Source organism: Ambystoma mexicanum, chromosome 6p, assembly GCF_040938575.1.
Source record: "Ambystoma mexicanum isolate Mex_15411 chromosome 6p, UKY_AmexF1_1, whole genome shotgun sequence".
Lineage (NCBI taxonomy): Eukaryota > Metazoa > Chordata > Amphibia > Caudata > Ambystomatidae > Ambystoma > Ambystoma mexicanum.
In genome coordinates, this window is record NC_090935.1 from 603,716,352 (window position 1) to 603,788,440 (window position 72,089).

A 72,089-nucleotide genomic window follows, 5' to 3' on the forward strand; every position below is an offset into this window, starting at 1 on the left:
ATCTGGCAGCAGGACCAGCAGAAGGCACCTCCTATATCTGGCACCAGGATCAGCAGAAGGCACCTCCTGCGTCTTGCACGAGGACCAGCAGAACGCACCCCTGCATCAGGCACCAGTACCAGTAGAATGCGCCTCCTGTACCTGTCACCAGGGCCAGCAGAAGGCACCGCCTGCCTGAATATGATGCCAGGACCAGCAGAAGGCACCACCTGCATCTGTCACCAGGACCAGCAGAAGGCACCTCCTGCATTTGGCACCAGGACCAGCAGAAGGCCCTGCCTGCCTGCATCTGACACCAGGACCAGCAGAAGTCACCACCTGCATCTGACACCAGGACCAGCAGAAGGCACCGCGTGCCTGCATGTGACGCCAGCACCAGCAGAAGGCACCACCTGCATCTGGCACCATAACCAGCAGAAGGCACCTGCTGCATCTGTCACCAGGACCAGCAGAAGGCATTGCCTGCATCTGGTACAAGGACCAGCAGAAGGCACCCCCTGCATCTGGCACCAGGAACAGTAGAAGGCACCTCCTGTATCTGGCACCAGGACCAGCAGAAGGCACCTCCTGCAACTGACACCGGGACCAGAAGAAGGCACCCCTGCATCTGGTGCCAGGATCAGTAGAAGGTACCTCCTGTATCTGGAACCAGGACTAGCAGAAAGCACCTCCTGCATCTGGCACTAGGACCAGCAGAAGGCATCACCTGCATCTGTTGCCAGGACCAGCAGAAGGCACTCCCTGCTTCTGGCACCAGGACCAGCAGAAGGCACCCCCTGCATCTGGCACCAGGACCAGTAGAAGGCACCTCCTGTATCTGGAACCAGGACCAGCCGAAGGCACGCCCCTGCATCTGACACCAGGACTAGCAGAAGACACCGCCTGCATCTGGCGCTAGGACCAGCTTACCGTTTCTCCTGACACTTTCGTTCTTCTTGCCTACTAACTGTCAGCCCCACCCTCAACCCGAAAGATCACTTTCATGAATATCCATGCACACTTCACCACTGTGCCCATAGAGCAGAGGTCTTCAAACCTTTTATGCTGAGCTGCCTGCACCTGTTACCAGGACCAGCAGAAGGCCCCCCCTGCATCTGGCAGAAGGCACCCCCTGCCTGCATCTGACGCCAGGACCAGCAAAAGGCACTGCCTGCATTTGACGCCAGGACCAGCAGAAGGCACTGCCTGCATGCATCTGACGCCAGGACCAGCAGAAGGCACCACCCACATCTGGCACCAGGACCAGCAGAAGGGACCACCTGCATCTGGCACCAGGACCAGCAGAAGGCACCTCCTATATCTGGCACCAGGACCAGCAGAAGGCACCTCCTGCATCTTGCACGAGGACCAGCAGAATGCACCCCTGCATCTGGCACCAGTACCAGTAGAAGGCACCTCCTGTATCTGTCACCATGCCCAGCAGAAGGCAGCGCCTGCCTGCATATGATGCCAGGACCAGCAGAAGGCACCACCTGCATCTGGCTCCAGGACCAGCAGAAGGCACCTCCTGCATTTGGCACCAGGATCAGCAGAAGGCACCTCCTATATCTGGCACCAGGATCAGCAGAAGGCACCTCCTTATCTGTCACCAGGGCCAGCAGAAGGCACTGCCTGCCTGCATATGGTGCCAGGACCAGCAGACGGCCCCGCCTGCATCTGGCACCAGGATCAGCAGAAGGCACCTCCTATATCTGGCACCAGGACCAGCAGAAGGCACCTCCTGTATCTGTCACCAGGGCCAGCAGAAGCCACTGCCTGCCTGCATATGGTGCCAGGACCAGCAGAAGGCCCCGCCTGACTGCATCTGACACCAGGACTAGCAGAAGGCACCGCCTGCATCTGACACCAGAACCAGCAGAAGGCGCCTACTGCCTGCATGTGACGCCCGGACCAGCAGAAGGCACCACCTGCATCTGGCACCAGGACCAGCAGAAGGCACCCCCTGCATCTGGCATCAGGACCAGTAGAAGGCACCTCCTGTATGTGGCACCAGGACCAGCAGAAGGCACCACCTGCATCTGGCAGCAGGACCAGCAGAAGGCACCTCCTATATCTGGCCGCAGGATCAGCAGAAGGCACCTCCTGCATCTTGCAGGAGGACCAGCAGAAGGCACCCCTGCATCTGGCACCAGTACCAGTAGAAGGCACCTAATGTATCTGTCACCAGGGCCAGCAGAAGGCACCGCCTGCCTGAATATGATGCCAGGACCAGCAGAAGGCACCACCTGCATCTGGCACCAGGACCAGCAGAAGGCACCTCCTGCATTTGGCACCAGGAATCAGCAGAAGGCCCCACCAGCCTTCATATGACACCAGGACCAGCAGAAGGCACCGTCTGCATCTGACACCAGGACCAGCAGAAGGCACCTCCTGCCTGCATGTGACGCCAGGACCAGCAGAAGGCACCACGTGCATCTAGCACAAGGACCAGCAGAAGGCACCTCCTGCATCTTGCACCAGGACCAACAGAAGGCACTGCCTGCATCTGTTACCAGGACCAGCAGAAGGCACCCCCTGCATCTGGCACCAGGACCAGCAGAAGGCACCTCCTGCATCTGGCAGAAGACACCCCCTGCCTGCATCTGACACCAGGACCAGCAAATGGCACTGCCTGCATTTGATGCCAGGACCAGCAGAAGGCACCGCCTGCCCGCATCTGATGCCAGGACCAGCAGAAGTCACCGCCTATATCTGGCACCAGGACCAGCAGAAGGCACCGCCTGCATCTGGCACCAGGACCAGCAGAAGGCACCTCCTATATCTGGGACCAGGACCAGCAGAAGGCACCTCCTGCATCTTGCATGAGGACCAGCAGAAGGCATCCCTGCATCTGGCACCAGTACCAGTATAAGGCACCTCCTGTATCTGTCACCAGGGCCAGCAGAAGGCACTGCCTGCCTGCATATGGTGCCAGGACCAGCAGAAGGCCCCAGCTGGCTGCATCTGACACCAGGACCAGCAGAAGGCACCGCGTGCATCTGACACTGGGACCAGCAGAAGGCACCTCCTGCCTGCATGTGACGCCAGGACCAGCAGAAGGCAATACGTGCATCTGGCACCAGGACCAGCAGAAGGCACCTCCTGCATCTGGCACCAGGACCAGCAGAAGGCACCCCCTGCATCTGGCACCAGGACCAGCAGAAGGCACCTCCTGCATCTGGCAGAAAGCACCCCCTGCCTGCATCTGACACCAGGACCAGCAAATGGCACTGCCTGCATTTGACGCCAGGACCAGCAGAAGGCACCGCCTGCCCGCATCTGATGCCAGGACCAGCAGAAGGCACGCCTATATCTGGCACCACAACCAGCAGAATGCACCGCCTGCATCTGGCACCAGGATCAGCAGAAGGCCCCTCCATTATCTGGTACCAGGACCAGCAGAAGGCAACTCCTGCATCTGGCACCAGGACCAGCAGAAGGCACCTCCTGTATCTGTCACCAGGGCCAGCAGAAGGCACTGCCTGCGTGCATATGGTGCCAGGACCAGCAGACGGCACCACCTGCATCTGGCACCAGGACCAGCAGAAGGAACCTCCTGCATTTGGTACCAGGACCAGCAGAAGGCCCCGCCTGCCTGCATCTGACACCAGGACCAGCAGAAGGCACCACCTGCATCTGACACCAGGACCAGCAGAAGGAACCTCCTGCGTGCATGTGACGCCAGGACCAGCAGAAGGCACCACCTGCATCTGGCACCAGGACCAGCAGAAGGCACCTCCTGCATCTGGCACCAGGACCAGCAGAAGGCACTGCCTGCATCTGGTACCAGGACCAGCAGAAGGCACCCCCTGCATCTGGCACCAGGAGCAGTAGAAGGCACCTCCTGTATCTGTCACCAGGGCCAGCAGAAGGCACTGCCTGCGTGCATATGGTGCCAGGACCAGCAGACGGCACCACCTGCATCTGGCACCAGGACCAGCAGAAGGAACCTCCTGCATTTGGTACCAGGACCAGCAGAAGGCCCCGCCTGCCTGCATCTGACACCAGGACCAGCAGAAGGCACCACCTGCATCTGACACCAGGACCAGCAGAAGGAACCTCCTGCGTGCATGTGACGCCAGGACCAGCAGAAGGCACCACCTGCATCTGGCACCAGGACCAGCAGAAGGCACCTCCTGCATCTGGCACCAGGACCAGCAGAAGGCACTGCCTGCATCTGGTACCAGGACCAGCAGAAGGCACCCCCTGCATCTGGCACCAGGAGCAGTAGAAGGCACCTCCTGTATCTGGCACCAGGACCAGCAGAAGGCACCTCCTGCAACTGGCACCAAGACCAGCAGAAGGCACCCCCTGCATCTGTCGCCAGGAGCAGCAGAAGGCACCCCCTGCATCTGGCACCAGGACCGGTAGAAGGCACCTCCTGTATCTGGCACCAGGACCAGCAGAAGGCACCTCCTGCATCTGGCACCAGGACCAACATAAGGCACCCCCTGCATCTGGCGCCAGGACCAGCAGAAGGCACCCCCTGCATCTGGCAGCAGAACCAGCAGAAGGCACCTCCTATATCTGGCAGCAGGATCAGCAGAAGGCACCTCCTGCATCTTGCAGGAGGACCAGCAGAAGGCACCCCTGCATCTGGCACCAGTACCAGTAGAAGGCACCTAATGTATCTGGCACCAGGGCCAGCAGAAGGCACCGCCTGCCTGAATATGAAGCCAGGACCAGCAGAAGGCACCACCTGCATCTGACACCAGGACCAGCAGAAGGCACCTCCTGCCTGCATGTGATGCCAGGACCAGCAGAAGGCACCACGTGCATCTGGCACCAGGACCAGCAGAAGGCACCTCCTGCATCTTGCACCAGGACCAGCAGAAGGCACTTGCTGCATCTGTTACCAGGACCAGCAGAAGGCACCCCCTGCATCTGGCACCAGGACCAGCAGAAGGCACCTACTGCATCTGGCAGAAGACACCCCCTGCCTGCATCTGACACCAGGACCAGCAAATGGCACTGCCTGCATTTGATGCCAGGACCAGCAGAAGACACCGCCTGCCCGCATCTGATGCCAGGACCAGCAGAAGTCACCACCTATATCTGGCACCAGGACCAGCAGAAGGCACCGCCTGCCTCTGGCACCAGGACCAGCAGAAGGCACCTCCTATATCTGGGACCAGGACCAGCAGAAGGCACCTCCTGCATCTTGCACCAGGACCAGCAGAAGGCACTTGCTGCATCTGTTACCAGGACCAGCAGAAGGCACCCCCTGCATCTGTTACCAGGACCAGCAGAAGGCACCCCCTGCATCTGGCACCAGGACCAGCAGAAGGCACCTCCTGCATCTGGCAGAAAGCACCCCCTGCCTGCATCTGACACCAGGACCAGCAAATGGCACTGCCTGCATTTGACGCCAGGACCAGCAGAAGGCACCGCCTGCCCGCATCTGATGCCAGGACCAGCAGAAGGCACGCCTATATCTGGCACCACAACCAGCAGAATGCACCGCCTGCATCTGGCACCAGGATCAGTAGAAGGCCCCTCCATTATCTGGTACCAGGACCAGCAGAAGGCACCTCCTGTATCTGTCACCAGGGCCAGCTGAAGGCACTGCCTGCGTGCATATGGTGCCAGGACCAGCAGACGGCACCACCTGCATCTGGCACCAGGACCAGCAGAAGGAACCTCCTGCATTTGGCACCAGGACCAGCATAAGGCCCCGCCTGCCTGCATCTGACACCAGGACCAGCAGAAGGAACCTCCTGCGTGCATGTGACGCCAGGACCAGCAGAAGGCACCACCTGCATCTGGCACCAGGACCAGCAGAAGGCACCTCCTGCATCTGGCACCAGGACCAGCAGAAGGCACTGCCTGCATCTGGTACCAGGACCAGCAGAAGGCACCCCCTGCATCTGGCACCAGGAGCAGTAGAAGGCACCTCCTGTATCTGGCACCAGGACCAGCAGAAGGCACCTCCTGCAACTGGCACCAAGACCAGCAGAAGGCACCCCCTGCATCTGTCACCAGGAGCAGCAGAAGGCACCCCCTGCATCTGGCACCAGGACCGGTAGAAGGCACCTCCTGTATCTGGCACCAGGACCAGCAGAAGGCACCTACCTGCATCTGGCACCAGGACCAACATAAGGCACCCCCTGCATCTGGCGCCAGGACCAGCAGAAGGCACCCCCTGCATCTGGCAGCAGGACCAGCAGAAGGCACCTCCTATATCTGGCAGCAGGATCAGCAGAAGGCACCTCCTGCATCTTGCAGGAGGACCAGCAGAAGGCACCCCTGCATCTGGCACCAGTACCAGTAGAAGGCACCTAATGTATCTGGCACCAGGGCCAGCAGAAGGCACCGCCTGCCTGAATATGATGCCAGGACCAGCAGAAGGCACCACCTGCATCTGGCACCAGGACCAGCAGAAGGCACCCCCTGCATTTGGCACCAGGAACCAGCAGAAGGCCCCACCAGCCTGCATATGACACCAGGACCAGCAGAAGGCACCGCCTGCATCTGACACCAGGACCAGCAGAAGGCACCTCCTGCCTGCATGTGATGCCAGGACCAGCAGAAGGCACCACGTGCATCTGGCACCAGGACCAGCAGAAGGCACCTCCTGCATCTTGCACCAGGACCAGCAGAAGGCACTTGCTGCATCTGTTACCAGGACCAGCAGAAGGCACCCCCTGCATCTGGCACCAGGACCAGCAGAAGGCACCTACTGCATCTGGCAGAAGACACCCCCTGCCTGCATCTGACACCAGGACCAGCAAATGGCACTGCCTGCATTTGATGCCAGGACCAGCAGAAGACACCACCTGCCCGCATCTGATGCCAGGACCAGCAGAAGTCACCACCTATATCTGGCACCAGGACCAGCAGAAGGCACCGCCTGCCTCCGGCACCAGGACCAGCAGAAGGCACCTCCTATATCTGGGACCAGGCCCAGCAGAAGGCACCTCCTGCATCTTGCACCAGGACCAGCAGAAGGCACTTGCTGCATCTGTTACCAGGACCAGCAGAAGGCACCCCCTGCATCTGGCACCAGGACAAGCAGAAGGCACCTACTGCATCTGGCAGAAGACACCCCCTGCCTGCATCTGACACCAGGCCCAGCAGAAGGCACCTCCTGCATCTTGCACCAGGACCAGCAGAAGGCACTTGCTGCATCTGTTACCAGGACCAGCAGAAGGCACCCCCTGCATCTGGCACCAGGACAAGCAGAAGGCACCTACTGCATCTGGCAGAAGACACCCCCTGCCTGCATCTGACACCAGGACCAGCAAATGGCACCGCCTGCATTTGATGCCAGGACCAGCAGAAGGCACCGCCTGCCCGCATCTGATGCCAGGACCAGCAGAAGTCACCACCTATATCTGGCACCAGGACCAGCAGAAGGCACCGCCTGCCTCTGGCACCAGGACCAGCAGAAGGCACCTCCTATATCTGGGACCAGGACCAGCAGAAGGCACCTCCTGCATCTTGCACGAGGACCAGCAGAAGGCATCCCTGCATCTGGCACCAGTACCAGTAGAAGGCACCTCCTGTATCTGTCACCAGGGCCAGCAGAAGGCACTGCCTGCCTGCATATGGTGCCAGGACCAGCAGAAGGCTCCACCTGCCTGCATCTGACACCAGGACCAGCAGAAGGCACCGCCTGCATCTGACACCGGGACCAGCAGAAGGCACCTCCTGCCTGCATGTGACGCCAGGACCAGCAGAAGGCACCACGTGCATCTAGCACCAGGACCAGCAGAAGGCACCTCCTGCATCTGGCACCAGGACCAGCAGAAGGCACTGCCTGCATCTGTTACCAGGACCAGCAGAAGGCACCTCCTGCATCTGGCAGAAAGCACCCCCTGCCTGCATCTGACACCAGGACCAGCAAATGGCACTGCCTGCATTTGACGCCAGGACCAGCAGAAGGCACCGCCTGCCCGCATCTGATGCCAGGACCAGCAGAAGGCACGCCTATATCTGGCACCACGACCAGCAGAAGGCACCGCCTGCATCTGGCACCAGGATCAGCAGAAGGCCCCTCCATTATCTGGTACCAGGAACAGCAGAAGGCACCTCCTGCATCTGGCACCAGGACCAGCAGAAGGCACCTCCTGTATCTGTCACCAGCGCCAGCAGAAGGCACTGCCTGCCTCTGGCACCAGGACCAGCAGAAGGCACCTCCTGCATCTGGCAGAAAGCACCCCCTGCCTGCATCTGACACCAGGACCAGCAAATGGCACTGCCTGCATTTGACGCCAGGACCAGCAGAAGGCACCGCCTGCCCGCATCTGATGCCAGGACCAGCAGAAGGCACGCCTATATCTGGCACCACAACCAGCAGAATGCACCGCCTGCATCTGGCACCAGGATCAGCAGAAGGCCCCTCCATTATCTGGTACCAGGACCAGCAGAAGGCACCTCCTGTATCTGTCACCAGGGCCAGCAGAAGGCACTGCCCGCGTGCATATGGTGCCAGGACCAGCAGACGGCACCACCTGCATCTGGCACCAGGACCAGCAGAAGGAACCTCCTGCATTTGGCACCAGGACCAGCAGAAGGCCCCACCTGCCTGCATCTGACACCAGGACCAGCAGAAGGCACCACCTGCATCTGACACGAGGACCAGCAGAAGGAACCTCCTGCGTGCATGTGACGCCAGGACCAGCAGAAAGCACCACCTGCATCTGGCACCAGGACCAGCAGAAGGCACCTCCTGCATCTGGCACCAGGACCAGCAGAAGGCACTGCCTGCATCTGGTACCAGGACCAGCAGAAGGCACCCCCTGCATCTGGCACCAGGAGCAGTAGAAGGCACCTCCTGTATCTGGCACCAGGACCAGCAGAAGGCACCTCCTGCAACTGGCACCAAGACCAGCAGAAGGCACCCCCTGCATCTGTCGCCAGGAGCAGCAGAAGGCACCCCCTGCATCTGGCACCAGGACCGGTAGAAGGCACCTCCTGTATCTGGCACCAGGACCAGCAGAAGGCACCTCCTGCATCTGGCACCAGGACCAACATAAGGCACCCCCTGCATCTGGCGCCAGGACCAGCAGAAGGCACCCCCTGCATCTGGCAGCAGGACCAGCAGAAGGCACCTCCTATATCTGGCAGCAGGATCAGCAGAAGGCACCTCCTGCATCTTGCAGGAGGACCAGCAGAAGGCACCCCTGCATCTGGCACCAGTACCAGTAGAAGGCACCTAATGTATCTGGCACCAGGGCCAGCAGAAGGCACCGCCTGCCTGAATATGATGCCAGGACCAGCAGAAGGCACCACCTGCATCTGGCACCAGGACCAGCAGAAGGCACCTCCTGCATTTGGCACCAGGAACCAGCAGAAGGCCCCACCAGCCTCCATATGACACCAGGACCAGCAGAAGGCACCGCCTGCATCTGACACCAGGACCAGCAGAAGGCACCTCCTGCCTGCATGTGATGCCAGGACCAGCATAAGGCACCACGTGCATCTGGCACCAGGACCAGCAGAAGGCACCTCCTGCATCTTGCACCAGGACCAGCAGAAGGCACTTGCTGCATCTGTTACCAGGACCATCAGAAGGCACCCCCTGCATCTGGCACCAGGACCAGCAGAAGGCACCTACTGCATCTGGCAGAAGACACCCCCTGCCTGCATCTGACACCAGGACCAGCAAATGGCACTGCCTGCATTTGATGCCAGGACCAGCAGAAGACACCGCCTGCCCGCATCTGATGCCAGGACCAGCAGAAGTCACCACCTATATCTGGCACCAGGACCAGCAAAAGGCACCGCCTGCCTCTGGCACCAGGACCAGCAGAAGGCACCTCCTATATCTGGGACCAGGACCAGCAGAAGGCACCTCCTGCATCTTGCACCAGGACCAGCAGAAGGCACTTGCTGCATCTGTTACCAGGACCAGCAGAAGGCACCCCCTGCATCTGGCACCAGGACAAGCAGAAGGCACCTACTGCATCTGGCAGAAGACACCCCCTGCCTGCATCTGACACCAGGACCAGCAAATGGCACTGCCTGCATTTGATGCCAGGACCAGCAGAAGGCACCGCCTGCCCGCATCTGATGCCAGGACCAGCAGAAGTCACCACCTATATCTGGCACCAGGACCAGCAGAAGGCACCGCCTGCCTCTGGCACCAGTACCAGCAGAAGGCACCTCCTATATATGGGACCAGGACCAGCAGAAGGCACCTCCTGCATCTTGCACGAGGACCAGCAGAAGGCATCCCTGCATCTGGCACCAGTACCAGTAGAAGGCACCTCCTGTATCTGTCACCAGGGCCAGCAGAAGGCACTGCCTGCCTGCATATGGTGCCAGGACCAGCAGAAGGCCCCACCTGCCTGCATCTGACACCAGGACCAGCAGAAGGCACCGCCTGCATCTGACACCGGGACCAGCAGAAGGCACCTCCTGCCTGCATGTGACGCCAGGACCAGCAGAAGGCACCACGTGCATCTGGCACCAGGACCAGCAGAAGGCACCTCCTGCATCTGGCACCAGGACCAGCAGAAGGCACTGCCTGCATCTGTTACCAGGACCAGCAGAAGGCACCCCCTGCATCTGGCACCAGGACCAGCAGAAGGCACCTCCTGCATCTGGCAGAAAGCACCCCCTGCCTGCATCTGACAGCAGGACCAGCAAATGGCACTGCCTGCATTTGACGCCAGGACCAGCAGAAGGCACGGCCTGCCCGCATCTGATGCCAGGACCAGCAGAAGGCACGCCTATATCTGGCACCACAACCAGCAGAAGGCACCGCCTGCATCTGGCACCAGGATCAGCAGAAGGCCCCTCCATTATCTGGTACCAGGAACAGCAGAAGGCACCTCCTGCATCTGGCACCAGGACCAGCAGAAGGCACCTCCTGCATCTGTCACCAGCGCCAGCAGAAGGCACTGCCTTCGTGCATATGGTGCCAGGACCAGCAGAAGGCACCACCTGCATCTGGCACCAGGACAAGCAGAAGGAACCTCCTGCATTTAGCACCAGGACCAGCAGAAGGCCCCGCCTGCCTGCATCTGACACCAGGACCAGCAGAAGGCACCACCTGCATCTGACACCAGGACCAGCAGAAGGAACCTCCAGCCTGCATGTGACGCCAGGACCAGCAGAAGTCACCACCTGCATCTGGCACCAGGACCAGCAGAAGGCACCTCCTGCATCTGGCACCAGGACCAGCAGAAGGCACTGCCTGCATCTGGTACCAGGACCAGCAGAAGGCACCCCCTGCATCTGGCACCAGGAGCAGTAGAAGGCACCTCCTGTATCTGGCACCGGGACCAGCAGAAGGCACGTCCTGCAACTGGCACCAGGACGAGCAGAAGGCACCCCCTGCATCTGTTGCCAGGAGCAGCAGAAGGCACCCCCTGCATCTGGCACCAGGACCGGTAGAAGGCACCTCCTGTATCTGGCACCAGGACCAGCAGAAGGCACCACCTGCATCTGGCACCAGGACCAACATAAGGCACCCCCTGCATCTGGCGCCAGGACCAGCAGAAGGCACCCCCTGCATCTGGCACCAGGACCAGCAGAAGGCACCACCTTCATCTGTCGCCAGGACCAGCAGAAGGCACCGCCTGCATCTGGCACCAGGACCGGTAGAAGGCACCTCCTGTATCTGGCACCAGGACAAGCAGAAGGCACCTCCTGCTTCTGGTACCAGGACCAACAGAAGGCACCTCCTCTATATGGCACCAGGACCAGCAGAAGGCACCCCCTGCATTTGACGCCAGGACCAGCAGAAGGCACTGCTTGCCTGCATCTGACGCCAGGACCAGCAGAAGGCACCGCCTGCATCTGGCACCAGGACCGGTAGTAGGCACCTCCTGTATCTGGCACCAGGACCAGCAGAAGGCACCCCCTGCATCTGGCACCAGGATCAGCAGAAGGTACCATCTTCATCTGTCGCCAGGACCAGCAGAAGGCACCGCCTGCATCTGGCGCTAGGACCAGCTTACCGTTTCTCCTCACACTTTCGTTCTTCTTGCCTACTACCTGTCAGCCCCACCCTCAACTCGAAAGATCACTTTCATGAATATCCATGCCTCTTCACCACTGTGCCCATAGAGCAGTGGTCTTCAAACCTTTTATGCTGAGCTGCCTGCACCTATTACCAGGACCAGCAGAAGACACCCCCTGCATCTGGCAGAAGGCACCCCCTGCCTGCATCTGACACCAGGACCAGCAAAAGTCACTGCCTGCATTTGACGCCAGGACCAGCAGAAGGCACTGCCTGCCTGCATCTGATGCCAGGACCAGCAGAAGGCACCACCTACATCTGGCACCAGGACCAGCAGAAGGGACCGCCTGCATCTGGCAGCAGGACCAGCAGAAGGCACCTCCTATATCTGGCACCAGGACCAGCAGAAGGCACCTCCTGCATCTTGCACGAGGACCAGCAGAAGGCACCCCTGCATCTGGCACCGGTACCAGTAGAAGGCACCTACTGTATCTGTCACCAGGACCAGCAGAAGGCACCACCTGCATCTGGCACCAGGACCAGCAGAAGGCACCTCCTGCATCTGGCACCCGGACCAGCAGAAGGCACTGCCTGCATCTGTTACCAGGACCAGCAGAAGGCACCCCCTGCATCTGGCACCAGGACCAGTAGAAGGCACCCCCTGTATCTGGCACCAGGATCAGCAGAAGGCACCGCCTGCATCTGGCAGCAGGACCAGCAGAAGGCACCTCCTATATCTTGCACTAGGATCAGCAGAAGGCACCTCCTGCATCTTGCACCAGGACCAGCAGAAGGCACCCCTGCATCTGGGACCAGTACCAGTAGAAGGCACCTGCTGTATCTGTCACCAGGGCCAGCAGAAGGCACCGCCTGCCTGAATATGATGCCAGGACCAGCAGAAGGCACCACCTGCATCTGGCACAAGGACCAGCAGAAGGCACCTCCTGCATTTGGCACCAGGACCAGCAGAATGCCCCACCGGCCTGCATCTGACACCAGGACCAGCAGAAGGCACCGCCTGCATCTGACACCAGGACCAGCAGAAGGCACCTCCTGCCTGCATGTGACGCCAGGAAAAGCAGAAGGCACCACGTGCATCTTGCACCAGGACCAGCAGAAGGCACCTCCTGCATCTGGCACCAGGACCAGCAGAAGGCACCCCCTGCATCTGGAACCAGGACCAGCAGAAGGCATCCCTGCATCTGGCACGAGTACCAGTAGAAGGCACCTCCTGTATCTGTCACCAGGGCCTGCAGAAGGCACTGCCTGCCTGCATATGGTGTCAGGACCAGCAGAAGGCACTGCCTGCATCTGTTACCAGGACCAGCAGAAGGCACCCCCTGCATCTGGCACCAGGACCAGCAGAAGGCACCTCCTGCATCTGGCAGAAGGCACCCCCTACCTGCATCTGACACCAGGACCAGCAAATGGCACTGCCTGCATTTGACACCAGGACCAGCAGAAGGCACAGCCTGCCCGCATCTGATGCCAGGACCAGCAGAAGGCACCGCCTATATCTGGCACCAGGACCAGCAGAAGGCACCGCCTGCATCTGGCACCAGGACCAGCAGAAGGCGCCTCCTATATCTGGCACCAGGACCAGCAGAAGGCCCCTCCTGCATCTTGCACGAGGACCAGCAGAAGGCATCCCTGCATCTGGCACCAGTACCAGAAGAAGGCACCTCCTGTATCTGTCGCCAGGGCCTGCAGAAGGCACTGCCTGCCTGCATATGGTGTCAGGACCAGCAGAAGGCCCCACCTGCCTGCATCTGACACCAGGACCAGCAGAAGGCACCGCCTGCATCTGACACCAGGACCAGCAGAAGGCACCTCCTGCCTACATGTGACGCCAGGACCAGCAGAAGGCACCACGTGCATCTGGCACCAGGACCAGCAGAAGGCACCTCCTGCATCTGGCACCAGGACCAGCAGAAGGCACTGCCTGCATCTGTTACCAGGACCAGCAGAAGGCACCCCCTGCATCTGGCACTAGGACCAGCAGAAGGCACCTCCTGCATCTGGCAGAAGGCACCCCCTGCCTGCATCTGGCACCAGGACCAGCAAATGGCACTGCCTGCATTTGACGCCAGGACCAGCAGAAGGCACCGTCTGCCCGCATCTGATGCCAAGACCAGCAGAAAGCACCGACTATATCTGGCACCACGACCAGCAGAAGGCACCGCCTGCACCTGGCACTAGGATCAGCAGAAGGCACCTCCTATATCTGGCACCAGGACCAGCAGTAGGTACCTCCTGCATCTTGCACGAGGACCAGCAGAAGGCATGCCTGCATGTGGCACCAGTACCAGTAGAAGGAACCTCCTGTATCTGTCACCAGGGCCAGCATAAGGCACTGCCTGCCTGCATAGGGTGCCAGGACCAGCAGAAGGCACCACCTGCATCTGGCACCAGGACCAGCAGAAGGCACCTCCTGCATTTGGCACCAGGACCAGCAGAAGGCCCCGCCTGCCTGCATCTGACACCAGGACCAGCAGAAGGCACCACCTGCATCTGACACCAGGACCAGCAGAATGAACCTCCTGCATGCATGTGATGCCAGGACCAGCAGAAGGCACCACCTGCATCTGGCACCAGGACCAGCAGAAGGCACCTCCTGTATCTGGCACCAGGACCAGCAGAAGGCACCGCTTGCATCTGTTACCAGGACTAGCAGAAGGCACCTCCTATATCTGTCACCAGGATCAGCAGAAGGCACCTCCTGCATCTTGCACGAGGACCAGCAGAAGGCACCCCTGCATCAGGCACCAGTTCCAGTAGAAGGTGCCTCCTGTACCTGTCACCAGGGCCAGCAGAAGACACCGCCTGCCTGAATATGATGCCAGGACCAGCAGAAGGCACCACTGCATCTGTCACCAGGACCAGCAGAAGGCACCTCCTGCATTTGGCACCAGGACCAGCAGAAGGCCCTGCCTGCCTGCATCTGACACCAGGACCAGCAGAAGTCACCTCCTGTCTGCATGTGACGCCAGGACCAGCAGAAGGCACCACCTGCATCTGGCACCAGGACCAGCAGAAGGCACCTCCTGCATCTGACACCAGGACCAGCAGAAGGCACTGCCTGCATCTGGTACAAGGGCCAGCAGAAGGCACCCCCTGCATCTGGCACCAGGACCAGTAGAAGGCACCTCCTGTATCTGGCACCAGGACCAGCAGAAGGCACCTCCTGCAACTGGCACCTGGACCAGCATAAGGCACCCCTGCATCTGGCGCCAGGATCAGTAGAAGGTACCTCCTGTATCTGGAACCAGGACCAGCGGAAAGCACCTCCTGTATCTGGCACTAGGACCAGCAGAAGGCAACACCTGCATTTGTCGCCAGGACCAGCAGAAGGCACCCCCTGCATCGGGCACCAGGACCAGCAGAAGGCACCCCCTGCATCTGGCACCAGGACCAGTAGAAGGCACCTCCTGTATCTGGCACCAGGACCAGAAGAAGGCACCCCCTGCATCTGGCACCAGGACCAGCAGAAGGCACCACCTTCATCTGTCGCCAGGATTAGCAGAAGGCACCGCCTGCATCTGGCGCTAGAACCAGCTTACCGTTTCTCCTGACACTTTCGTTCTTCTTGCCTACTACCTGTCAGCCCCACCCTCAACCCGAAAGATCACTTTCACGAATATCCATGCCCACTTCCCCACTGTGCCCATAGAGCAGTGGTCTTCAAACCTTTTATGCTGAGCTGCCTGCACCTGTTACCAAGACCAGCAGAAGGCACCCCCTGCATCTGGCAGAAGGCACCCCCTGCCTGCATCTGACGCCAGGACCAGCAAAAGGCACTGCCTGCATTTGACGCCAGCAGAAGGCACTGCCTGCCTGCATCTGACGCCAGGACCAGCAGAAGGCATCGCCCACATCTGGCACCAGGACCAGCAGAAGGGACCGCCTGCATCTGGCACCAGGACCAGCAGAAGGCACCTCCTATATCTGGCACCAGGACCAGCAGAAGGCATCTCCTGCATCTTGCACGAGGACCAGCAGAAGGCACCCCTGCATCTGGCACCAGTACCAGTAGAAGGCACCTCCTGTATCTGTCACCAGGACCAGCAGAAGGCAGCGCCTGCCTGCATATGATGCCAGGACCAGCAGAAGGCACCACCTGCATCTGGCTCCAGGACCAGCAGAAGGCACCTCCTGCATTTGGCACCAGGATCAGCAGAAGGCACCTCCTATATCTGGCACCAGGACCAGCAGAAGGCACCTCCTGTATCTGTCACCAGGGCCAGCAGAAGACACTGCCTGCCTGCATATGGTGCCAGGACCAGCAGAAGGCCCGCCTGCATCTGGCACCAGGATCAGCAGAAGGCACCTCCTATATCTGGCACCAGGACCAGCAGAAGGCACCTCCTGTATCTGTCAGCAGGGCCAGCAGAAGGCACTGTCTGCCTGCATATGCTGCCATGACCAGCAGAAGGCCCCACCTGCCTGCATCTGACACCAGGACCAGCAGAAGGCATCGCCTGCATCTGACACCAGAACCAGCAGAAGGCGCCTACTGCCTGCATGTGACGCCAGGACCAGCAGAAGGCACCACCTGCATCTGGCACCAGGACCAGCAGAAGGCACCTCCTGCATCTGGCACCAGGACCAGCAGAAGGCACTGCCTGCATCTGTTACCAGGACCAGCAGAAGGCACCCCCTGCATCTGGCACCAGGACCAGTAGAAGGCACCTCCTGTATCTGGCACCAGGACCAGCAGAAGGCACCGCCTGCATCTGGCAGCAGGACCAGCAGAAGGCACCTCCTATATCTGGCACCAGGATCAGCAGAAGGCACCTCCTGCATCTTGCACGAGGACCAGCAGAAGGCACCCCTGCATCTGGCACCAGTACCAGTAGAAGGCACCTCCTGTATCTGTCACCAGGGCCAGCAGAAGGCACCGCCTGCCTGTATATGATGCCAGGACCAGCAGAAGGCACCACCTGCATCGGGCACCAGGACCAGCAGAAGGCACCTCCTGCATTTGGCACCAGGACCAGCAGAAGGCCCCACCTGCCTGCATCTGACACCAGGACCAGCAGAAGGCACCTCCTGCCTGCATGTGACGCCAGGACCAGCAGAAGGCACCACGTGCATCTGGCACCAGGACCAGCAGAAGGCACCTCCTTCATCTGGCACCAGGACCAGCAGAAGGCACTGCCTGCATCTGGCAGCAGGACCAGCAGAAGGCACCTCCTGCATCTGGCAGAAGGCACCCCCTGCCTGCATCTGACACCAGGACTAGCAAATGGCACTGCCTGCAATTGACGCCAGGAGCAGCAGAAGGCACCGCCTGCCCGCATCTGATGCCAGGACCAGCAGAAGGCCCCACCTGCCTGCATCTGACACCAGGACCAGCAGAAGGCACCTCCTGCCTGCATGTGACGCCAGGACCAGCAGAAGGCACCACATGCATCTGGCACCAGGACCAGCAGAAGGCACCTCCTTCATCTGGCACCAGGACCAGCAGAAGGCACTGCCTGCATCTGTTACCAGGACCAGCAGAAGGCACACCCTGCATCTGGCAGCAGGACCAGCAGAAGGCACCTCCTGCATCTGGCAGAAGGCACCACCTGCCTGCATCTGACACCAGGACCAGCAAATGGCACTGCCTGCAATTGACGCCAGGAGCAGCAGAAGGCACCGCCTGCCCGCATCTGATGCCAGGACCAGCAGAAGTCACCGCCTCTGGCACCAGGTTCATCTGTCGCCAGGACCAGCAGAAGGCACTGCCTGCATCTGGCACTAGGACCAGCTTACCGTTTCTCCTGACACTTTCGTTCTTCTTGCCTACTACCTGTCAGCCCCACCCTCAACCCAAAAGATCACTTTCATGAATATCCATGCCCACTTCACCACTGTGCCCATAGAGCAGTGGTCTTCAAACCTTTTATGCTGAGCTGCCTGCACCTGTTACCAGGACCAGCAGAAGGCACCCCCTGCATCTGGCAGAAGGCACCCCCTGCCTGCATCTGACGCCAGGACCAGCAAAAGGCACTGCCTGCATTTGACGCCAGGACCAGCAGAAGGCACCGCCTGGCCGCATCTGATGCCAGGACCAGCAGAAGGCACCGCCTATATCTGGCACCAGGACCAGCAGAAGGGACCGCCTGTATCTGCACCAGGACCAGCAGAAGGCACCTCCTATATCTGGCACCAGGACCAGCAGAAGGCACCTCCTGCATCTTGCACGAGGACCAGCAGAAGGCACCCCTGCATCTGGCACCAGTACCAGTAGAAGGCACCTCCTGTATCTGTCACCAGGACCAGCAGAAGGCAGCGCCTGCCTGCATATGATGCCAGGACCAGCAGAAGGCACCACCTGCATCTGGCTCCAGGACCAGCAGAAGGCACCTCCTGCATTTGGCACCAGGATCAGCAGAAGGCACCTCCTATATCTGGCACCAGGACCAGCAGAAGGCACCTCCTGTATCTGTCACCAGGGCCAGCAGAAGGCACTGCCTGCCTGCAATGGTGCCAGGACCAGCAGAAGGCCCCGCCTGCATCTGGCACCAGGATCAGCAGAAGGCACCTCCTATATCTGGCACCAGGACCAGCAGAAGGCACCTCCTGTATCTGTCACCAGGGCCAGGAGAAGGCACTGCCTGCCTGCATATGGTGCCAGGACCAGCAGAAGGCCCCGCCTGCCTGCATCTGACACAGGACCAGCAGAAGGCACCGCCTGCATCTGACACCAGAACCAGCAGAAGGCGCCTACTGCCTGCATGTGACGCCAGGACCAGCAGAAGGCACCACCTGCATCTGGCACCAGGACCAGCAGAAGGCACCTTCTGCATCTGGCACCAGGACCAGCAGAAGGCACTGCCTGCATCTGTTACCAGGACCAGCAGAAGGCACCCCCTGCATCTGGCACCAGGACCAGTAGAAGGCACCTCCTGTATCTGGCACCAGGACCAGCAGAAGGCACCGCCTGCATCTGGCAGCAGGACCAGCAGAAGGCACCTCCTATATCTGGCACCAGGATCAGCAGAAGGCACCTCCTGCATCTTGCACGAGGACCAGCAGAAGGCACCCCCGCATCTGGCACCAGTACCAGTAGAAGGCACCTCCTGCATTTGGCACCAGGACCAGCAGAAGGCACCTCCTGCATTTGGCACCAGGACCAGCAGAAGGCCCCACCTGCCTGCATCTGACACCAGGACCAGCAGAAGGCACCACCTGCATCTGACACCAGGACCAGCAGAAGGTACCTCCTGCCTGCATGTGACGCCAGGACCAGCAGAAGGCACCACGTGCATCTGGCACCAGGACCAGCAGAAGGCACCTCCTGCATCTGGCACCAGGACCAGCAGAAGGCACTGCCTGCATCTGTTACCAGGACCAGCAGAAGGCACCCCCTGCATCTGGCAGCAGGACCAGCAGAAGGCACCTCCTGCATCTGGCAGAAGGCACCCCCTGCCTGCATCTGACACCAGGAAAGCAAATGGCACTGCCTGCAATTGACGCCAGGAGCAGCAGAAGGCACCGCCTGCCCGCATCTGATGCCAGGACCAGCAGAAGTCACCGCCTCTGGCACCAGGTTCATCTGTCGCCAGGACCAGCAGAAGGCACTGCCTGCATCTGGCACTAGGACCAGCTTACCGTTTCTCCTGACACTTTCGTTCTTCTTGCCTACTACCTGTCAGCCCCACCCTCAACCCGAAAGATCACTTTCATGAATATCCATGCCCACTTCCCCACTGTGCCCATAGAGCAGTGGTCTTCAAACCTTTTATGCTGAGCTGCCTGCACCTGTTACCAGGACCAGCAGAAGGCAACCCCTGCATCTGGCAGAAGGCACCCCCTGCCTGCATCTGACGCCAGGACCAGCAAAAGGCATTGCCTGTATTTGACGCCAGCAGAAGGCACTGCCTGCCTGCATCTGACGCCAGGACCAGCAGAAGGCACCACCCACATCTGGCACCAGGACCAGCAGAAGGGACTGCCTGTATCTGGCACCAGGACCAGCAGAAGGCACCTCCTATATCTGGCACCAGGACCAGCAGAAGGCACCTCCTGCATCTTGCACGAGGACCAGCAGAAGGCACCCCTGCATCTGGCACCAGTACCAGTAGAAGGCACCTCCTGTATCTGTCACCAGGACCAGCAGAAGGCAGCGCCTGCCTGCATATGATGCCAGGACCAGCAGAAGGCACCACCTGCATCTGGCTCCAGGACCAGCAGAAGGCACCTCCTGCATTTGGCACCAGGATCAGCAGAAGGCACCTCCTATATCTGGCACCAGGACCAGCAGAAGGCACCTCCTGTATCTGTCACCACACCAGGGCCAGGAGAAGGCACTGCCTGCCTGCATATGGTGCCAAGACCAGCAGAAGGCCCCGCCTGCCTGCATCTGACACAGGACCAGCAGAAGGCACCGCCTGCATCTGACACCAGAACCAGCAGAAGGCGCCTACTGCCTGCATGTGACGCCAGGACCAGCAGAAGGCACCACCTGCATCTGGCACCAGGACCAGCAGAAGGCACCTCCTGCATCTGGCACCAGGACCAGCAGAAGGCACTGCCTGCATCTGTTACCAGGACCAGCAGAAGGCACCCCCTGCATCTGGCACCAGGACCAGTAGAAGGCACCTCCTGTATCTGGCACCAGGACCAGCAGAAGGCACCGCCTGCATCTGGCAGCAGGACCAGCAGAAGGCACCTCCTATATCTGGCACCAGGATCAGCAGAAGGCACCTCCTCCATCTTGCACGAGGACCAGCAGAAGGCACCCCCGCATCTGGCACCAGTACCAGTAGAAGGCACCTCCTGTATCTGTCACCAGGGCCAGCAGAAGGCACCGCCTGCCTGAATATGATGCCAGGACCAGCAGAAGGCACCTCCTGCATTTGGCACAAGGACCAGCAGAAGGCCCAACCTGCCTCCATCTGACACCAGGACCAGCAGAAGGCACCACCTACATCTGACACCAGGACCAGCAGAAGGCACCTCCTGCCTGCATGTGACGCCAGGACCAGCAGAAGGCACCACGTGCATCTGGCACCAGGACCAGCAGAAGGCACCTCCTGCATCTGGCACCAGGACCAGCAGAAGGCACTGCCTGCATCTGTTACCAGGACCAGCAGAAGGCACCCCCTGCATCTGGCACCAGGACCAGCAGAAGGCACCTCCTGCATCTGGCAGAAGGCACCCCCTGCCTACATCTGACACCAGGACCAGCAAAGGGCACTGCCTGCATTTGACGCCAGGACCAGCAGAAGGCACCGCCTGCCCGCATCTGATGCCAGGACCAGCAGAAGGCACCACCTACATCTGGCACCAGGACCAGCAGAAGGGACCGCCTGCATCTGGCACCAGGACCAGCAGAAGGCGCCTCCTATATCTGGCACCAGGACCAGCAGAAGGCACCTCCTGCATCTGGCACCAGGACCAGCAGAAGGCACCTCCTGTATCTGTCACCAGGGCCAGCAGAAGGCACTGCCTGCATCTGTTACCAGGACCAGCAGAAGTCACCCCCTGCATCTGGCACTAGGACCAGCAGAAGGCACCTCCTGCATCTGGCAGAAGGCACCCCCTGCCTGCATCTGGCACCAGGACCAGCAAATGGCACTGCCTGCATTTGACGCCAGGACCAGCAGAAGGCACCGTCTGCCCGCATCTGATGCCAAGACCAGCAGAAAGCACCGCCTATATCTGGCACCACGACCAGCAGAAGGCACCGCCTGCACCTGGCACCAGGATCAGCAGAAGGCACCTCCTATATCTGGCACCAGGACCAGCAGTAGGTACCTCCTGCATCTTGCACGAGGACCAGCAGAAGGCATCCCTGCATGTGGCACCAGTACCAGTAGAAGGAACCTCCTGTATCTGTCACCAGGGCCAGCATAAGGCACTGCCTGCCTGCATAGGGTGCCAGGACCAGCAGAAGGCACCACCTGCATCTGGCACCAGGACCAGCAGAAGGCACCTCCTGCATTTGGCACCAGGACCAGCAGAAGGCCCCGCCTGCCTGCATCTGACACCAGGACCAGCAGAAGGCACCACCTGCATCTGACACCAAGACCAGCAGAATGAACCTCCTGCCTGCATGTGACGCCAGGACCAGCAGAAGGCACCACCTGCATCTGGCACCAGGACCAGCAGAAGGCACCTCCTGTATCTGGCACCAGGACCAGCAGAAGGCACCGCTTGCATCTGTTACCAGGACTAGCAGAAGGCACCTCCTATATCTGTCACCAGGATCAGCAGAAGGCACCTCCTGCATCTTGCACGAGGACCAGCAGAAGGCTCCCCTGCATCAGGCACCAGTTCCAGTAGAAGGTGCCTCCTGTACCTGTCACCAGGGCCAGCAGAAGACACCGCCTGCCTGAATATGATGCCAGGACCAGCAGAAGGCACCACTGCATCTGTCACCAGGACCAGCAGAAGGCACCTTCTGCATTTGGCACCAGGACCAGCAGAAGGCCCTGCCTGCCTGCATCTGACACCAGGACCAGCAGAAGTCACCTCCTGCCTGCATGTGACGCCAGGACCAGCAGAAGGCACCACCTGCATCTGGCACCAGGACCAGCAGAAGGCACCTCCTGCATCTGACACCAGGACCAGCAGAAGGCACTGCCTGCATCTGGTACAAGGGCCAGCAGAAGGCACCCCCTGCATCTGGCACCAGGACCAGTAGAAGGCACCTCCTGTATCTGGCACCAGGACCAGCAGAAGGCACCTCCTGCAACTGGAACCAGGACCAGCATAAGGCACCCCTGCATCTGGCGCCAGGATCAGTAGAAGGTACCTCCTGTATCTGGAACCAGGACCAGCAGAAAGCACCTCCTGCATCTGGCACTAGGACCAGCAGAAGGCATCACCTGCATTTGTCGCCAGGACCAGCAGAAGGCACCCCCTGCATCGGGCACCAGGACCAGCAGAAGGCACCCCCTGCATCTGGCACCAGGACCAGTAGAAGGCACCTCCTGTATCTGGCACCAGGACCAGCAGAAGGCACCCCCTGCGTCTGGCACCAGGACCAGCAGAAGGCACCACCTTCATCTGTCGCAAGGATTAGCAGAAGGCACCGCCTGCATCTGGCGCTAGAACCAGCTTACCGTTTCTCCTGACACTTTCGTTCTTCTTGCCTACTACCTGTCAGCCCCACCCTCAACCCGAAAGATCACTTTCATGAATATCCATGCCCACTTCCCCACTGTGCCCATAGAGCAGTGGTCTTCAAACCTTTTATGCTGAGCTGCCTGCACCTGTTACCAAGACCAGCAGAAGGCACCCCCTGCATCTGGCAGAAGGCACCCCCTGCCTGCATCTGACGCCAGGACCAGCAAAAGGCACTGCCTGCATTTGACGCCAGCAGAAGGCACTGCCTGCCTGCATCTGACGCCAGGACCAGCAGAAGGCACCACCCACATCTGGCACCAGGACCAGCAGAAGGGACCGCCTGCATCTGGCACCAGGACCAGCAGAAGGCACCTCCTATATCTGGCACCAGGACCAGCAGAAGGCATCTCCTGCATCTTGCACGAGGACCAGCAGAAGGCACCCCTGCATCTGGCACCAGTACCAGTAGAAGGCACCTCCTGTATCTGTCACCAGGACCAGCAGAAGGCAGCGCCTGCCTGCATATGATGCCAGGACCAGCAGAAGGCACCACCTGCATCTGGCTCCAGGACCAGCAGAAGGCACCTCCTGCATTTGGCACCAGGATCAGCAGAAGGCACCTCCTATATCTGGCACCAGGACCAGCAGAAGGCACCTCCTGTATCTGTCACCAGGGCCAGCAGAAGGCACTGCCTGCCTGCAATGGTGCCAGGACCAGCAGAAGGCCCCGCCTGCATCTGGCACCAGGATCAGCAGAAGGCACCTCCTATATCTGGTACCAGGACCAGCAGAAGGCACCTCCTGTATCTGTCACCAGGGCCAGGAGAAGGCACTGCCTGCCTGCATATGGTGCAAGGACCAGCAGAAGGCCCCGCCTGCCTGCATCTGACACAGGACCAGCAGAAGGCATCGCCTGCATCTGACACCAGAACCAGCAGAAGGCGCCTACTGCCTGCATGTGACGCCAGGACCAGCAGAAGGCACTACCTGCAACTGGCACCAGGACCAGCAGAAGGCACCTCCTGTATCTGGCACAAGGACCAGCAGAAGGCAGTGCCTGCATCTGTTACCAGGACCAGCAGAAGGCACCCCCTGCATCTGGCACCAGGACCAGTAGAAGGCACCTCCTGTATCTGGCACCAGGACCAGCAGAAGGCACCGCCTGCATCTGGCAGCAGGACCAGCAGAAGGCACCTCCTATATCTGGCACCAGGATCAGTAGAAGGCACCTCCTGCATCTTGCACAAGGACCAGCAGAAGGCACCCCCGCATCTGGCACCAGTACCAGTAGAAGGCACCTCCTGTATCTGTCACCAGGGCCAGCAGAAGGCACCGCCTGCCTGAATATGATGCCAGGACCAGCAGAAGGCACCTCCTGCATTTGGCACCAGGACCAGCAGAAGGCCCAACCTGCCTCCATCTGACACCAGGACCAGCAGAAGGCACCACCTACATCTGACACCAGGACCAGCAGAAGGCACCTCCTGCCTGCATGTGACGCCAGGACCAGCAGAAGGCACCACGTGCATCTGGCACCAGGACCAGCAGAAGGCACCTCCTGCATCTGGCACCAGGACCAGCAGAAGGCACTGCCTGCATCTGTTACCAGGACCAGCAGAAGGCACCCCCTGCATCTGGCACCAGGACCAGCAGAAGGCACCTCCTGCATCTGGCAGAAGGCACCCCCTGCCTACATCTGACACCAGGACCAGCAAAGGGCACTGCTTGCATTTGAAGCCAGGACCAGCAGAACGCACCGCCTGCCCGCATCTGATGCCAGGACCAGCAGAAGGCACCACCTACATCTGGCACCAGGACCAGCAGAAGGGACCGCCTGCATCTGGCACCAGGACCAGCAGAAGGCGCCTCCTATATCTGGCACCAGGACCAGCAGAAGGCACCTCCTGCATCTGGCACCAGGACCAGCAGAAGGCACCTCCTGTATCTGTCACCAGGGCCAGCAGAAGGCACTGCCTGCATCTGTTACCAGGACCAGCAGAAGGCACCCCCTGCATCTGGCACTAGGACCAGCAGAAGGCACCTCCTGCATCTGGCAGAAGGCACCCCCTGCCTGCATCTGGCACCAGGACCAGCAAATGGCACTGCCTGCATTTGACGCCAGGACCAGCAGAAGGCACCGTCTGCCCGCATCTGATGCCAAGACCAGCAGAAAGCACCGCCTATATCTGGCACCACGACCAGCAGAAGGCATCACCTGCACCTGGCACCAGGATCAGCAGAAGGCACCTCCTATATCTGGCACCAGGACCAGCAGTAGGTACCTCCTGCATCTTTCACGAGGAACAGCAGAAGGCATCCCTGCATGTGGCACCAGTACCAGTAGAAGGAACCTCCTGTATCTGTCACCAGGGCCAGCATAAGGCACTGCCTGCCTGCATAGGGTGCCAGGACCAGCAGAAGGCACCACCTGCATCTGGCACCAGGACCAGCAGAAGGCACCTCCTGCATTTGGCACCAGGACCAGCAGAAGGCCCCACCTGCCTGCATCTGACACCAGGACCAGCAGAAGGCACCACCTGCATCTGACACCAGGACCAGCAGAATTAACCTCCTGCCTGCATGTGACGCCAGGACCAGCAGAAGGCACCACCTGCATCTGGCACCAGGACCAGCAGAAGGCACCTCCCGTATTTGGCACCAGGACCAGCAGAAGGCACCTCTTGCATCTGTTACCAGGACTAGCAGAAGGCACCTCCTATATCTGTCACCAGGATCAGCAGAAGGCACCTCCTGCATCTTGCACGAGGACCAGCAGAAGGCTCCCCTGCATCAGGCACCAGTTCCAGTAGAAGGTGCCTCCTGTACCTGTCACCAGGGCCAGCAGAAGACACCGCCTGCCTGAATATGATGCCAGGACCAGCAGAAGGCACCACTGCATCTGTCACCAGGACCAGCAGAAGGCACCTCCTGCATTGGCACCAGGACCAGCAGAAGGCACCACCTGCATCTGGCACCAGGACCAGCAGAAGGCACCTCCTGCATCTGACACCAGGACCAGCAGAAGGCACTGCCTGCATCTGGTACAAGGGCCAGCAGAAGGCACCCCCTGCATCTGGCACCAGGACCAGTAGAAGGCACCTCCTGTATCTGGCACCAGGACCAGCAGAAGGCACCTCCTGCAACTGGCACCAGGACCAGCATAAGGCACCCCTGCATCTGGCGCCAGGATCAGTAGAAGGTACCTCCTGTATCTGGAACCAGGACCAGCAGAAAGCACCTCCTGCATCTGGCACTAGGACCAGCAGAAGGCATCACCTGCATTTGTCGCCAGGACCAGCAGAAGGCACCCCCTGCATCGGGCACCAGGACCAGCAGAAGGCACCCCCTGCATCTGGCACCAGGACCAGTAGAAGGCACCTCCTGTATCTGGCACCAGGACCAGCAGAAGGCACCCCCTGCGTCTGGCACCAGGACCAGCAGAAGGCACCACCTTCATCTGTCGCGAGGATTAGCAGAAGGCACCGCCTGCATCTGGCGCTAGAACCAGCTTACCGTTTCTCCTGACACTTTCGTTCTTCTTGCCTACTACCTGTCAGCCCCACCCTCAACCCGAAAGATCACTTTCATGAATATCCATGCCCACTTCCCCACTGTGCCCATAGAGCAGTGGTCTTCAAACCTTTTATGCTGAGCTGCCTGCACCTGTTACCAAGACCAGCAGAAGGCACCCCCTGCATCTGGCAGAAGGCACCCCCTGCCTGCATCTGATGCCAGGACCAGCAAAAGGCACTGCCTGCATTTGACGCCAGCAGAAGGCACTGCCTGCCTGCATCTGACGCCAGGACCAGCAGAAGGCACCACCCACATCTGGCACCAGGACCAGCAGAAGGGACCGCCTGCATATGGCACCAGGACCAGCAGAAGGCACCTCCTATATCTGGCACCAGGACCAGCAGATGGCATCCCCTGCATCTTGCACGAGGACCAGCAGAAGGCACCCCTGCATCTGGCACCAGTACCAGTAGAAGGCACCTCCTGTATCTGTCACCAGGACCAGCAGAAGGCAGCGCCTGCCTGCATATGATGCCAGGACCAGCAGAAGGCACCACCTGCATCTGGCTCCAGGACCAGCAGAAGGCACCTCCTGCATTTGGCACCAGGATCAGCAGAAGGCACCTCCTATATCTGGCACCAGGACCAGCAGAAGGCACCTCCTGTATCTGTCACCAGGGCCAGCAGAAGGCACTGCCTGCCTGCATATGGTGCCAGGACCAGCAGAAGGCCCGCCTGCATCTGGCACCAGGATCAGCAGAAGGCACCTCCTATATCTGGCACCAGGACCAGCAGAAGGCACCTCCTGTATCTGTCAGCAGGGCCAGCAGAAGGCACTGCCTGCCTGCATATGGTGCCAGGACCAGCAGAAGGCCCCGCCTGCCTGCATCTGACACCAGGACCAGCAGAAGGCATCGCCTGCATCTGACACCAGAACCAGTAGAAGGCGCCTACTGCCTGCATGTGACGCCAGGACCAGCAGAAGGCACCACCTGCATCTGGCACCAGGACCAGCAGAAGGCACCTCCTGCATCTGGCACCAGGACCAGCAGAAGGCACTGCCTGCATCTGTTACCAGGACCAGCAGAAGGCACCCCCTGCATCTGGCACCAGGACCAGTAGAAGGCACCTCCTATATCTGGCACCAGGATCAGCAGAAGGCACCTCCTGCATCTTGCACGAGGACCAGCAGAAGGCACCCCTGCATCTGGCACCAGTACCAGTAGAAGGCACCTCCTGTATCTGTCACCAGGGCCAGCAGAAGGCACCGCCTGCCTGAATATGATGCCAGGACCAGCAGAAGGCACCACCTGCATCGGGCACCAGGACCAGCAGAAGGCACCTCCTGCATTTGGCACCAGGACCAGCAGAAGGCCCCACCTGCCTGCATCTGACATCAGGACCAGCAGAAGGCACCACCTGCATCTGACACCAGGACCAGCAGAAGGTACCTCCTGCCTGCATGTGACGCCAGGACCAGCAGAAGGCACCACGTGCATCTGGCACCAGGACCAGCAGAAGGCACCTCCTGCATCTGGCACCAGGACCAGCAGAAGGCACTGCCTGCATCTGTTACCAGGACCAGCAGAAGGCACCCCCTGCATCTGGCAGCAGGACCAGCAGAAGGCACCTCCTGCATCTGGCAGAAGGCACCCCCTGCCTGCATCTGACACCAGGACCAGCAAATGGCACTGCCTGCAATTGACGCCAGGAGCAGCAGAAGGCACCGCCTGCCCGCATCTGATGCCAGGACCAGCAGAAGTCACCGCCTCTGGCACCAGGTTCATCTGTCGCCAGGACCAGCAGAAGGCACTGCCTGCATCTGGCACTAGGACCAGCTTACCGTTTCTCCTGACACTTTCGTTCTTCTTGCCTACTACCTGTCAGCCCCACCCTCAACCCGAAAGATCACTTTCATGAATATCCATGCCCACTTCCCCACTGTGCCCATAGAGCAGTGGTCTTCAAACCTTTTATGCTGAGCTGCCTGCACCTGTTACCAGGACCAGCAGAAGGCAACCCCTGCATCTGGCAGAAGGCACCCCCTGCCTGCATCTGACGCCAGGACCAGCAAAAGGCATTGCCTGCATTTGACGCCAGCAGAAGGCACTGCCTGCCTGCATATGACGCCAGGACCAGCAGAAGGCACCACCCACATCTGGCACCAGGACCAGCAGAAGGGACCGCCTGTATCTGGCACCAGGTACAGCAGAAGGCACCTTCTATATCTGGCACCAGGACCAGCAGAAGGCACCTCCTGCATCTTGCACGAGGACCAGCAGAAGGCACCCCTGCATCTGGCACCAGTACCAGTAGAAGGCACCTCCTGTATCTGTCACCAGGGCCAGCAGAAGGCACTGCCTGCATATGGTGTCAGGACCAGCAGAAGGCCCCACCTGCCTGCATCTGACACCAGGACCAGCAGAAGGCACCGCCTGCATCTGACACCAGGACCAGCAGAAGGCACCTCCTGCCTGCATGTGACGCCAGGACCAGCAGAAGGCACCACGTGCATCTGGCACCAGGACCAGCAGAAGGCACCTCCTGCATCTGGCACCAGGACCAGCAGAAGGCACTGCCTGCATCTGTTACCAGGACCAGCAGAAGGCACCCCCTGCATCTGGCACTAGGACCAGCAGAAGGCACCTCCTGCATCTGGCACCAGGACCAGCAGAAGGCACCTCCTGCATTTGGCACCAGGACCAGCAGAAGGCCCCACCTGCCTGCATCTGACACCAGGACCAGCAGAAGGCACCACCTGCATCTGACACCAGGACCAGCAGAAGGCACCTCCTGCCTGCATGTGACGCCAGGACCAGCAGAAGGCACCACGTGCATCTGGCACCAGGACCAGCAGAAGGCACCTCCTGCATCTGGCAGCAGGACCAGCAGAAGGCACCTCCTGCATCTGGCAGAAGGCACCCCCTGCCTGCATCTGACACCAGGACCAGCAAATGGCACTGCCTGCAATTGACGCCAGGAGCAGCAGAAGGCACCGCCTGCCCGCATCTGATTCCAGGACCAGCAGAAGTCACCGCCTCTGGCACCAGGTTCATCTGTCGCCAGGACCAGCAGAAGGCACTGCCTGCATCTGGCACTAGGACCAGCTTACCATTTCTCCTGACACTTTCGTTCTTCTTGCCTACTACCTGTCAGCCCCACCCTCAACCCGAAAGATCACTTTCATGAATATCCATGCCCACTTCCCCACTGTGCCCATAGAGCAGTGGTCTTCAAACCTTTTATGCTGAGCTGCCTGCACCTGTTACCAGGACCAGCAGAAGGCAACCCCTGCATCTGGCAGAAGGCACCCCCTGCCTGCATCTGACGCCAGGACCAGCAAAAGGCATTGCCTGCATTTGACGCCAGCAGAAGGCACTGCCTGCCTGCATATGACGCCAGGACCAGCAGAAGGCACCACCCACATCTGGCACCAGGACCAGCAGAAGGGACCGCCTGCATCTTGCACGAGGCCAGCAGAAGGCACCCCTGCATCTGGAACAAGTACCAGTAGAAGGCACCTCCTGTATCTGTCACCAGGACCAGCAGAAGGCAGCGCCTGCCTGCATATGATGCCAGGACCAGCAGAAGGCACCACCTGCATCTGGCTCCAGGACCAGCAGATGGCACCTCCTGCATTTGGCACCAGGATCAGCAGAAGGCGGCTCCTATATCTGGCACCAGGACCAGCAGAAGGCACCTCCTGTATCTGTCACCAGGGCCAGCAGAAGGCACTGCCTGCCTGCAATGGCGCCAGGACCAGCAGAAGGCCCCGCCTGCATCTGGCACCAGGATCAGCAGAAGGCACCTCCTATATCTGGCACCAGGACCAGCAGAAGGCACCTCCTGTATCTGTCACCAGGGCCAGCAGAAGGCACTGCCTGTCTGCATATGGTGCCAGGACCAGCAGAAGGCCCCGCCTGCCTGCATCTGACACAGGACCAGCAGAAGGCACCGCCTGCATCTGACACCAGAACCAGCAGAAGGCGCCTACTGTCTGCATGTGACGCCAGGACCAGCAGAAGGTACCACCTGCATCTGGCACCAGGACCAGCAGAAGGCACCTCCTGCATCTGGCACCAGGACCAGCAGAAGGCACTGCCTGCATCTGTTACCAGGACCAGCAGAAGGCACCCCCTGCATCTGGCACCAGGACCAGTAGAAGGCACCTCCTGTATCTGGCACCAGGACCAGCAGAAGGCACCGCCTGCATCTGGCAGCAGGACCAGCAGAAGGCACCTCCTATATCTGGCACCAGGATCAGCAGAAGGCACCTCCTGCATCTTGCACGAGGACCAGCAGAAGGCACCCCCGCATCTGGCACCAGTACCAGTAGAAGGCACCTCCTGTATCTGTCACCAGGGCCAGCAGAAGGCACCGCCTGCCTGAATGTGATGCCAGGACCAGCAGAAGGCACCTCCTGCATTTGGCACCAGGACCAGCAGAAGGCCCAACCTGCCTCCATCTGACACCAGGACCAGCAGAAGGCACCACCTACATCTGACACCAGGACCAGCAGAAGGCACCTCCTGCCTGCATGTGACGCCAGGACCAGCAGAAGGCACCACGTGCATCTGGCACCAGGACCAGCAGAAGGCACCTCCTGCATCTGGCACCAGGACCAGCAGAAGGCACTGCCTGCATCTGTTACCAGGACCAGCAGAAGGCACCCCCTGCATCTGGCACCAGGACCAGCAGAAGGCACCTCCTGCATCTGGCAGAAGGCACCCCCTGCCTACATCTGACACCAGGACCAGCAAAGGGCACTGCCTGCATTTGACGCCAGGACCAGCAGAAGGCACCGCCTTCCCGCATCTGATGCCAGGACCAGCAGAAGGCACCACCTACATCTGGCACCAGGACCAGCAGAAGGGACCGCCTGCATCTGGCACCAGGACCAGCAGAAGGCGCCTCCTATATCTGGCACCAGGACCAGCAGAAGGCACCTCCTGCATCTGGCACCAGGACCAGCAGAAGGCACCTCCTGTATCTGTCACCAGGGCCAGCAGAAGGCACTGCCTGCATCTGTTACCAGGACCAGCAGAAGGCAACCCCTGCATCTGGCACTAGGACCAGCAGAAGGCACCTCCTGCATCTGGCAGAAGGCACCCCCTGCCTGCATCTGGCACCAGGACCAGCAAATGGCACTGCCTGCATTTGACGCCAGGACCAGCAGAAGGCACCGTCTGCCCGCATCTGATGCCAAGACCAGCAGAAAGCACCGCCTATATCTGGCACCACGACCAGCAGAAGGCACCGCCTGCACCTGGCACCAGGATCAGCAGAAGGCACCTCCTATATCTGGCACTAGGACCAGCAGTAGGTACCTCCTGCATCTTGCACGAGGACCAGCAGAAGGCATCCCTGCATGTGGCACCAGTACCAGTAGAAGGAACCTCCTGTATCTGTCACCAGGGCCAGCATAAGGCACTGCCTGCCTGCATAGGGTGCCAGGACCAGCTGAAGGCACCACCTGCATCTGGCACCAGGACCAGCAGAAGGCACCTCCTGCATTTTGCACCAGGACCAGCAGAAGGCCCCGCCTGCCTGCATCTGACACCAGGACCAGCAGAAGGCACCACCTGCATCTGACACCAAGACCAGCAGAATGAACCTCCTGCCTGCATGTGACGCCAGGACCAGCAGAAGGCACCACCTGCATCTGGCACCAGGACCAGCAGAAGGCACCTCCTGTATCTGGCACCAGGACCAGCAGAAGGCACCGCTTGCATCTGTTACCAGGACTAGCAGAAGGCACCTCCTATATCTGTCACCAGGATCAGCAGAAGGCACCTCCTGCATCTTGCACGAGGACCAGCAGAAGGCTCCCCTGCATCAGGCACCAGTTCCAGTAGAAGGTGCCTCCTGTACCTGTCACCAGGGCCAGCAGAAGACACCGCCTGCCTGAATATGATGCCAGGACCAGCAGAAGGCACCACTGCATCTGTCACCAGGACCAGCAGAAGGCACCTTCTGCATTTGGCACCAGGACCAGCAGAAGGCCCTGCCTGCCTGCATCTGACACCAGGACCAGCAGAAGTCACCTCCTGCCTGCATGTGATGCCAGGACCAGCAGAAGGCACCACCTGCATCTGGCACCAGGACCAGCAGAAGGCACCTCCTGCATCTGACACCAGGACCAGCAGAAGGCACTGCCTGCATCTGGTACAAGGGCCAGCAGAAGGCACCCCCTGCATCTGGCACCAGGACCAGTAGAAGGCACCTCCTGTATCTGGCACCAGGACCAGCAGAAGGCACCTCCTGCAACTGGCACCAGGACCAGCATAAGGCACCCCTGCATCTGGCGCCAGGATCAGTAGAAGGTACCTCCTGTATCTGGAACCAGAACCAGCAGAAAGCACCTCCTGCATCTGGCACTAGGACCAGCAGAAGGCATCACCTGCATTTGTCGCCAGGACCAGCAGAAGGCACCCCCTGCATCGGGCACCAGGACCAGCAGAAGGCACCCCCTGCATCTGGCACCAGGACCAGTAGAAGGCACCTCCTGTATCTGGCACCAGGACCAGCAGAAGGCACCCCCTGCGTCTGGCACCAGGACCAGCAGAAGGCACCACCTTCATCTGTCGCGAGGATTAGCAGAAGGCACCGCCTGCATCTGGCGCTAGAACCAGCTTACCGTTTCTCCTGACACTTTCGTTCTTCTTGCCTACTACCTGTCAGCCCCACCCTCAACCCGAAAGATCACTTTCATGAATATCCATGCCCACTTCCCCACTGTGCCCATAGAGCAGTGGTCTTCAAACCTTTTATGCTGAGCTGCCTGCACCTGTTACCAAGACCAGCAGAAGGCACACCCTGCATCTGGCAGAAGGCACCCCCTGCCTGCATCTGACGCCAGGACCAGCAAAAGGCACTGCCTGCATTTGACGCCAGCAGAAGGCACTGCCTGCCTGCATATGACGCCAGGACCAGCAGAATGCACCACCCACATCTGGCACCAGGACCAGCAGAAGGGACCGCCTGCATCTGGCACCAGGACCAGCAGAAGGCACCCCTGCATCTGGCACCAGTACCAGTAGAAGGCACCTCCTGTATCTGTCACCAGGACCAGCAGAAGGCAGCGCCTGCCTGCATATGATGCCAGGACCAGCAGAAGGCACCACCTGCATCTGGCTCCAGGACCAGCAGAAGGCACCTCCTGCATTTGGCACCAGGATCAGCAGAAGGCACCTCCTATATCTGGCACCAGGACCAGCAGAAGGCACCTCCTGTATCTGTCACCAGGGCCAGCAGAAGGCACTGCCTGCCTGCAATGGTGCCAGGACCAGCAGAAGGCCCCGCCTGCATCTGGCACCAGGATCAGCAGAAGGCACCTCCTATATCTGGCACCAGGACCAGCAGAAGGCTCCTCCTGTATCTGTCACCAGGGCCAGGAGAAGGCACTGCCTGCCTGCATATGGTGCCAGGACCAGCAGAAGGCCCCGCCTGCCTGCATCTGACACAGGACCAGCAGAAGGCATCGCCTGCATCTGACACCAGAACCAGCAGAAGGCGCCTACTGCCTGCATGTGACGCCAGGACCAGCAGAAGGCACCACCTGCATCTGGCACCAGGACCAGCAGAAGGCACCTCCTGCATCTGGCACCAGGACCAGCAGAAGGCACTGCCTGCATCTGTTACCAGGACCAGCAGAAGGCACCCCCTGCATCTGGCACCAGGACCAGTAGAAGGCACCTCCTGTATCTGGCACCAGGACCAGCAGAAGGCACCGCCTGCATCTGGCAGCAGGACCAGCAGAAGGCACCTCCTATATCTGGCACCAGGATCAGCAGAAGGCACCTCCTGCATCTTGCACGAGGACCAGCAGAAGGCACCCCCGCATCTGGCACCAGTACCAGTAGAAGGCACCTCCTGTATCTGTCACCAGGGCCAGCAGAAGGCACCGCCTGCCTGAATATGATGCCAGGACCAGCAGAAGGCACCTCCTGCATTTGGCACCAGGACCAGCAGAAGGCCCAACCTGCCTCCATCTGACACCAGGACCAGCAGAAGGCACCACCTACATCTGACACCAGGACCAGCAGAAGGCACCTCCTGCCTGCATGTGACGCCAGGACCAGCAGAAGGCACCACGTGCATCTGGCACCAGGACCAGCAGAAGGCACCTCCTGCATCTGGCACCAGGACCAGCAGAAGGCACTGCCTGCATCTGTTACCAGGACCAGCAGAAGGCACCCCCTGCATCTGGCACCAGGACCAGCAGAAGGCACCTCCTGCATCTGGCAGAAGGCACCCCCTGCCTACATCTGACACCAGGACCAGCAAAGGGCACTGCCTGCATTTGAAGCCAGGACCAGCAGAAGGCACCGCCTGCCCGCATCTGATGCCAGGACCAGCAGAAGGCACCACCTACATCTGGCACCAGGACCAGCAGAAGGGACCGCCTGCATCTGGCACCAGGACCAGCAGAAGGCGCCTCCTATATCTGGCACCAGGACCAGCAGAAGGCACCTCCTGCATCTGGCACCAGGACCAGCAGAAGGCACCTCCTGTATCTGTCACCAGGGCCAGCAGAAGGCACTGCCTGCATCTGTTACCAGGACCAGCAGAAGGCACCCCCTGCATCTGGCACTAGGACCAGCAGAAGGCACCTCCTGCATCTGGCAGAAGGCACCACCTGCCTGCATCTGGCACCAGGACCAGCAAATGGCACTGCCTGCATTTGACGCCAGGATCAGCAGAAGGCACCGTCTGCCCGCATCTGATGCCAAGACCAGCAGAAAGCACCGCCTATATCTGGCACCACGACCAGCAGAAGGCACCACCTGCACCTGGCACCAGGATCAGCAGAAGGCACCTCCTATATCTGGCACCAGGACCAGCAGTAGGTACCTCCTGCATCTTGCACGAGGAACAGCAGAAGGCATCCCTGCATGTGGCACCAGTACCAGTAGAAGGAACCTCCTGTATCTGTCACCAGGGCCAGCATAAGGCACTGCCTGCCTGCATAGGGTGCCAGGACCAGCAGAAGGCACCACCTGCATCTGGCACCAGGACCAGCAGAAGGCACCTCCTGCATTTGGCACCAGGACCAGCAGAAGGCCCCGCCTGCCTGCATCTGACACCAGGACCAGCAGAAGGCACCACCTGCATCTGACACCAGGACCAGCAGAATGAACCTCCTGCCTGCATGTGACGCCAGGACCAGCAGAAGGCACCACCTGCATCTGGCACCAGGACCAGCAGAAGGCACCTCCTGTATCTGGTACCAGGACCAGCAGAAGGCACCGCTTGCATCTGTTACCAGGACTAGCAGAAGGCACCTCCTATATCTGTCACCAGGATCAGCAGAAGGCACCTCCTGCATCTTGCACAAGGACCAGCAGAAGGCACCCCTGCATCAGGCACCAGTTCCAGTAGAAGGTGCCTCCTGTACCTGTCACCAGGGCCAGCAGAAGACACCGCCTGCCTGAATATGATGCCAGGACCAGCAGAAGGCACCACTGCATCTGTCACCAGGACCAGCAGAAGGCACCTCCTGCATTGGCACCAGGACCAGCAGAAGGCCCTGCCTGCCTGCATCTGACACCAGGACCAGCAGAGGTCACCTCCTGCCTGCATGCGACGCCAGGACCAGCAGAAGGCACCACCTGCATCTGGCACCAGGACCAGCAGAAGGCACCTCCTGCATCTGACACCAGGACCAGCAGAAGGCACTGCCTGCATCTGGTACAAGGGCCAGCAGAAGGCACCCCCTGCTTCTGGCAGGCACCAGGACCAGTAGAAGGCACCTCCTGTATCTGGCACCAGGACCAGAAGAAGGCACCTCCTGCAACTGGCACCAGGACCAGCATAAGGCACCCCTGCATCTGGCGCCAGGATCAGTAGAAGGTACCTCCTGTATCTGGAACCAGGACCAGCAGAAAGCACCTCCTGCATCTGGCACTAGGACCAGCAGAAGGCATCACCTGCATTTGTCGCCAGGACCAGCAGAAGGCACCCCCTGCATCGGGCACCAGGACCAGCAGAAGGCACCCCCTGCATCTGGCACCAGGACCAGTAGAAGGCACCTCCTGTATCTGGCACCAGGACCAGCAGAAGGCACCCCCTGCGTCTGGCACCAGGACCAGCAGAAGGCACCACCTTCATCTGTCGCGAGGATTAGCAGAAGGCACCGCCTGCATCTGGCGCTAGAACCAGCTTACCGTTTCTCCTGACACTTTCGTTCTTCTTGCTTACTACCTGTCAGCCCCACCCTCAACCCGAAAGATCACTTTCATGAATATCCATGCCCACTTCCCCACTGTGCCCATAGAGCAGTGGTCTTCAAACCTTTTATGCTGAGCTGCCTGCACCTGTTACCAAGACCAGCAGAAGGCACCCACTGCATCTGGCAGAAGGCACCCCCTGCCTGCATCTGATGCCAGGACCAGCAAAAGGCACTGCCTGCATTTGACGCCAGCAGAAGGCACTGCCTGCCTGCATCTGACGCCAGGACCAGCAGAAGGCACCACCCACATCTGGCACCAGGACCAGCAGAAGGGACCGCCTGCATATGGCACCAGGACCAGCAGAAGGCACCTCCTATATCTGGCACCAGGACCAGCAGAAGGCATCTCCTGCATCTTGCACGAGGACCAGCAGAAGGCACCCCTGCATCTGGCACCAGTACCAGTAGAAGGCACCTCCTGTATCTGTCACCAGGACCAGCAGAAGGCAGCGCCTGCCTGCATATGATGCCAGGACCAGCAGAAGGCACCACCTGCATCTGGCTCCAGGACCAGCAGAAGGCACCTCCTGCATTTGGCACCAGGATCAGCAGAAGGCACCTCCTGTATCTGTCAGCAGGGCCAGCAGAAGGCACTGCCTGCCTGCATATGGTGCCAGGACCAGCAGAAGGCCCCGCCTGCCTGCATCTGACACCAGGACCAGCAGAAGGCATCGCCTGCATCTGACACCAGAACCAGCAGAAGGCGCCTACTGCCTGCATGTGACGCCAGGACCAGCAGAAGGCACCACCTGCATCTGGCACCAGGACCAGCAGAAGGCACCTCCTGCATCTGGCACCAGGACCAGCAGAAGGCACTGCCTGCATCTGTTACCAGGACCAGCAGAAGGCACCCCCTGCATCTGGCACCAGGACCAGTAGAAGGCACCTCCTGTATCTGGCACCAGGACCAGCAGAAGGCACTGCCTGCATCTGGCAGCAGGACCAGCAGAAGGCACCTCCTATATCTGGCACCAGGATCAGCAGAAGGCACCTCCTGCATCTTGCACGAGGACCAGCAGAAGGCACCCCTGCATCTGGCACCAGTACCAGTAGAAGGCACCTCCTGTATCTGTCACCAGGGCCAGAAGAAGGCACCGCCTGCCTGAATATGATGCCAGGACCAGCAGAAGGCACCACCTGCATCGGGCACCAGGACCAGCAGAAGGCACCTCCTGCATTTGGCACCAGGACCAGCAGAAGGCCCCACCTGCCTGCATCTGACACCAGGACCAGCAGAAGGCACCACCTGCATCTGACACCAGGACCAGCAGAAGGTACCTCCTGCCTGCATGTGACGCCAGGACCAGCAGAAGGCACCACGTGCATCTGGCACCAGGACCAGCAGAAGGCACCTCCTGCATCTGGCACCTTGACCAGCAGAAGGCACTGCCTGCATCTGTTACCAGGACCAGCAGAAGGCACCCCCTGCATCTGGCAGCAGGACCAGCAGAAGGCACCTCCTGTATCTGTCACCAGGGCCAGCAGAAGGCACTGCCTGCCTGCAATGGTGCCAGGACCAGCAGAAGGCCCCGCCTGCATCTGGCACCAGGATCAGCAGAAGGCACCTCCTATATCTGGCACCAGGACCAGCAGAAGGCACCTCCTGTATCTGTCACCAGGGCCAGGAGAAGGCACTGCCTGCCTGCATATGGTGCCAGGACCAGCAGAAGGCCCCGCCTGCCTGCATCTGACACAGGACCAGCAGAAGGCACCACCTGCATCTGACACCAGGACCAGCAGAAGGCACCTCCTGTATCTGTCACCAGGGCCAGCAGAAGGCACTGCCTGCCTGCATATGGTGCCAGGACCAGCAGAAGGCCCGCCTGCATCTGGCACCAGGATCAGCAGAAGGCACCTCCTATATCTGGCACCAGGACCAGCAGAAGGCACCTCCTGTATCTGTCAGCAGGGCCAGCAGAAGGCACTGCCTGCCTGCATATGGTGCCAGGACCAGCAGAAGGCCCCGCCTGCCTGCATCTGACACCAGGACCAGCAGAAGGCATCGCCTGCATCTGACACCAGAACCAGCAGAAGGCGCCTACTGCCTGCATGTGACGCCAGGACCAGCAGAAGGCACCACCTGCATCTGGCACCAGGACCAGCAGAAGGCACCTCCTGCATCTGGCACCAGGACCAGCAGAAGGCACTGCCTGCATCTGTTACCAGGACCAGCAGAAGGCACCCCCTGCATCTGGCAGCAGGACCAGTAGAAGGCACCTCCTGTATCTGGCACCAGGACCAGCAGAAGGCACTGCCTGCATCTGGCAGCAGGACCAGCAGAAGGCACCTCCTATATCTGGCACCAGGATCAGCAGAAGGCACCTCCTGCATCTTGCACGAGGACCAGCAGAAGGCACCCCTGCATCTGGCACCAGTACCAGTAGAAGGCACCTCCTGTATCTGTCACCAGGGCCAGCAGAAGGCACCGCCTGCCTGAATATGATGCCAGGACCAGCAGAAGGCACCACCTGCATCGGGCACCAGGACCAGCAGAAGGCACCTCCTGCATTTGGCACCAGGACCAGCAGAAGGCCCCACCTGCCTGCATCTGACACCAGGACCAGCAGAAGGCACCACCTGCATCTGACACCAGGACCAGCAGAAGGTACCTCCTGCCTGCATGTGACGCCAGGACCAGCAGAAGGCACCACGTGCATCTGGCACCAGGACCAGCAGAAGGCACCTCCTGCATCTGGCACCAGGACCAGCAGAAGGCACTGCCTGCATCTGTTACCAGGACCAGCAGAAGGCACCCCCTGCATCTGGCAGCAGGACCAGCAGAAGGCACCTCCTGCATCTGGCAGAAGGCACCCCCTGCCTGCATCTGACACCAGGACCAGCAAATGGCACTGCCTGCAATTGACGCCAGGAGCAGCAGAAGGCACCGCCTGCCCGCATCTGATGCCAGGACCAGCAGAAGTCACCGCCTCTGGCACCAGGTTCATCTGTGGCCAGGACCAGCAGAAGGCACTGCCTGCATCTGGCACTAGGACCAGCTTACCGTTTCTCCTGACACTTTCGTTCTTCTTGCCTACTACCTGTCAGCCCCACCCTCAACCCGAAAGATCACTTTCATGAATATCCATGCCCACTTCCCCACTGTGCCCATAGAGCAGTGGTCTTCAAACCTTTTATGCTGAGCTGCCTGCACCTGTTACCAGGACCAGCAGAAGGCAACCCCTGCATCTGGCAGAAGGCACCCCCTGCCTGCATCTGACGCCAGGACCAGCAAAAGGCATTGCCTGCATTTGACGCCAGCAGAAGGCACTGCCTGCCTGCATATGACGCTAGGACCAGCAGAAGGCACCACCCACATCTGGCACCAGGACCAGCAGAAGGGACCGCCTGTATCTGGCACCAGGACCAGCAGAAGGCACCTCCTATATCTGGCACCAGGACCAGCAGAAGGCACCTCCTGCATCTTGCACGAGGACCAGCAGAAGGCACCCCTGCATCTGGCACCAGTACCAGTAGAAGGCACCTCCTGTATCTGTCACCAGGACCAGCAGAAGGCAGCGCCTGCCTGCATATGATGCCAGGACCAGCAGAAGGCACCACCTGCATCTGGCTCCAGGACCAGCAGAAGGCACCTCCTGCATTTGGCACCAGGATCAGCAGAAGGCACCCCCTATATCTGGCACCAGGACCAGCAGAAGGCACCTCCTGTATCTGTCACCAGGGCCAGCAGAAGGCACTGCCTGCCTGCAATGGTGCCAGGACCAGCAGAAGGCCCCGCCTGCATTTGGCACCAGGATCAGCAGAAGGCACCTCCTATATCTGGCACCAGGACCAGCAGAAGGCACCTCCTGTATCTGTCACCAGGGCCAGGAGAAGGCACTGCCTGCCTGCATATGGTGCCAGGACCAGCAGAAGGCCCCGCCTGCCTGCATATGACACAGGACCAGCAGAAGGCACCGCCTGCATCTGACACCAGAACCAGCAGAAGGCGCCTACTGCCTGCATGTGACGCCAGGACCAGCAGAAGGCACCACCTGCATCTGGCACCAGGACCAGCAGAAGGCACCTCCTGCATCTGGCACCAGGACCAGCAGAAGGCACTGCCTGCATCTGTTACCAGGACCAGCAGAAGGCACCCCCTGCATCTGGCACCAGGACCAGTAGAAGGCACCTCCTGTATCTGGCACCAGGACCAGCAGAAGGCACCGCCTGCATCTGGCAGCAGGACCAGCAGAAGGCACCTTCTATATCTGGCACCAGGATCAGCAGAAGGCACCTCCTGCATCTTGCACGAGGACCAGCAGAAGGCACCCCCGCATCTGGCACCAGTACCAGTAGAAGGCACCTCCTGTATCTGTCACCAGGACCAGCAGAAGGCAGCGCCTGCCTGCATATGATGCCAGGACCAGCAGAAGGCACCACCTGCATCTGGCTCCAGGACCAGCAGAAGGCACCTCCTGCATTTGGCACCAGGATCAGCAGAAGGCACCTCCTGTATCTGTCAGCAGGGCCAGCAGAAGGCACTGCCTGCCTGCATATGGTGCCAGGACCAGCAGAAGGCCCCGCCTGCCTGCATCTGACACCAGGACCAGCAGAAGGCATCGCCTGCATCTGACACCAGAACCAGCAGAAGGCGCCTACTGCCTGCATGTGACGCCAGGACCAGCAGAAGGCACCACCTGCATCTGGCACCAGGACCAGCAGAAGGCACCTCCTGCATCTGGCACCAGGACCAGCAGAAGGCACTGCCTGCATCTGTTACCAGGACCAGCAGAAGGCACCCCCTGCATCTGGCACCAGGACCAGTAGAAGGCACCTCCTGTATCTGGCACCAGGACCAGCAGAAGGCACTGCCTGCATCTGGCAGCAGGACCAGCAGAAGGCACCTCCTATATCTGGCACCAGGATCAGCAGAAGGCACCTCCTGCATCTTGCACGAGGACCAGCAGAAGGCACCCCTGCATCTGGCACCAGTACCAGTAGAAGGCACCTCCTGTATCTGTCACCAGGGCCAGCAGAAGGCACCGCCTGCCTGAATATGATGCCAGGACCAGCAGAAGGCACCACCTGCATCGGGCACCAGGACCAGCAGAAGGCACCTCCTGCATTTGGCACCAGGACCAGCAGAAGGCCCCACCTGCCTGCATCTGACACCAGGACCAGCAGAAGGCACCACCTGCATCTGACACCAGGACCAGCAGAAGGTACCTCCTGCCTGCATGTGACGCCAGGACCAGCAGAAGGCACCACGTGCATCTGGCACCAGGACCAGCAGAAGGCACCTCCTGCATCTGGCACCTTGACCAGCAGAAGGCACTGCCTGCATCTGTTACCAGGACCAGCAGAAGGCACCCCCTGCATCTGGCAGCAGGACCAGCAGAAGGCACCTCCTGTATCTGTCACCAGGGCCAGCAGAAGGCACTGCCTGCCTGCAATGGTGCCAGGACCAGCAGAAGGCCCCGCCTGCATCTGGCACCAGGATCAGCAGAAGGCACCTCCTATATCTGGCACCAGGACCAGCAGAAGGCACCTCCTGTATCTGTCACCAGGGCCAGGAGAAGGCACTGCCTGCCTGCATATGGTGCCAGGACCAGCAGAAGGCCCCGCCTGCCTGCATCTGACACAGGACCAGCAGAAGGCACCACCTGCATCTGACACCAGGACCAGCAGAAGGCACCTCCTGTATCTGTCACCAGGGCCAGCAGAAGGCACTGCCTGCCTGCATATGGTGCCAGGACCAGCAGAAGGCCCGCCTGCATCTGGCACCAGGATCAGCAGAAGGCACCTCCTATATCTGGCACCAGGACCAGCAGAAGGCACCTCCTGTATCTGTCAGCAGGGCCAGCAGAAGGCACTGCCTGCCTGCATATGGTGCCAGGACCAGCAGAAGGCCCCGCCTGCCTGCATCTGACACCAGGACCAGCAGAAGGCATCGCCTGCATCTGACACCAGAACCAGCAGAAGGCGCCTACTGCCTGCATGTGACGCCAGGACCAGCAGAAGGCACCACCTGCATCTGGCACCAGGACCAGCAGAAAGCACCTCCTGCATCTGGCACCAGGACCAGCAGAAGGCACTGCCTGCATCTGTTACCAGGACCAGCAGAAGGCACCCCCTGCATCTGGCAGCAGGACCAGTAGAAGGCACCTCCTGTATCTGGCACCAGGACCAGCAGAAGGCACTGCCTGCATCTGGCAGCAGGACCAGCAGAAGGCACCTCCTATATCTGGCACCAGGATCAGCAGAAGGCACCTCCTGCATCTTGCACGAGGACCAGCAGAAGGCACCCCTGCATCTGGCACCAGTACCAGTAGAAGGCACCTCCTGTATCTGTCACCAGGGCCAGCAGAAGGCACCGCCTGCCTGAATATGATGCCAGGACCAGCAGAAGGCACCACCTGCATCGGGCACCAGGACCAGCAGAAGGCACCTCCTGCATTTGGCACCAGGACCAGCAGAAGGCCCCACCTGCCTGCATCTGACACCAGGACCAGCAGAAGGCACCACCTGCATCTGACACCAGGACCAGCAGAAGGTACCTCCTGCCTGCATGTGACGCCAGGACCAGCAGAAGGCACCACGTGCATCTGGCACCAGGACCAGCAGAAGGCACCTCCTGCATCTGGCACCAGGACCAGCAGAAGGCACTGCCTGCATCTGTTACCAGGACCAGCAGAAGGCACCCCCTGCATCTGGCAGCAGGACCAGCAGAAGGCACCTCCTGCATCTGGCAGAAGGCACCCCCTGCCTGCATCTGACACCAGGACCAGCAAATGGCACTGCCTGCAACTGACGCCAGGAGCAGCAGAAGGCACCGCCTGCCCGCATCTGATGCCAGGACCAGCAGAAGTCACCGCCTCTGGCACCAGGTTCATCTGTGGCCAGGACCAGCAGAAGGCACTGCCTGCATCTGGCACTAGGACCAGCTTACCGTTTCTCCTGACACTTTCGTTCTTCTTGCCTACTACCTGTCAGCCCCACCCTCAACCCGAAAGATCACTTTCATGAATATCCATGCCCACTTCCCCACTGTGCCCATAGAGCAGTGGTCTTCAAACCTTTTATGCTGAGCTGCCTGCACCTGTTACCAGGACCAGCAGAAGGCAACCCCTGCATCTGGCAGAAGGCACCCCCTGCCTGCATCTGACGCCAGGACCAGCAAAAGGCATTGCCTGCATTTGACGCCAGCAGAAGGCACTGCCTGCCTGCATATGACGCTAGGACCAGCAGAAGGCACCACCCACATCTGGCACCAGGACCAGCAGAAGGGACCGCCTGTATCTGGCACCAGGACCAGCAGAAGGCACCTCCTATATCTGGCACCAGGACCAGCAGAAGGCACCTCCTGCATCTTGCACGAGGACCAGCAGAAGGCACCCCTGCATCTGGCACCAGTACCAGTAGAAGGCACCTCCTGTATCTGTCACCAGGACCAGCAGAAGGCAGCGCCTGCCTGCATATGATGCCAGGACCAGCAGAAGGCACCACCTGCATCTGGCTCCAGGACCAGCAGAAGGCACCTCCTGCATTTGGCACCAGGATCAGCAGAAGGCACCCCCTATATCTGGCACCAGGACCAGCAGAAGGCACCTCCTGTATCTGTCACCAGGGCCAGCAGAAGGCACTGCCTGCCTGCAATGGTGCCAGGACCAGCAGAAGGCCCCGCCTGCATCTGGCACCAGGATCAGCAGAAGGCACCTCCTATATCTGGCACCAGGACCAGCAGAAGGCACCTCCTGTATCTGTCACCAGGGCCAGGAGAAGGCACTGCCTGCCTGCATATGGTGCCAGGACCAGCAGAAGGCCCCGCCTGCCTGCATCTGACACAGGACCAGCAGAAGGCACCGCCTGCATCTGACACCAGAACCAGCAGAAGGCGCCTACTGCCTGCATGTGACGCCAGGACCAGCAGAAGGCACCACCTGCATCTGGCACTAGGACCAGCAGAAGGCACCTCCTGCATCTGGCACCAGGACCAGCAGAAGGCACTGCCTGCATCTGTTACCAGGACCAGCAGAAGGCACCCCCTGCATCTGGCACCAGGACCAGTAGAAGGCACCTCCTGTATCTGGCACCAGGACCAGCAGAAGGCACCGCCTGCATCTGGCAGCAGGACCAGCAGAAGGCACCTTCTATATCTGGCACCAGGATCAGCAGAAGGCACCTCCTGCATCTTGCACGAGGACCAGCAGAAGGCACCCCCGCATCTGGCACCAGTACCAGTAGAAGGCACCTCCTGTATCTGTCACCAGGGCCAGCAGAAGGCACCGCCTGCCTGAATATGATGCCAGGACCAGCAGAAGGCACCTCCTGCATTTGGCACCAGGACCAGCAGAAGGCCCCACCTGCCTGCATCTGACACCAGGACCAGCAGAAGGCACCACCTACATCTGACACCAGGACCAGCAGAAGGCACCTCCTGCCTGCATGTGACGCCAGGACCAGCAGAAGGCACCACGTGCATCTGGCACCAGGACCAGCAGAAGGCACCTCCTGCATCTGGCACCAGGACCAGCAGAAGGCCCTGCCTGCATCTGTTACCAGGACCAGCAGAAGGCACCCCCAGCATCTGGCACCAGGACCAGCAGAAGGCACCTCCTGCATCTGGCAGAAGGCACCCCCTGCCTGCATCTGACACCAGGACCAGCAAAGGGCACTGCCTGCATTTGACGCCAGGACCAGCAGAATGCACCGCCTGCCCGCATCTGATGCCAGGACCAGCAGAAGGCACCACCTACATTTGACACCAGGACCAGCAGAAGGGACCGCCTGCATCTGGCACCAGGACCAGCAGAAGGCGCCTCCTATATCTGGCACCAGGACCAGCAGAAGGCACCTCCTGCATCTGGCACCAGGACCAGCAGAAGGCACCTCCTGTATCTGTCACCAGGGCCAGCAGAAGGCACTGCCTGCATATGGTGTCAGGACCAGCAGAAGGCCCCACCTGCCTGCATCTGACACCAGGACCAGCAGAAGGCACCGCCTGCATCTGACACCAGGACCAGCAGAAGGCACCTCCTGCCTGCATGTGACGCCAGGACCAGCAGAAGGCACCACGTGCATCTGGCACCAGGACCAGCAGAAGGCACCACGTGCATCTGGCACCAGGACCAGCAGAAGGCACTGCCTGCATCTGTTACCAGGACCAGCAGAAGGCACCCCCTGCATCTGGCACTAGGACCAGCAGAAGGCACCTCCTGCATCTGGCAGAAGGCACTCCCTGCCTGCATCTGGCACCAGGACCAGCAAATGGCACTGCCTGCATTTGACGCCAGGACCAGCAGAAGGCACCGCCTGCCCGCATCTGATGCCAAGACAAGCAGAAAGCACCGTCTATATCTGGCACCACGACCAGCACAAGGCACCGCCTGCACCTGGCACCAGGATCAGCAGAAGGAACCTCCTATATCTGGCACCAGGACCAGCAGTAGGCACCTCCTGCATCTTGCACGAGGACCAGCAGAAGGCACCACCTGCATCTGGCACCAGGACCAGCAGAAGGCACCTCCTGCATCTGGCACCAGGACCAGCAGAAAGCACTGCCTGCATATGGTACCAGGACCAGCAGAAGGCACCCCCTGCATCTGGCACCAGGAGCAGTAGAAGGCACCTCCTGTATCTGGCACAAGGACCAGCAGAAGGCACCTCCTGCAACTGGCACCAGGACCAGCAGAAGGCACCCCCTGCATCTGGCGCCAGGATCAGTAGAAGGTACCTCCTGTATCTGGAACCAGGACCAGCAGAAGGCACCTCCTGCATCTGGCACTAGGACCAGCAGAAGGCATCACCTGCATCTGTCGCCAGGAGGAGCAGAAGGCACCCCCTGCATCTGGCACCAGGACCGGTAGAAGGCACCTCCTGTGTCTGGCACCAGGACCAGCAGAAGGCACCTCCTGCATCTGGCACCAGGACCAACATAAGGCACCCCCTGCATCTGGCGCCAGGACCAGCAGAATGCACCCGCTGCATCTGGCACCAGGACCAGCAGAAGGCACCACCTTCATCTGTCGCCAGGACCAGCAGAAGGTACCGCCTGCATCTGGCACCAGGACCGGCAGAAGGCACCTCCTATATCTGGGACCAGGACCAGCAGAAGGCACCTCCTGCATCTTGCACGAGGACCAGCAGAAGGCCCCGCCTGCCTGCATCTGACACCAGGACCAGCAGAAGGCACCACCTGCATCTGACACCAGGACCAGCAGAAGGAACCTCCTGTCTGCATGTGACGCCAGGACCAGCAGAAGGCACCACCTGCATCTGGCACCAGGACCAGCAGAAGGCACCTCCTGCATCTTGCACCAGGACCAGCAGAAGGCACTGCCTGCATCTGTTACCAGGACCAGCAGAAGGCACCCCCTGCATCTGCCACTAGGACCAGCAGAAGGCACCTCCTGCATCTGGCAGAAGACACCCCCTGCCTGCATCTGACACCAGGACCAGCAAATGGCACTGCCTGCATCTGACACCAGGACCAGCAGAAGGCACCTCCTGCCTGCATGTGACGCCAGGACCAGCAGAAGGCACCACGTGCATCTAGCAACAGGACCAGCAGAAGGCACCTCCTGCATCTTGCACCAGGACCAGCAGAAGGCACTGCCTGCATCTGTTACCAGGACCAGCAGAAGGCACCCCCTGCATCTGGCACTAGGACCAGCAGAAGGCACATCCTGCATCTGGCAGAAGACACCCCCTGCCTGCATCTGACACCAGGACCAGCAAATGGCACTGCCTGCATTTGACGCCAGGACCAGCAGAAGGCACCGCCTGCCCGCATCTGATGCCAGGACCAGCAGAAGTCACCGCCTATATCTGGCACCAGGACCAGCAGAAGGCACCGCCTGCATCTGGCACCAGGACCAGCAGAAGGCACCTCCTATATCTGGGACCAGGACCAGCAGAAGGCACCTCCTGCATCTTGCACGAGGACCAGCAGAAGGCATCCCTGCATCTGGCACCAGTACCAGTAGAAGGCACATCCTGTATCTGTCACCAGGGCCAGCAGAAGGCACTGCCTGCCTGCATATGGTGCCAGGACCAGCAGAAGGCCCCACCTGCCTGCATCTGACACCAGGACCAGCAGAAGGCACCGCCTGCATCTGACGCCAGGACCAGCATAAGGCACCACGTGCATCTGGCACCAGGACCAGCAGAAGGCACCTCCTGCATCTGGCACCAGGACCAGCAGAAGGCACTGCCTGCATCTGTTACCAGGACCAGCAGAAGGCAACCCCTGCATCTGGCACCAGGACCAGCAGAAGGCACCTCCTGCATCTGGCAGAAAGCACCCCCTGCCTGCATCTGACACCAGGACCAGCAGAAGGCATGCCTATATCTGGCACCACGACCAGCAGAAGGCACCGCCTGCATCTGGCACCAGGATCAGCAGAAGGCCCCTCCATTATCTGGTACCAGGACCAGCAGAAGGCACCTCCTGCATCTGGCACCAGGACCAGCAGAAGGCACCTCCTGTATCTGTCACCAAGGAAATCAGAAGGCACTGCCTGCCTGCATATGGTGCCAGGACCAGCAGAAGGCACCACCTGCATCTGGCACCAGGACCAGCAGAAGGCACCTCCTGCATTTGGCACCAGGACCAGCAGAAGGCCCCGCCTGCCTGCATCTGACACCAGGACCAGCAGAAGGCACCACCTGCATCTGACACCAGGACCAGCAGAAGGAACCTCCTGTCTGCATGTGACGCCAGGACCAGCAGAAGGCACCACGTGCATCTGGCACCAGGACCAGCAGAAGGCACCTCCTGCATCTGGCACCAGGACCAGCAGAAGGCACTGCCTGCATCTGTTACCAGGACCAGCAGAAGGCACCCCCTGCATCTGGCACCAGGACCAGCAGAAGGCACCTCCTGCATCTGGCAGAAAGCACCCCCTGCCTGCATCTGACACCAGGACCAGCAGAAGGCATGCCTATATCTGGCACCACGACCAGCAGAAGGCACCGCCTGCATCTGGCACCAGGATCAGCAGAAGGCCCCTCCATTATCTGGTACCAGGACCAGCAGAAGGCACCTCCTGCATCTGGCACCAGGACCAGCAGAAGGCACCTCCTGTATCTGTCACCAAGGAAATCAGAAGGCACTGCCTGCCTGCATATGGTGCCAGGACCAGCAGAAGGCACCACCTGCATCTGGCACCAGGACCAGCAGAAGGCACCTCCTGCATTTGGCACCAGGACCAGCAGAAGGCCCCGCCTGCCTGCATCTGACACCAGGACCAGCAGAAGGCACCACCTGCATCTGACACCAGGACCAGCAGAAGGAACCTCCTGTCTGCATGTGACGCCAGGACCAGCAGAAGGCACCACCTGCATCTGGCACCAGGACCAGCAGAAGGCACCTCCTGCATCTGGCACCAGGACCAGCAGAAAGCACTGCCTGCATATGGTACCAGGACCAGCAGAAGGCACCCCCTGCATCTGGCACCAGGAGCAGTAGAAGGCACCTCCTGTATCTGGCACAAGGACCAGCAGAAGGCACCTCCTGCAACTGGCACCAGGACCAGCAGAAGGCACCCCCTGCATCTGGCGCCAGGATCAGTAGAAGGTACCTCCTGTATCTGGAACCAGGACCAGCAGAAGGCACCTCCTGCATCTGGCACTAGGACCAGCAGAAGGCATCACCTGCATCTGGCAGAAGACACCCCCTGCCTGCATCTGACACCAGGACCAGCAAATGGCACTGCCTGCATCTGACACCAGGACCAGCAGAAGGCACCTCCTGCCTGCATGTGACGCCAGGACCAGCAGAAGGCACCACGTGCATCTAGCAACAGGACCAGCAGAAGGCACCTCCTGCATCTTGCACCAGGACCAGCAGAAGGCACTGCCTGCATCTGTTACCAGGACCAGCAGAAGGCACCCCCTGCATCTGGCACTAGGACCAGCAGAAGGCACCTCCTGCATCTGGCAGAAGACACCCCCTGCCTGCATCTGACACCAGGACCAGCAAATGGCACTGCCTGCATTTGACGCCAGGACCAGCAGAAGGCTCCGCCTGCCCGCATCTGATGCCAGGACCAGCAGAAGTCACCGCCTATATCTGGCACCAGGACCAGCAGAAGGCACCTCCTATATCTGGGACCAGGACCAGCAGAAGGCACCTCCTGCATCTTGCACGAGGACCAGCAGAAGGCATCCCTGCATCTGGCACCAGTACCAGTAGAAGGCACATCCTGTATCTGTCACCAGGGCCAGCAGAAGGCACTGCCTGCCTGCATATGGTGCCAGGACCAGCAGAAGGCCCCACCTGCCTGCATCTGACACCAGGACCAGCAGAAGGCACCGCCTGCATCTGACGCCAGGACCAGCATAAGGCACCACGTGCATCTGGCACCAGGACCAGCAGAAGGTACCTCCTGCATCTGGCACCAGGACCAGCAGAAGGCCCCTCCTGCATCTGTTACCAGGACCAGCAGAAGGCACCCCCTGCATCTGGCACCAGGACCAGCAGAAGGCACCTCCTGCATCTGGCAGAAAGCACCCCCTGCCTGCATCTGACACCAGGACCAGCAGAAGGCATGCCTATATCTGGCACCACGACCAGCAGAAGGCACCGCCTGCATCTGGCACCAGGATCAGCAGAAGGCCCCTCCATTATCTGGTACCAGGACCAGCAGAAGGCACCTCCTGTATCTGTCACCAAGGAAATCAGAAGGCACTGCCTGCCTGCATATGGTGCCAGGACCAGCAGAAGGCACCACCTGCATCTGGCACCAGGACCAGCAGAAGGCACCTCCTGCATTTGGCACCAGGACCAGCAGAAGGCCCCGCCTGCCTGCATCTGACACCAGGACCAGCAGAAGGCACCACCTGCATCTGACACCAGGACCAGCAGAAGGAACCTCCTGTCTGCATGTGACGCCAGGACCAGCAGAAGGCACCACCTGCATCTGGCACCAGGACCAGCAGAAGGCACCTCCTGCATCTGGCACCAGGACCAGCAGAAAGCACTGCCTGCATATGGTACCAGGACCAGCAGAAGGCACCCCCTGCATCTGGCACCAGGAGCAGTAGAAGGCACCTCCTGTATCTGGCACAAGGACCAGCAGAAAGCACCTCCTGCAACTGGCACCAGGACCAGCAGAAGGCCCCCTCTGCATCTGGCGCCAGGATCAGTAGAAGGTACCTTCTGTATCTGGAACCAGGACCAGCAGAAGGCACCTCCTGCATCTGGCACTAGGACCAGCAGAAGGCATCACCTGCATCTGTCGCCAGGAGGAGCAGAAGGCACCCCCTGCATCTGGCACCAGGACCGGTAGAAGGCACCTCCTGTATCTGGCACCAGGACCAGCAGAAGGCACCTCCTGCATCTGGCACCAGGACCAACATAAGGCACCCCCTGCATCTGGCTCCAGGACCAGCAGAATGCACCCGCTGCATCTGGCACCAGGACCAGCAGAAGGCACCACCTTCATCTGTCGCCAGGACCAGCAGAAGGTACCGCCTGCATCTGGCACCAGGACCGGTAGAAGGCACCTCCTGTATCTGGCACCAGGACAAGCAGAAGGCACCTCCTGCCTCTGGTACCAGGACCAACAGAAGGCACCTCCTGTATCTGGCACCAGGACCAGCAGAAGGCACCCCCTGCATCTGGCACCAGGACCAGCAGAAGGCACCACCTTCATCTGTCGCCAGGACCAGCAGAAGACACTGCCTGCATCTGGCACTAGAACCAGCTTACCGTTTCTCCTGACACTTTCGTTCTTCTTGCCTACTACCTGTCAGCCCCACCCTCAACCCAAAAGATCACTTTCATGAATATCCATGCCCACTTCACCACTGTGCCCATAGAGCAGTGGTCTTCAAACCTTTTATGCTGAGCTGCCTGCACCTGTTACCAGGACCAGCAGAAGGCACCCCCTGCATCTGGCAGAAGGCACCCCCTGCCTGCATCTGACGCCAGGACCAGCAAAAGGCACTGCCTGCATTTGACGCCAGGACCAGCAGAAGGCACTGCTTGCCTGCATCTGACGCCAGGACCATCAGAAGTCACCACCTACATCTGGCACCAGGACCAGCAGAAGGGACCGCCTGCATCTGGCACCAGGACCAGCAGAAGGCACCTCCTATATCTGGCACCAGGACCAGCAGAAGGCACCTCCTGCATCTTGCACGAGGACCAGCAGAAGGCACCCCTGCATCTGGCACCAGTAGAAGGCACCTCCTGTATCTGTCACCAGGACCAGCAGAAGGCCCCGCCTGCCTGCATCTGACACCAGGACCAGCAGAAGGCACCGCCTGCATCTGACACCAGAACCAGCAGAAGGCGCCTCCTGCCTGCATGTGACGCCAGGACCAGCAGAAGGCACCACCTGCATCTGGCACCAGGACCAGTAGAAGGCACCTCCTGTACTTGGCACCAGGACCAGCAGAAGGCACCGCCTGCATCTGGCAGCAGGACCAGCAGAAGGCACCTCCTATATCTGGCACCAGGATCAGCAGAAGGCACCTCCTGCATCTTGCACGAGGACCAGCAGAAGGCACCCCTGCATCTGGCACCAGGACCAGCAGAAGGCACCCCCTATATCTGGCACCAGGACCAGCAGAAGGCACCTCCTGCATCTGGCAGAAAGCACCCCCTGCCTGCATCTGACACCAGGACCAGCAGAAGGCATGCCTATATCTGGCACCACGACCAGCAGAAGGCACCGCCTGCATCTGGCACCAGGATCAGCAGAAGGCCCTTCCATTATCTGGTACCAGGACCAGCAGAAGGCACCTCCTGCATCTGGCACCAGGACCATACGCAGGCAGGCAGTGCCTTCTGATGTCACCAAGGAAATCAGAAGGCACTGCCTGCCTGCATATGGTGCCAGGACCAGCAGAAGGCACCACCTGCATCTGGCACCAGGACCAGCAGAAGGCACCTCCTGCATTTGGCACCAGGACCAGCAGAAGGCCCCGCCTGCCTGCATCTGACACCAGGACCAGCAGAAGGCACCACCTGCATCTGACACCAGGACCAGCAGAAGGAACCTCCTGTCTGCATGTGACGCCAGGACCAGCAGAAGGCACCACCTGCATCTGGCACCAGGACCAGCAGAAGGCACCTCCTGCATCTGGCACCAGGACCAGCAGAAAGCACTGCCTGCATATGGTACCAGGACCAGCAGAAGGCACCCCCTGCATCTGGCACCAGGAGCAGTAGAAGGCACCTCCTGTATCTGGCACAAGGACCAGCAGAAGGCACCTCCTGCAACTGGCACCAGGACCAGCAGAAGGCACCCCCTGCATCTGGCGCCAGGATCAGTAGAAGGTACCGCCTGTATCTGGAACCAGGACCAGCAGAAGGCACCTCCTGCATCTGGCACTAGGACCAGCAGAAGGCATCACCTGCATATGTCGCCAGGAGGAGCAGAAGGCACCCCCTGCATCTGGCACCAGGACCGGTAGAAGGCACCTCCTGTATCTGGCACCAGGACCAGCAGAAGGCACCTCCTGCATCTGGCACCAGGACCAACATAAGGCACCCCCTGCATCTGGCGCCAGGGCCAGCAGAATGCACCCGCTGCATCTAGCACCAGGACCAGCAGAAGGCACCACCTTCATCTGTCGCCAGGACCAGCAGAAGGTACCGCCTGCATCTGGCACCAGGACCGGTAGAAGGCACCTCCTTTATCTGGCACCAGGACAAGCAGAAGGCACCTCCTGCCTCTGGTACCAGGACCAACAGAAGGCACCTCCTGTATCTGGCACCAGGACCAGCAGAAGGCACCCCCTGCATCTGGCACCAGGACCAGCAGAAGGCACCACCTTCATCTGTCGCCAGGACCAGCAGAAGACACTTCCTGCATCTGGCACTAGGACCAGCTTACCGTTTCTCCTGACACTTTCGTTCTTCTTGCCTACTACCTGTCAGCCCCACCCTCAACCCAAAAGATCACTTTCATGAATATCCATGCCCACTTCACCACTGTGCCCATAGAGCAGTGGTCTTCAAACCTTTTATGCTGAGCTGCCTGCACCTGTTACCAGGACCAGCAGAAGGCACCCCCTGCATCTGGCAGAAGGCACCCCCTGCCTGCATCTGACGCCAGGACCAGCAAAAGGCACTGCCTGCATTTGACGCCAGGACCAGCAGAAGGCACTGCTTGCCTGCATCTGACGCCAGGACCATCAGAAGTCACCACCTACATCTGGCACCAGGACCAGCAGAAGGGACCGCCTGCATCTGGCACCAGGACCAGCAGAAGGCACCTCCTATATCTGGCACCAGGACCAGCAGAAGGCACCTCCTGCATCTTGCACGAGGACCAGCAGAAGGCACCCCTGCATCTGGCACCAGTAGAAGGCACCTCCTGTATCTGTCACCAGGACCAGCAGAAGGCCCCGCCTGCCTGCATCTGACACCAGGACCAGCAGAAGGCACCGCCTGCATCTGACACCAGAACCAGCAGAAGGCGCCTCCTGCCTGCATGTGACGCCAGGACCAGCAGAAGGCACCACCTGCATCTGGCACCAGGACCAGTAGAAGGCACCTCCTGTATTTGGCACCAGGACCAGCAGAAGGCACCGCCTGCATCTGGCAGCAGGACCAGCAGAAGGCACCTCCTATATCTGGCACCAGGATCAGCAGAAGGCACCTCCTGCATCTTGCACGAGGACCAGCAGAAGGCACCCCTGCGTCTGGCACCAGGACCAGCAGAAGGCACCTCCTGCATCTGGCACCAGGAACAACAGAAGGCACCCCCTGCATCTGGCGCCAGGACCAGCAGAAGGCACCCCCTGCATCTGGCACCAGGACCAGCAGAAGGCACCACCTTCATCGGTCGCCAGGACCAGCAGAAGGCACCGCCTGCATCTGGCACCAGGACCGGTAGTAGGCACCTCCTGTATCTGGCACCAGGACAAGAAGAAGGCACCTCCTGCATCTGGCACCAGGACCAACAGAAGGCACCTCCTGTATCTGGCACCAGGACAAGAAGAAGGCACCCCCTGCATCTGGCACCAGGAGCAGTAGAAGGCACCTCCTGTATCTGGCACAAGGACCAGCAGAAAGCACCTCCTGCAACTGGCACCAGGACCAGCAGAAGGCCCCCTCTGCATCTGGCGCCAGGATCAGTAGAAGGTACCTTCTGTATCTGGAACCAGGACCAGCAGAAGGCACCTCCTGCATCTGGCACTAGGACCAGCAGAAGGCATCACCTGCATCTGTCGCCAGGAGGAGCAGAAGGCACCCCCTGCATCTGGCACCAGGACCGGTAGAAGGCACCTCCTGTATCTGGCACCAGGACCAGCAGAAGGCACCTCCTGCATCTGGCACCAGGACCAACATAAGGCACCCCCTGCATCTGGCTCCAGGACCAGCAGAATGCACCCGCTGCATCTGGCACCAGGACCAGCAGAAGGCACCACCTTCATCTGTCGCCAGGACCAGCAGAAGGTACCGCCTGCATCTGGCACCAGGACCGGTAGAAGGCACCTCCTGTATCTGGCACCAGGACAAGCAGAAGGCACCTCCTGCCTCTGGTACCAGGACCAACAGAAGGCACCTCCTGTATCTGGCACCAGGACCAGCAGAAGGCACCCCCTGCATCTGGCACCAGGACCAGCAGAAGGCACCACCTTCATCTGTCGCCAGGACCAGCAGAAGACACTGCCTGCATCTGGCACTAGAACCAGCTTACCGTTTCTCCTGACACTTTCGTTCTTCTTGCCTACTACCTGTCAGCCCCACCCTCAACCCAAAAGATCACTTTCATGAATATCCATGCCCACTTCACCACTGTGCCCATAGAGCAGTGGTCTTCAAACCTTTTATGCTGAGCTGCCTGCACCTGTTACCAGGACCAGCAGAAGGCACCCCCTGCATCTGGCAGAAGGCACCCCCTGCCTGCATCTGACGCCAGGACCAGCAAAAGGCACTGCCTGCATTTGACGCCAGGACCAGCAGAAGGCACTGCTTGCCTGCATCTGACGCCAGGACCATCAGAAGTCACCACCTACATCTGGCACCAGGACCAGCAGAAGGGACCGCCTGCATCTGGCACCAGGACCAGCAGAAGGCACCTCCTATATCTGGCACCAGGACCAGCAGAAGGCACCTCCTGCATCTTGCACGAGGACCAGCAGAAGGCACCCCTGCATCTGGCACCAGTAGAAGGCACCTCCTGTATCTGTCACCAGGACCAGCAGAAGGCCCCGCCTGCCTGCATCTGACACCAGGACCAGCAGAAGGCACCGCCTGCATCTGACACCAGAACCAGCAGAAGGCGCCTCCTGCCTGCATGTGACGCCAGGACCAGCAGAAGGCACCACCTGCATCTGGCACCAGGACCAGTAGAAGGCACCTCCTGTACTTGGCACCAGGACCAGCAGAAGGCACCGCCTGCATCTGGCAGCAGGACCAGCAGAAGGCACCTCCTATATCTGGCACCAGGATCAGCAGAAGGCACCTCCTGCATCTTGCACGAGGACCAGCAGAAGGCACCCCTGCATCTGGCACCAGGACCAGCAGAAGGCACCCCCTATATCTGGCACCAGGACCAGCAGAAGGCACCTCCTGCATCTGGCAGAAAGCACCCCCTGCCTGCATCTGACACCAGGACCAGCAGAAGGCATGCCTATATCTGGCACCACGACCAGCAGAAGGCACCGCCTGCATCTGGCACCAGGATCAGCAGAAGGCCCTTCCATTATCTGGTACCAGGACCAGCAGAAGGCACCTCCTGCATCTGGCACCAGGACCATACGCAGGCAGGCAGTGCCTTCTGATGTCACCAAGGAAATCAGAAGGCACTGCCTGCCTGCATATGGTGCCAGGACCAGCAGAAGGCACCACCTGCATCTGGCACCAGGACCAGCAGAAGGCAACTCCTGCATTTGGCACCAGGACCAGCAGAAGGCCCCGCCTGCCTGCATCTGACACCAGGACCAGCAGAAGGCACCACCTGCATCTGACACCAGGACCAGCAGAAGGAACCTCCTGTCTGCATGTGACGCCAGGACCAGCAGAAGGCACCACCTGCATCTGGCACCAGGACCAGCAGAAGGCACCTCCTGCATCTGGCACCAGGACCAGCAGAAAGCACTGCCTGCATATGGTACCAGGACCAGCAGAAGGCACCCCCTGCATCTGGCACCAGGAGCAGTAGAAGGCACCTCCTGTATCTGGCACAAGGACCAGCAGAAGGCACCTCCTGCAACTGGCACCAGGACCAGCAGAAGGCACCCCCTGCATCTGGCGCCAGGATCAGTAGAAGGTACCGCCTGTATCTGGAACCAGGACCAGCAGAAGGCACCTCCTGCATCTGGCACTAGGACCAGCAGAAGGCATCACCTGCATATGTCGCCAGGAGGAGCAGAAGGCACCCCCTGCATCTGGCACCAGGACCGGTAGAAGGCACCTCCTGTATCTGGCACCAGGACCAGCAGAAGGCACCTCCTGCATCTGGCACCAGGACCAACATAAGGCACCCCCTGCATCTGGCGCCAGGACCAGCAGAATGCACCCGCTGCATCTAGCACCAGGACCAGCAGAAGGCACCACCTTCATCTGTCGCCAGGACCAGCAGAAGGTACCGCCTGCATCTGGCACCAGGACCGGTAGAAGGCACCTCCTTTATCTGGCACCAGGACAAGCAGAAGGCACCTCCTGCCTCTGGTACCAGGACCAACAGAAGGCACCTCCTGTATCTGGCACCAGGACCAGCAGAAGGCACCCCCTGCATCTGGCACCAGGACCAGCAGAAGGCACCACCTTCATCTGTCGCCAGGACCAGCAGAAGACACTTCCTGCATCTGGCACTAGGACCAGCTTACCGTTTCTCCTGACACTTTCGTTCTTCTTGCCTACTACCTGTCAGCCCCACCCTCAACCCAAAAGATCACTTTCATGAATATCCATGCCCACTTCACCACTGTGCCCATAGAGCAGTGGTCTTCAAACCTTTTATGCTGAGATGCCTGCACCTGTTACCAGGACCAGCAGAAGGCACCCCCTGCATCTGGCAGAAGGCACCCCCTGCCTGCATCTGACGCCAGGACCAGCAAAAGGCACTGCCTGCATTTGACGCCAGGACCAGCAGAAGGCACTGCTTGCCTGCATCTGACGCCAGGACCATCAGAAGTCACCACCTACATCTGGCACCAGGACCAGCAGAAGGGACCGCCTGCATCTGGCACCAGGACCAGCAGAAGGCACCTCCTATATCTGGCACCAGGACCAGCAGAAGGCACCTCCTGCATCTTGCACGAGGACCAGCAGAAGGCACCCCTGCATCTGGCACCAGTAGAAGGCACCTCCTGTATCTGTCACCAGGACCAGCAGAAGGCCCCGCCTGCCTGCATCTGACACCAGGACCAGCAGAAGGCACCGCCTGCATCTGACACCAGAACCAGCAGAAGGCGCCTCCTGCCTGCATGTGACGCCAGGACCAGCAGAAGGCACCACCTGCATCTGGCACCAGGACCAGTAGAAGGCACCTCCTGTATTTGGCACCAGGACCAGCAGAAGGCACCGCCTGCATCTGGCAGCAGGACCAGCAGAAGGCACCTCCTATATCTGGCACCAGGATCAGCAGAAGGCACCTCCTGCATCTTGCACGAGGACCAGCAGAAGGCACCCCTGCGTCTGGCACCAGGACCAGCAGAAGGCACCTCCTGCATCTGGCACCAGGAACAACAGAAGGCACCCCCTGCATCTGGCGCCAGGACCAGCAGAAGGCACCCCCTGCATCTGGCACCAGGACCAGCAGAAGGCACCACCTTCATCGGTCGCCAGGACCAGCAGAAGGCACCGCCTGCATCTGGCACCAGGACCGGTAGTAGGCACCTCCTGTATCTGGCACCAGGACAAGAAGAAGGCACCTCCTGCATCTGGCACCAGGACCAACAGAAGGCACCTCCTGTATCTGGCACCAGGACCAGCCGAAGGCACCCCCTGCATCTGGCACCAGGACTAGCAGAAGGTACCATCTTCATCTGTCGCCAGGACCAGCAGAAGGCACCGCCTGCATCTGGCGCTAGGACCAGCTTACCGTTTCTCCTGACACTTTCGTTCTTCTTGCCTACTACCTGTCAGCCCCACCCTCAACCCGAAAGATCACTTTCATGAATATCCATGCCCACTTCACCACTGTGCCCATAGAGCAGTGGTCTTCAAACCTTTTATGCTGAGCTGCCTGCACCTGTTACCAGGACCAGCAGAAGGCACCCCATGCATCTGGCAGAAGGCACCCCCTGCCTGCATCTGACACCAGGACCAGCAAAAATCACTGCCTGCATTTGACGCCAGGACCAGCAGAAGGCACTGCCTGCCTGCATCTGACGCCAGGACCAGCAGAAGGCACCACCTACATCTGGCACCAGGACCAGCAGAAGGGACCGTCTGCATCTGGCAGCAGGACCAGCAGAAGGCACCTCCTATATCTGGCACCAGGACCAGCAGAAGGCACCTCCTGCATCTTGCACGAGGACCAGCAGAAGGCAATGCCTGCATCTGGCACCAGTACCAGCAGAAGGCACCTCCTATATCTGGCACCAGGATCAGCAGAAGGCACCTCCTGCATTTTGCACGAGGACCAGCAGAAGGCACCCCTGCATCTGGCACCAGTACCAGTAGAAGGCACCTCCAGTATCTGTCACCAGGGCCAGCAGAAGGCACCGCCTGCCTGAATATGATGCCAGGACCAGCAGAAGGCACCACCTGCATCTGGCACCAGGACCAGCAGAAGGCACCTCCTGCATTTGGCACCAGGACCAGCAGAAGGCCCCACCTGCCTGCATCTGACACCAGGACCAGCAGAAGGCACCGCCTGCATCTGACACCAGGACCAGCAGAAGGCACCTCCTGCCTGCATGTGACGCCAGGAAAAGCAGAAGGCACAACGTGCATCTTGCACCAGGACCAGCAGAAGGCACCTCCTGCATCTGGCACCAGGACCAGCAGAAGGCACTGCCTGCATCTGTTACCAGGACCAGCAGAAGGCAGTTCCTGCATCTGGCAGAAGGCACCCCCTGCCTGCATCTGACACAAGGACCAGCAAATGGCACTGCCTGCATTTGTCACCAGGACCAGCAGAAGGCACCGCCTGCATCTGGCACCAGGACCAGCAGAAGGCACTGCCTGCATCTGGCACCAAGACCAGCAGAAGGCAGTTCCTGCATCTGGCAGAAGGCACCCCCTGCCTGCATCTGACACAAGGACCAGCAAATGGCACTGCCTGCATTTGTCACCAGGACCAGCAGAAGGCACCGCCTGCCCGCATCTGATGCCATGACCAGCAGAAGGCACCGCCTATATCTGGCACCAGGACCAGCAGAAGGCACCGCCTGCATCTGGCACCAGGACCAGCAGAAGGCGCCTCCTATATCTGGCACCAGGACCAGCAGAAGGCACCTCCTGCATCTTGCACGAGGACCAGCAGAAGGCATCCCTGCATCTGGCACCCGTACCAGTAGAAGGCACCTCCTGTATCTGTCACCAGGGCCAGCAGAAGGCACTGCCTGCCTGCATATGGTGTCAGGACCAGCACAAGGCCCCACCTGCCTGCATCTGACACCAGGACCAGCAGAAGGCACCGCCTGCATCAGACACCAGGGCCAGCAGAAGGCACCTCCTGCCTGCATGTGATGCCAGGACCAGCAGAAGGCACCACGTGCATCTGGCATCAGGACCAGCAGAAGGCACCTCCTGCATCTGGCACCAGGACCAGCAGAAGGCACTGCCTGCATCTGTTACCAGGACCAGCAGAAGGCACCCCCTGCATCTGGCACTAGGACCAGCAGAAGGCACCTCCTGCATCTGGTAGAAGGCACCCTCTGCCTGCATCTGGCACCAGGACCAGCAAATGGCACTGCCTGCATTTCACGCCAGGACCAGCAGAAGGCACCGCCTGCCCGCATCTGATGCCAAGACCAGCAGAAAGCACTGCCTATATCTGGCACCACGACCAGCAGAAGGCACCGCCTGCACCTGGCACCAAGATCAGCAGAAGGCACCTCCTATATCTGGCACCAGGACCAGCAGTAGGCACCTCCTGCATCTTGCACGAGGACCAGCAGAAGGCATCCCTGCATGTGGCACCAGTACCAGTAGAAGGCACCTCCTGTATCTGTCACCAGGGCCAGCAGAAGGCACTGCCTGCCTGCATATGGTGCCAGGACCAGCAGAAGGCACCACCTGCATCTGGCACCAGGACCAGCAGAAGGCACCTCCTGCATTTGGCACCAGGACCAGCAGAAGGCCCCGCCTGCCTGCATCTGACACCAGGACCAGCAGAAGGCACCACCTGCATCTGACACCAGGACCAGCAGAATGAACCTCCTGCCTGCATGTGACGCCAGGACCAGCAGAAGGCACCACCTGCATCTGGCACCAGGACCAGCAGAAGGCATCTCCTGCATCTGGCACCAGGACCAGCAGAAGGCACTGCCTGCATCTGTTACCAGGACCAGCAGAAGGCACACCCTGCATCTGGCACCAGGACCAGTAGAAGGCACCTCCTGTATCTGGCACCAGGACCAGCAGAAGGCACCGCTTGCATCTGGCAGCAGGACTAGCAGAAGGAACCTCCTATATCTGGCACCAGGATCAGCAGAAGGCACCTCCTGCATCTTGCACGAGGACCAGCAGAAGGCACCCCTGCATCAGGCACCAGTACCAGTAGAAGGCGCCTCCTGTACCTGTCACCAGGGCCAGCAGAAGGCACCGCCTACCTGAATATGATGCCAGGACCAGCAGAAGGCACCACCTGCATCTGTCACCAGGACCAGCAGAAGGCACCTCCTGCATTTGGCACCAGGACCAGCAGAAGGCCCTGCCTGCCTGCATCTGACACCAGGACCAGCAGAAGTCACCACCTGCATCTGACACCAGGACCAGCAGAAGGCACCTCCTGCCTGCATGTGACGCCAGGACCAGCAGAAGGCACCACCTGCATCTGGCACCAGGACCAGCAGAAGGCACCTCCTGCATCTGATACCAGGACCAGCAGAAGGCACCTCCTGTATCTGGCACCAGGACCAGTAGAAGGCACCCCCTGCATCTGGCACCAGGACCAGCAGGAGGCACCACCTTCATCTGTCGCCAGGACTAGCAGAAGTTACCTCCTGTATCTGGCGCTAGGACCAGCTTACCGTTTCTCCTGACACTTTCGTTCTTCTTGCCTACTACCTGTCAGCCCCACCCTCAACCCGAAAGATCACTTTCATGAATATCCATGCCCACTTCCCCACTGTGCCCATAGAGCAGTGGTCTTCAAACCTTTTATGCTGAGCTGCCTGCACCTGTTACCAGGACCAGCAGCAGGCACCCCCTGCATCTGGCAGAAGGCACCCCCTGCCTGCATCTGACGCCAGGACCAGCAAAAGGCACTGCCTGCATTTGACGCCAGCAGAAGGCACTGCCTGCCTGCATCTGACGCCAGGACCAGCAGAAGGCACCACCCACATCTGGCACCAAAACCAGCAGAAGGGACCGCCTGCATCTGGCACCAGGACCAGCAGAAGGCACCTCCTATATCTGGCACCAGGACCAGCAGAAGGCACCTCCTGCATCTTGCACGAGGACCAGCAGAAGGCACCCCTGCATCTGGCACCAGTACCAGTAGAAGGCGCCTCCTATATCTGTCACCAGGACCAGCAGAAGGCAGCGCCTGCCTGCATATGATGCCAGGACCAGCAGAAGGCACCACCTGCATCTGGCTCCAGGACCAGCAGAAGGCACCTCCTGCATTTGGCACCTGGATCAGCAGAAGGCACCTCCTATATCTGGCACCAGGACCAACAGAAGGCACCTCCTGTATCTGTCACCAGGGCCAGCAGAAGGCACTGCCTGCATGCATATGGTGCCAGGACCAGCAGAAGGCCTCGCCTGCCTGCATCTGACACCAGGACCAGCAGAAGGCACCGCCTGCATCTGACACCAGAACCAGCAGAAGGCGCCTACTGCCTGCATGTGACGCCAGGACCAGCAGAAGGCACCACCTGCATCTGGCACCAGGACCAGCAGAAGGCACCTCCTGCATCTGGCACCAGGACCAGCAGAAGGCACTGCCTGCATCTCTTACCAGGACCAGCAGAAGGCACCCCCTGCATCTGGCAACAGGACCAGTAGAAGGCACCTCCTGTATCTGGCACCATGACCATCAGAAGGCACCGCCTGCATCTGGCAGCAGGACCAGTAGAAGGCACCTCCTATATCTGGAACCAGGATCACAGAAGGCACCTCCTGCATCTTGCACGAGGACCAGCAGAAGGCACCCCCTGCATCTGGCAACAGGACCAGTAGAAGGCACCTCCTGTATCTGGCACCATGACCATCAGAAGGCACCGCCTGCATCTGGCAGCAGGACCAGTAGAAGGCACCTCCTATATCTGGAACCAGGATCACAGAAGGCACCTCCTGCATCTGTCACCAGGGCCAGCAGAAGGCACCGCCTGCCTGAATATGATGCCAGGACCAGCAGAAGGCACCACCTGCATCTGGCACCAGGACCAGCAGAAGGCACCTTCTGCATTTGGCACCAGGACCAGCAGAAGGCCCCACCTGCCTGCATCTGACACCAGAACCAGCAGAAGGCACCGCCTGCATCTGACACCAGGACCAGCAGAAGGCACCTCCTGCCTGCATGTGACGCCAGGACCAGCAGAAGGCACCACGTGCATCTGGCACCAGGACCAGCAGAAGGCACCTCCTGCATCTGGCACCAGGACCAGCAGAAGGCACCTCCTGCATCTGGCAGAAGGCAACCCCTGCCTGCATCTGACACCAGGACCAGCAAATGGCACTGCCTGCATTTGACGCCAGGACCAGCAGAAGGCACCGGCTGGCCGCATCTGATGCCAGGACCAGCAGAAGGCACCGCCTATATCTGGCACCAGGACCAGCAGAAGGCACCGCCTGCATCTGGCACCAGGACCAGCAGAAGGCGCCTCCTATATCTGGCACCAGGACCAGCAGAAGGCACCTCCTGCATCTTGCACGAGGACCAGCAGAAGGCATCCCTGCATCTGGGACCAGTACCAGTAGAAGGCACCTCCTGTATCTGTCACCAGGGCCAGCAGAAGGCACCTCCTGCCTGCATGTGACGCCAGGACCAGCAGAAGGCACCACGTGCATCTGGCACCAGGACCAGCAGAAGGCACCTCCTGCATATGGTGTCAGGACCAGCAGAAGGCCCCACCTGCCTGCATCTGACACCAGGACCAGCAGAAGGTACCGCCTGCATCTGACACCAGGACCAGCAGAAGGCACCTCCTGCCTGCATGTGACGCCAGGACCAGCAGAAGGCACCACGTGCATCTGGCACCAGGACCAGCAGAAGGCACCTCCTGCATCTGGCACCAGGACCAGCAGAAGGCACTGCCTGCATCTGTTACCAGGACCAGCAGAAGGCACCCCCTGACTCTGACACTAGGACCAGCAGAAGGCACCTCCTGCATCTGGCAGAAGGCACCCCCTGCCTGCATCTGGCACCAGGACCAGCAAATGGCACTGCCTGCATTTGACGCCAGGACCAGCAGAAGGCACCGCCTGCCCGCATCTGATGCCAAGACCAGCAGAAAGCACCGCCTATATCTGGCACCACGACCAGCAGAAGGCACCGCCTGCACCTGGCACCAGGATCAGCAGAAGGCACCTCCTATATCTGGCACCAGGACCAGCAGTAGGCACCTCCTGCATCTTGCACGAGGACCAGTAGAAGGCATCCCTGCATGTGGCACCAGTACCAGTAGAAGGCACCTCCTGTATCTGTCACCAGGGCCAGCAGAAGGCACTGCCTGCCTGCATATGGTGCCAGGACCAGCAGAAGGCACCACCTGCATCTGGCACCAGGACCAGCAGAAGGCACCTCCTGCATTTGGCACCAGGACCAGCAGAAGGCCCCGCCTGCCTCCATCTGACACCATGACCAGCAGAAGGCACCACCTGCATCTGACACCACAACCAGCAGAATGAACCTCCTGCCTGCATGTGACGCCAGAACCAGCAGAAGGCACCACCTGCATCTGGCACCAGGACCAGCAGAAGGCATCTCCTGCATCTGGCACCAGGACCAGCAGAAGGCACTGCCTGCATCTGTTACCAGGACCAGCAGAAGGCACCCCCTGCATCTGGCACCAGGACCAGTAGAAGGCACCTCCTGTATCTGGCACCAGGACCAGCAGAAGGCACCGATTGCATCTGGCAGCAGGACTAGCAGAAGGCACCTCCTATATCTGGCACCAGGATCAGCAGAAGGCACCTCCTGCATCTTGCACGAGGACCAGCAGAAGGCACCCCTGCATCAGGCACCAGTACCAGTAGAAGGCGCCTCCTGTATCTGGCACCAGGACCAGCAGAAGGCCCCGCCTGCCTGCATCTGGCACCAGGACCAGCAGAAGGCACCACCTGCATCTGACACCAGGACCAGCAGAATGAACCTCCTGCCTGCATGTGACGCCAGGACCAGCAGAAGGCACCACCTGCATCTGGCACCAGGACGAGCAGAAGGCATCTCCTGCATCTGGCACCAGGACCAGCAGAAGGAACTGCCTGCATCTGTTACCAGGACCAGCAGAAGGCACCCCCTGCATCTGGCACCAGGACCAGTAGAAGGCACCTCCTGTATCTGGCACCAGGACCAGCAGAAGGCACCTCCTGCAACTGGCACCAGGACCAGCAGAAGGCACCCCTGCATCTGGCGCCAGGATCAGTAGAAGGTACCTCCTGTATCTGGAACCAGGACCAGCAGAAAGCAACTCCTGCATCTGGCACTAGGACCAGCAGAAGGCATCACCTGCATCTGTTGCCAGGACCAGCAGAAGGCACCCCCTGCATCTGACACCAGGACCAGTAGAAGGCACCTCCTGTATCTGTCACCAGGACCAGCAGAAGGCACTGCCTGCATCTGTTACCAGGACCAGCAGAAGGCACCCCCTGCATCTGGCACCAGGACCAGTAGAAGGCACCTCCTGCATCTGGCACCAGGACCAGCAGAAGGCACTGCCTGCATCTGTTACCAGGACCAGCAGAAGGCACCCCCTGCATCTGGCACCAGGACCAGCAGAAGGCACCTCCTGCATCTGGCACCAGGACCAGCAGAAGGCACTGCCTGCATCTGTTACCAGGACCAGCAGAAGGCACCCCCTGCATCTGGCACCATTACCAGTAGAAGGCACCTCCTGTATCTGGCACCAGGACCAGCAGTTGGCACCTCCTGCATCTTGCACGAGGACCAGTAGAAGGCATCCCTGCATGTGGCACCAGTACCAGTAGAAGGCACCTCCTGTATCTGTCACCAGGGCCAGCAGAAGGCACTGCCTGCCTGCATATGGTGCCAGGACCAGCAGAAGGCACCACCTGCATCTGGCACCAGGACCAGCAGAAGGCACCTCCTGCATTTGGCACCAGGACCAGCAGAAGGCCCCGCCTGCCTCCATCTGACACCATGACCAGCAGAAGGCACCACCTGCATCTGACACCAGGACCAGCAGAATGAACCTCCTGCCTGCATGTGACGCCAGGACCAGCAGAAGGCACCACCTGCATCTGGCACCAGGACCAGCAGAAGGCATCTCCTGCATCTGGCACCAGGACCAGCAGAAGGCACTGCCTGCATCTGTTACCAGGACCAGCAGAAGGCACCCCCTGCATCTGGCACCAGGACCAGTAGAAGGCACCTCCTGTATCTGGCACCAGGGCCAGCAGAAGGCACCTCCTGCAACTGGCACCAGGACCAGCAGAAGGCACCCCTGCATCTGGCGCCAGGATCAGTAGAAGGTACCTCCTGCATCTGTTACCAGGACCAGCAGAAGGCACCCCCTGCATCTGGCACCAGGACCAGTAGAAGGCACCTCCTGTATCTGGCACCAGGACCAGCAGAAGGCACCTCCTGCAACTGGCACCAGGACCAGCAGAAGGCACCCCTGCATCTGGCGCCAGGATCAGTAGAAGGTGCCTCCTGTATCTGGAACCAGGACCAGCAGAAAGCACCTCCTGCATATGGCACTAGGACCAGCAGAAGGCATCACCTGCATCTGTGGCCAGGACCAGCAGAAGGCACCCCCTGCATCTGACACCAGGACCAGTAGAAGGCACCTCCTGTATCTGTCACCAGGACCAGCAGAAGGCACCTCCTGCATCTGGCACCAGTACCAGTAGAAGGTACCTCCTGTATCTGTCACCAGGGCCAGCAGAAGGCACTGCCTGCCTGAATATGATGTCAGGACCAGCAGAAGGCACCACCTGCATCTGGCACCAGGACCAGCAGAAGGCACCTCCTGCATTTGGCACCAGGACCAGCAGAAGGCCCCACCTGCCTGCATATGACACCAGGACCAGCAGAAGGCACCGCCTGCATCTGACACCAGGACCAGCAGAAGGCACCTCCTGCCTGCATGTGACGCCAGGACCAGCAGAAGGCACCACGTGCATCTGGCACCAGGACCAGCAGAAGGCACCTCCTGCATCTGGCACCAGGACAAGCAGAAGGCACTGCCTGCATCTGTTACCAGGACGAGCAGAAGGCACCCCCTGCATCTGGCACCAGGACCAGCAGAAGGCACCTCCTGCATCTGGCAGAAGGCACCCCCTGCCTGCATCTGACACCAGGACCAGCAAATGGCACTGCCTGCATTTGACGCCAGGACCAGCAGAAGGCACCGCCTGCCCGCATCTGATGCCAGGACCAGCAGAAGGCACCGCCTATATCTGGCACCAGGACCAGCAGAAGGCACCACCTGCATCTGGCACCAGGACCAGCAGAAGGCGCCTCCTATATCTGGCACCAGGACCAGCAGAAGGCACCTCTTGCATCTTGCACGAGGACCAGTAGAAGGCATCCCTGCATGTGGCACCAGTACCAGTAGAAGGCACCTCCTGTATCTGTCACCAGGGCCAGCAGAAGGCACTGCCTGCCTGCATATGGTGCCAGGACCAGCAGAAGGCACCACCTGCATCTGGCACCAGGACCAGCAGAATGCACCTCCTGCATTTGGCACCAGGACCAGCAGAAGGCCCCGCCTGCCTGCATCTGACACCAGGACCAGCAGAAGGCACCACCTGCATCTGACACCAGGGCCAGCAGAATGAACCTCCGGCCTGCATGTGACGCCAGGACCAGCAGAAGGCACCACCTGCATCTGGCACCAGGACCAGCAGAAGGCATCTCCTGCATCTGGCACCAGGACCAGCAGAAGGCACTGCCTGCATCTGTTACCAGGACCAGCAGAAGGCACCCCCTGCATCTGGCACCAGGACCAGTAGAAGGCACCTCCTGTATCTGGCACCAGGACCAGCAGAAGGCACCGCTTGCATCTGGCAGCAGGACTAGCAGAAGGCACCTCCTATATCTGGCACCAGGATCAGCAGAAGGCACCTCCTGCATCTTGCACGAGGACCAGCAGAAGGCACCCCTGCATCAGGCACCAGTACCAGTAGAAGGCGCCTCCTGTATCTGGCACCAGGACCAGCAGAAGGCCCCGCCTGCCTGCATCTGACACCAGGACCAGCAGAAGGCACCACCTGCATCTGACACCAGGACCAGCAGAATGAACCTCCTGCCTGCATCTGGCCCCATGACCAGCAGAAGGCACTGCCTGCATCTGTTACCAGGACCGGCAGAAGGCACCCCCTGCATCTGGCACCAGGACCAGTAGAAGGCACCTCCTGTATCTGGCACCAGGGCCAGCAGAAGGCACCGCCTGCATCTGGCAGCAGGACCAGCAGAAGGCACCTCCTATATCTGGCACCAGGATCAGCAGAAGGCACCTCCTGCATCTTGCACAAGGACCAGCAGAAGGCACCCCTGCATCTGGCACCAGTACCAGTAGAAGGTACCTCCTGTATCTGTCACCAGGGCCAGCAGAAGGCACCGCCTGCCTGAATATGATGCCAGGACCAGCAGAAGGCACCACCTGCATCTGGCACCAGGACCAGCAGAAGGCACCTCCTGCATTTGGCACCAGGACCAGCAGAAGGCCCCACCTGCCTGCATCTGACACCAGGACCAGCAGAAGGCACCGCCTGCATCTGACACCAGGACCAGCAGAAGGCACCTCCTGCCTGCATGTGACGCCAGGACCAGCAGAAGGCACCACGTGCATCTGGCACCAGGACCAGCAGAAGGCACCTCCTGCATCTGGCACCAGGACCAGCAGAAGGCACTGCCTGCATCTGTTACCAGGACCAGCAGAAGGCACCCCCTGCATCTGGCACCAGGACCAGCAGAAGGCAACTCCTGCATCTGGCAGAAGGCACCCCCTGCCTGCATCTGACACCAGGACCAGCAAATGGCACTGCCTGCATTTGACGCCAGGACCAGCAGAAGGCACCGCCTGCCCGCATCTGATGCCAGGACCAGCAGAAGGCACCGCCTATATCTGGCACCAGGACCAGCAGAAGGCACCGCCTGCATCTGGCACCAGGACCAGCAGAAGGCGCCTCCTATATCTGGCACCAGGACCAGCAGAAGGCACCTCCTGCATCTTGCACGAGGACCAGCAGAAGGCATCCCTGCATCTGGGACCAATACCAGTAGAAGGCACCTCCTGTATCTGTCACCAGGGCCAGCAGAAGGCACCTCCTGCCTGCATGTGATGCCAGGAACAGCAGAAGGCACCACGTGCATCTGGCACCAGGACCAGCAGAAGGCACCTCCTGCATATGGTGTCAGGACCAGCAGAAGGCCCCACCTACCTGCATCTGACACCAGGACCAGCAGAAGGTACCGCCTGCATCTGACAACAGGACCAGCAGAAGGCACCTCCTGCCTGCATGTGACGCCAGGACCAGCAGAAGGCACCACGTGCATCTGGCACCAGGACCAGCAGAAGGCACCTCCTGCATCTGGCACCAGGACCAGCAGAAGGCACTGCCTGCATCTGTTACCAGGACCAGCAAAAGGCACCCCCTGCATCTGGCACCAGGACCAGCAGAAGGCATCTCCTGCATCTGGCAGAAGGCACCCCCTGCCTGCATCTTACACCAGGACCAGCAAATGGCACTGCCTGCATTTGACGCCAGGACCAGCAGAAGGCACCGCCTGCCCGCATCTGATGCCAAGACCAGCAGAAAGCACCGCCTATATCTGGCACCACGACCAGCAGAAGGCACCGCCTGCACCTGGCACCAGGATCAGCAGAAGGCACCTCCTATATCTGGCACCAGGACCAGCAGTAGGCACCGCCTGCATCTTGCACGAGGACCAGTAGAAGGCATCCCTGCATGTGGCACCAGTACCAGTAGAAGGCACCTCCTGTATCTGTCACCAGGGCCAGCAGAAGGCACTGCCTGCCTGCATATGGTGCCAGGACCAGCAGAAGGCACCACCTGCATCTGGCACCAGGACCAGCAGAAGGCACCTCCTGCATTTGGCACCAGGACCAGCAGAAGGCCCCGCCTGCCTGCATCTGACACCAGGACCAGCAGAAGGCACCACCTGCATCTGACACGAGGACCAGCAGAATGAACCTCCTGCCTGCATGTGACGCCAGGACCAGCAGAAGGCACCACCTGCATCTGGCACCAGGACCAGCAGAAGGCATCTCCTGCATCTGGCACCAGGACCAGCAGAAGACACTGCCTGCATCTGTTACCAGGACCAGCAGAAGGCACCCCCTGCATCTCGCACCAGGACCAGTAGAAGGCACCTCCTGTATCTGGCACCAGGACCAGCAGAAGGCACCGCTTGCATCTGGCAGCAGGACTAGCAGAAGGCACCTCCTATATCTGGCACCAGGATCAGCAGAAGGCACCTCCTGCATCTTGCACGACTCCTGTATCTGGCACCAGGACCAGCAGAAGGCCCTGCCTGCCTGCATCTGACACCAGGACCAGGAGAAGGCACCACCTGCATCTGACACCAGGACCAGCAGAATGAACCTCCTGCCTGCATGTGACGCCAGGACCAGCAGAAGGCACCACCTGCATCTGGCACCAGGACCAGCAGAAGGCATCTCCTGCATCTGGCACCAGGACCAGCAGAAGGCACTGCCTGCATCTGTTACCAGGACCAGCAGAAGGCACCCCTGCATCTGGCACCAGGACCAGTAGAAGGCACCTCCTGCATTTGGCACCAGGACCAGCAGAAGGCCCCACCTGCCTACATATGACACCAGGACCAGCAGAAGGCACCGCCTGCATCTGACACCAGGACCAGCAGAAGGCACCTCCTGCCTGCATGTGACGCCAGGACCAGCAGAAGGCACTGCCTGCATCTGTTACCAGGACCAGCAGAAGGCACCCCCTGCATCTGGCACCAGGACCAGTAGAAGGCACCTCCTGTATCTGGCACCAGGGCCAGCAGAAGGCACCTCCTGCAACTGGCACCAGGACCAGCAGAAGGCATCTCCTGCATCTGGCACCAGGACCAGCAGAAGGCACTGCCTGCATCTGTTACCAGGACCAGCAGAAGGCACCCCCTGCATCTGGCACCAGGACCAGTAGAAGGCACCTCCTGTATCTGGCACCAGGGCCAGCAGAAGGCACCTCCTGCAACTGGCACCAGGACCAGCAGAAGGCACCCCTGCATCTGGCGCCAGGATCAGTAGAAGGTACCTCCTGCATCTGTTACCAGGACCAGCAGAAGGCACCCCCTGCATCTGGCACCAGGACCAGTAGAAGGCACCTCCTGTATCTGGCACCAGGACCAGCAGAAGGCACCTCCTGCAACTGGCACCAGGACCAGCAGAAGGCACCCCTGCATCTGGCGCCAGGATCAGTAGAAGGTGCCTCCTGTATCTGGAACCAGGACCAGCAGAAAGCACCTCCTGCATATGGCACTAGGACCAGCAGAAGGCATCACCTGCATCTGTCGCCAGGACCAGCAGAAGGCACCCCCTGCATCTGACACCAGGACCAGTAGAAGGCACCTCCTGTATCTGTCACCAGGACCAGCAGAAGGCACCTCCTGCATCTGGCACCAGTACCAGTAGAAGGTACCTCCTGTATCTGTCACCAGGGCCAGCAGAAGGCACTGCCTGCCTGAATATGATGTCAGGACCAGCAGAAGGCACCACCTGCATCTGGCACCAGGACCAGCAGAAGGCACCTCCTGCATTTGGCACCAGGACCAGCAGAAGGCCCCACCTGCCTGCATATGACACCAGGACCAGCAGAAGGCACCGCCTGCATCTGACACCAGGACCAGCAGAAGGCACCTTCCGCCTGCATGTGACGCCAGGACCAGCAGAAGGCACCACGTGCATCTGGCACCAGGACCAGCAGAAGGCACCTCCTGCATCTGGCACCAGGACAAGCAGAAGGCACTGCCTGCATCTGTTACCAGGACCAGCAGAAGGCACCCCCTGCATCTGGCACCAGGACCAGCAGAAGGCACCTCCTGCATCTGGCAGAAGGCACCCCCTGCCTGCATCTGACACCAGGACCAGCAAATGGCACTGCCTGCATTTGACGCCAGGACCAGCATAAGGCACCGCCTGCCCGCATCTGATGCCAGGACCAGCAGAAGGCACCGCCTATATCTGGCACCAGGACCA